Below are 72,089 nucleotides of genomic sequence, written 5' to 3'. Positions count from 1 at the left end.
TGGCTTACTACGTGGCGCTAGCGTATATGATATTTTTTGTATAGGCTGTATCTTGCACTGCTGATTATCTAGAAAGTTGTGTTCTTCGGGAAGGCTGCTCAAATGACTACCACCTTCAAGATGGCATGGGAAATAGCGTAGGACAAGATGGTATGGAAAATAATGCAGAATTGACTCAACGGACGGTGCTATTGTATTTGTAATTTTTTTGTGTTTGCCATAACTCATGATTTTGGTAATGTACAATAAGTTGGTTTCTTCGGAAAGGTTGTTTAAGTGACTAGTTGGAAAATTAACTAATATTTTGCTCGTTATTTAACACAATGGTGGGCGCTTACAAAAATTCTCTGCAAAATGCAACGTTGGCAGTCGACGAAATTCCTTAGAATTTTTTCACTGCTCGCATTTAACCCTCTAACGGGCAACATCGTAAAAACGATGCTATCAAGTTAATGACTAGTTTACCATGAAAAGAACTCGAAAGAACGTTAGGTTCTGATTTTCATACAAAAATAATTATCTGGAGTAGCGCCAGGTAAGAACAAGTCCAATTTCTCATTTTCGTTTTTCATGTCTACCACACTACCCAGATATTTTTTCATTTCAAATATATTTCAAAATTGAAATGAAGCATGAAATTTACTCATAGAAAAAATTTGAGGTCAATCATTTTGTTCTAGATGCTCGTTTTCTTCAAAAGTAAAAAAGTGAATATCCACTCATTAATTATTTTCGGAATTTTTTGCAATTTTTGTTTTTGACAGAAGATAACTTTTGAATGCATGATCAGAACGTTGTGATATTATTATCAAATGGTTCGGAAATCTGTTCTGAACACATTTTGCATATTCTCAATTCAAAACAAATTTCATATGCGGCTCTGGAGCTCCAAAAGCGAAGGCCGTCTACAGATGGTCTTACCCGTTAGAGGGTTAACTTGCAACGGACATGAAAAATATACTGCAACACGAGAAAGCTGAATTACAAAAAGTAACATTACGTATGCCGTTGACTTCACATTATTAATGCTGTGTGACATAAATGCCCAAGCAGCACACTTATGGCATTTCTAGTTGTAGCAACTTATTAATGACTGAAAATAGTCGTATATCGGTTGTTACAACTGGGTTGTAACAACTGTGCTAGTAGGGTGCCTAATAAGTGGTTGCAAGTTTCGATTTAAAAAAATAGTGATAAAGATGCAAATATAATTGTTCATGAATCATTAAGAATGTTTAGAAAGTAGCTGGAAATGCTGACGTGTAGCTGTTAACGTGACTGAGATTAATTGAATAAGTGAGTTGGTGGTATTTCTCTGGCCATTTAGAAAGTAGCATTAATAGTTGGTAGATTAGCACGATAGATTTTTTTGCAGGCAGTAAATGTTGCTAGAGAATAAAATTGAGCGTTGAGCGTTCAGCATCGCAAGATACAACCTGTATGAGAATATCATATATACGCGCCGCAAGTGAGTTCTACGCTATTTTGCATACCACCTTGAAGGTGTCAGTCATTTGAGTAACCTTTCCGTAGACCGCAACTTTTTAGACAGTCAGCAGTGCAAGATATAGCCTGTATAAGAGTATTACATATACGCTAGCGCCACGTAGTGAGACAATTCCGCAATAATATAATCCAATGAAAACCCGTTGATGTACTGAACAACTCTGTCGAAGACACCAACCTTCTATTCGGTCAGGTCTTGTTGGAACCAATTAAGTCAATTCCCATATGCTACGTAGGCTCCAATAAGGACGTTCGACCGCGTTAATGGAATCGCTCGAGACCGTCCTTATTGGAAAAGTTCTTATTCGAAACCGCGTTATTCGGGGAATATATCAATTATGTTTCTTGTGACTATTACTTTCACATGATGTGTTACATGTAATATTGAGAAGAATCAAATGGTTTGTATTCCAAACACGACTACATGGTTGATATAGAACTACGTAAATCCAGTTTCGTCACGTCTTTTTGACGTGTTCTGTTCTATCCGCTTCCATATTCCTGAACCTCAGCAGTTCCAGAAGGTTTCGTGACGAAAGAAGAAAAACTAGTTTGAAGCAAAAATGACTTTAGGAGACATTAACCCTCTAACGGGCAACATCGTAAAAACGATGCGATCGAGCAAATGATTACTTTAGCATGAAAGTACACTTAAAAGAAGCTCGAGTGTTGATTTTCATGGGAAAATATTTATCTGGAGGACCGCTAGGTATGAAATAGTCCAATTTCTCTTTTTAGTTTTTCATGCCTAACGCTCTACCCAAATATTTTTTCAGTTCAAATACATCACAAAAGTGGAAAAAGCATGTATTTTACTCATAGGAAAAATTTGAGATCGAACATTCTGTTCTAGATGTCCCTTTTCTTCAATCGTAAAAAAGGGAATTTTCGCGCCATAATTTTTCTCCGAATTTTTCGGAATTCTTGTTTTTGAAAGATAATAACTTTTGAACGCATGGTCAGAATGCTGTGATATTAGTATCAGCATGTCAGGAAATCTGTTCTGAACATATTTCTCATATTGTCAATTCAGGACAAATTTCGTATGTGACTCTGGAGCTCCAAAGGCGAAGGCCGTCTACAGACGGTCTTACCCGTTAGAGCAGCGCTTCCCAAATGGGGGTTCGCGAACCCCCAGGGGTACGCCAAAATTTTAATTTGCTTCAGTATAGTATAGGGAAATCCGTCAGGGGGTACGCGAACCGAAAAAAGGTTGGGAACCGCTGCGTTAGAGGATTCTGTCCCGTTTCCTGAATCAAATGAACCTGCATGCACTCGAACGACACCTCAGAACATGTAACTTTCTACACCGGCAAGGGCGGAATGCACTATAATTTCAGATAACTTTTTAAAATAATTTAAGTAACGCTGCACAGTGAGACGGATTTGAAAATAGTGAGACCTTATACCATCTAAATTCCACAAAGTAAAAAATCAATAAATTGCAGTTAAATAGCATTTATATAAATCGATGAATGTGTTATATTTTTTGACGATCACTAGATTACCATTACAAAATTTGCTAATTTAATTCAAAGAACATGCGAAAGCGGTACAAAACTATGGTTCCCATAGTTTTCAGCTTTAAAAACGGTTGACTTCATGGTAACTTTTCTCAGATGTTCCACAGTGTTCCGCCCTAAGTTGTATATGGTGGGATACAGCATAATTTGATTCACAAAAAACAAGTGAGATTCGCTGCTCATAGCTACTCTCCTCCGAGATACACCCCCTTTAAGAATACAAGTAAAAATTAAAAAACCAGTAACAGCTTCTAAAGGGAAAAAGATAGAGCTCTACTATCTTCGACAAAAATGTGCAATTTAATGTGATTAATAATTTCTTAGAACATTTGAAAAGCATACGAAGCGTTATTAAAGAGCTAGGTTGAAAAAACTACAAGGTATACAGCCCTAAGGGTTGTACGAAAGGGTGATGTAGGACTACATTAGATCATTAGATCAAAGACTCATGTAAATTGCATTTCTGGCATATATATGTTTATAAGAATCTGTGAGTGCAATTGTTTAAGTGAATGTTTAAAAGAGAAGAGCGAAATATTCAGATTTAACTCTTCATTGAATGCAATGGTGGCTTTGAAACGCCTACAACCTTTGAGATATAGAGTAGAGATTTCTTTTACAAATCACTTCTGTGCATCATAAAGGTTGAAATAGCTATGAATGACCAGCCCATAGATTATTGTATTAAATATGATAATGCGTAGCTTGATATGTTTCAATAATCTTACTTTAACTCGCTTGTGTCCTTTAAAAGGACCATTTGATACAGATAACATTAAAACCAAAGCACGTTCATCGCAAATATGAAGTGCCATTCGAATGTCCTTCTCTCTAGAAATGGCAATAGGCACGTAAGTTAGCGGCGTCGGTTCACTGTCTTTTGCTCCGAGAAGTCTTTACTAGTTTACTTTCACAGCTTACTGCTTGTTACATAGCAGAAAATATAGCACACACGCAAAAATTTCTGTTTTATTTGTATGACAGTCCTTAGCCTTTAACCACACGGGTGAGGGGTCTCAAACCATCAAATTCATGCCTCCAAAAGCCCCCACATGCCAAATTTGGTTCCATTTACTTGATTAATTCTACAGTTTTGAGGAAATTTGTGTTTCATTTGTATAGGAGCCCCCCCTCTTACGCCCTCCATAAAATTGTTCAATTACCCCTCCATAAAATTGCTGGTCATTTTATCTATCCAACGACATATAAATTGTTCAGTTTCGTTCAGTAATTTAGTACTTATCAGCATTTGAAATCTTTCATTCAAACGTTACACTTCTATTTTCGTTTTCACAAAGTGCTACCCAGTCCTAGTATAGTAAACAAAGACGTAGTCCTACGTCAAAAAAACTGTTTTAAGGGTGTCCCCAAGAGTTTGGCTCAATAACTTCTTTCATGTAAGAGTATTAAACAAAGTTTCTCGAAAATAGTTTAACCACTGACGAACTGACAAGACACATAGAAGAAAATCCTTTAAAACCCATCGTCCTACACATTTTGCTTGCACACTTGAACCCTTTGTTATGCATGTTGCGGAGTAGCTTGCATTTGCAGGGTTTTATGCTGTAGGGTTTTTACATTTGTATGGTTTTATACTGAAAACTCGAAGCAACACTCGCGCGCCGCTGTGTGACCATGTTGCGAAAAATACTTTTTTGAAAAATGAGTGGTTTTTTATTACATTACATTATGTGTCCATGTCCGCCGGTCCGGCAGAACAAAGGGATGAAATCAAAGATCTCCACTGCTGACGGTTACCCGCCATGGCTTTTACCTGTCGCCAGGACAGGTTCCCGTCTACAGCCCGGATGTCGTTGGCTAAGCTTCGTCGCCACGAGCCTCTGGGTCTGCCTCTTCTACGCTGTCCTTGTGGATTCCAGTCGAGTGCTGCTCTGCAAACCTCGTTCGCTCCTTTCCTCAAGGTGTGTCCGATCCACTTCCACCTACGTTCACGAATTTCTGTGGCTATCGGCCGTTGATGACACCGACGATGGAGTTCCTCATTGGATATCCAATTATCAGGCCACCAGGCACGAATAATGTATCGCAGGCACCGGTTAATGAATACCTGCAGTTTTTGCGTTGTCTCCGCTGAGACGCACCACGTTTCGCAGGCATACAGCAGTACGGATTTAACGTTTGAATTGAAGATTCGGGTTTTCGTACGTAGAGTGATCTGGTTTGAGCGCCAAATGTTTTGCAGACCTGCAAAGGCACCCCTGGCCTTCCTGATCCGTGTGGCAATATCAGTCTTGGTACCACCATCGGGCGTTGTTTGGCTACCAAGATATTGAAAGGCGGCTACCTGCTCAACTTGTTGTCCCGCTACGGTGAAGTTGGTGGTATTGTCAGTGTCCACTACCATAGACTTAGACGCTACATTGACTGTGAGACCTGCTGCTTGGGAGCTCTCGGAGAGGTCATCTAACTTGCTCTGCATGTCGTTTCGGCGTTGTGCGAGCAAGACAATGTCGTCGGCTTGGTCGAGGTCATTTAGCTGCTCCATCGTGCGAGGATTCCAAGGCAATCCTCGATTTGGTCTACTGTCAATTGCTCCAACTAATATCTCATCCATAACGATGAGAAACAGAAGCGGTGATAAAATGCAGCCCTGTCTCACGCCAGCAGTAACCCTTATGGGGTCGGACAAGACGCCGTCGTGCAAAACCTTGCACGAGAACGCCTCGTACTGAGCCTCGATGAGATGGACTAGCTTATCTTGAACTCCTCTACGCCTAAGTGCGCCCCAGATATTTTCGTGATTGAGTCGGTCGAACGCCTTTTCGAAGTCAACGAACACCAGCAGAAGAGAGTCCTGAAATTCGTTGATCGGCTCCAATATAATGCGGAGCGTTGTGATATAGTCTACACATGATCGGCCAGTACGGAATCCAGCTTGCTGCCGCCGGAGAGTAGCGTCGATCTTCTCCTGGATCCGGTTAAGGATTAGGATAGGATTATTGAATTATCGCAAAATAGATTTTGCCGCTTTGACGAATTATTTGGCAAGCGTAAACTGGGCGATTTTGACTGAGCATGACAACGTTGATGATATGGCTAAGCTGTTTTGTGATCAGGCTTGCAAGAGCCTCACTCATGTGCTGTATTTGAGGCGAGCATGGCAACGAAACACTTCGTTATTTTTAACCTCATAGTGAGCCTTGAAGTGTTTCAACACGAAGCTCCCGAATCATTGGAAAACTGCACTTCATGAAATATTCCATTTGAAGAGCGCTTGAAGAGCAGCTTTACTACACATTGAGGATTGCACATTGAAAAATTTCAATGGAATATTTGCTTTAGAAGATACTTCTTCAAATCTTATTTATTTACGCACAGTTACTTACATTCATTTTTTATTATAGATTATATTCACTTTTTATGTTTCATACGAAAGCTATTTTTTGAAAATCTACACAACACAAAGATTATGAAAAGCATCAAATTTCTTGAAATTATTTTGGGAAGTAATTTTTTATTGCTCTGAAACAATTTGATGATTGGTCCTCGGAATGGCCATTCTGCAACGGGTTCCCGTAGGGATCCGCGTTGTCATGGATGTTTTTGGATAGAATACCGACAATATTGATATCAAAATTCATCATTGTTTTGAGACATTTTGATGATTTATGATCGAACTATTCGGTGCTGGCCTTACAAGCCAGTCGTCGTATGTTTGAATTTCGGCCGGGAGGTGCTGCTATAGAGTCAGTAGGATCATTGCACTAGCCCCGTAAATGTCCTGTACTCTAATAGTCGGCTGCAAAGTCTGTCGATAAATAAGGGTCAAGTTCTCAACAGGACGTTTATACCCATGGCTTTGCTTATTACTGATAAAAGTCCCGCGGAAATTTGTTCCAGAATCGTCCTACCGTGGACAAATCATCAGATAGAGTCAAAACCATGAAAAACGATCTTCAGGGGTAAATTTTTAAATTTGTATACCCTTATTGCCGGTGTTGCCAGCCAAATACTTCTATGGCCGCATGAAGCCCTAAGGGAAACCGTTGCAGAATAGGCATTCCAAGTACCAATCATCATATTGTTCCAAAGCAATGAAAAATTACCTTCCGTTGTAATATGAGGTATTTTGAAATCCGTTCTGGTTTGAGAAATCAATTGTTACTGTTGTTTTACTATTCTAAACAGTAATTTAGAAGTTGAAATTTGAAAAATTATTGAAAAATAACATTATTTCCTTAATCTCGGATAAATTTGCCAATACCGGTTTTTATCAAAAGTGTCCAATATCGATCGCTCAACTTTCACCCCTCGTTGTAATTGTCCTCAGATAATTTAGTGATGTTAACATTTTATTGCTAATACTCGCCCACCTCTATGATTAACGTCACTACTGGCCTTACAAGCCAGTCATCGCATGTTCGAATCCCGGGTTTGAGAGGCTGTTAGAGTTAAATTATTATAACTCTGGCGCCGTAATTACCTTGCACTCTAGCAGCTAGCTGCAAAATCTGTCGTATAAAAACAGAAGGTTCAGTGTTAACATTGGAATGTACCACCTAGGTTTTGCTTCTATATCTCTACATGCTCTGGTTTATAGGTCTGACCGTTCTCATCTCATAAACCATTATTTGCTTTTATAGTGAAAACTGATAGAAAAATGATTGCAAAAATAAATTTGAAGGTAAATTTATGATTAACATTCGTATAAGAAAATCGTAATTTATTGATTTACATTTATATACAACGTACATTTGCAATTCCTATCAAAAAAAAATTAAGGTGATAAAGCATACTTGGCATTTTGAACTATGAATATTATAAACATAAACTGTACTAGTCCATAGATCATTCTTGAAAGTTGCTAGTAAAAAATAAGTATATTTGGTAAAATAATGTTGCAGCAGAATTTCACAAAACAACATAAAAAAAACTATAGCGATAGAACGCATAATGTGATGATAAATTTATGCAAATTCAGCTTGAGTTTTGCTCTCTGAGGATTTTCGAACTTGCTGTAAATACTACTCTTCAAACTTTGGTACCTTGCTGCCCATATTACTATGATTATATCCAAAACATAACAAATGTTTTAATTCCGGAACACATCCTCGTAATATCAGATTTCCGGAAACCAGCTGAACCAATTCCGACTCTGTTGTCACCATACTAGAAGTGGATATGTTCGTGAATCTTTGGGTACTAAGAGAATTCAAATTGGTCGAAAATTGCCAAAGTTTCAAGCATTTTAATTTGTGGTACCCGGGTACGCTTGTCGAGCACATAATGGTTAATTTTGATGAAGGTCATGATTTCAATAAACAAGTTTAAATTTCTGCATCTCGTGATTTGTGCATATATTACCCAAAGTCAACTTTAGCAAGATGCACAATTTTGAGTTTGATAGCTTTTGAGCCGACTTGTGTGAGCGTGAAATATTTCGCTCCCGAAAACTCTGAATTTGCACTTCAAGGCAATCGGGAGGAGCTTTTTATTTCTACTCAGAGCGATATGGTAGCACAACGTAGCAGGCATGATGCATATGTTCTTCGCTGCATTTGCACTTCAGTATTGATGAAGATGAAAATTTTTTCAGAGTGAGCCATGGAACTGCTCTTGTGAGTTTGAAGTGTTTTTGCAAGCCTGTTTGTGATATCCTGTATCAATGGCTAAACGGTCATTTACCGCTAGTTAAGGAGCCTGTTTCACCCCCGTGGACTACCCCGCATCTGCGTTTCTTGAAACGAAAGCGCAATTTCTGGCATCGCAAATACCGTTGTTGGAAAACTAGCGCGGCAAAGCGTAATTTTAAACAATTGAGCGATGAATACCGACGCGTAAATGCTTCGTTGTACAAATCATACGTCATGCGTGTTCAAACTGATCTTCGAAGGAAACCAAAAATTTTTTGGACTTTTGTCAACTCAAAACGGAAATGTGCTTCAATTCCCTGCAATGTTTATCTTGACGACACGGAATCAAAGTCGAATTTGGATTCGTGTGAACTATTTGCAACATTCTTTGCTTCCGTTTTTGTCGTTGATACTGCATCCGAGGTGGAATCTGAGACGGCCTCACAGTCTGTTCCTGTTGATTTAGTTGACATGAACACATTCGATATAACTGCTGATATGGTTCTAGCTGCTGCAAAAAAATTGAAACGCTCGTTCTCTGCGGGACCGGATGGTATTCCATCTGTCGTTATTGCTCGATGTGCAGCTGTACTGGTCGATCCTCTGCGGTGTATATTCAACAAATCGTTTGAGCAAGGCATATTTCCTACAATCTGGAAGGAGTCTTTTATGTTTCCTGTATACAAAAGTGGTGATCGTCGGAATGTAAGGAATTATCGTGGCATAACCAGCCTTTCTGCTGCCTCGAAGTTGTTCGAAATAATTGTAAGCACTTTCGTTTTATCCCGAACAAAAAACTATATCTCGACTGATCAACACGGATTTATGCCTGGTCGATCTGTTTGCACAAATCTTCTCGATTTTACGTCTACATGCATTACACACATGGAGCAGAAGGCTCAAGTTGATGCAATCTATACCGACTTGAAAGCGGCGTTCGATCGGATAGATCATGGCATATTGTTAAAGAAAATCTCGCGGCTTGGTGCATCACAGAAGTTTACTGCATGGCTGAGTTCGTACTTGCGCGAAAGAGTTCTCCGTGTAAAGCTTAATAAATGTTGTTCTACTGAGTTTACTAATAATTCTGGTGTCCCACAAGGCAGTAACATGGGGCCTCTATTATTCGCACTATTTTTCAACGATGTTACATTACTGTTGGGTGCTGGCGTAAAACTTGTGTACGCCGATGATTTGAAGCTTTATATGCCGAATGCCGATACGATCCATCGAAGACTGTCGCCGATTACAAGAGCTCCTGGAGGTATTCGTAAGCTGGTGCCGTAGTAACTGGTTACTTATTAGTATAGCTAAGTGTCATGTTATTACCTTTCACCGCACTGTGAATCCAATAGTGTTCCAGTATCAGATCGACAACCAGGAACTAGCAAGAGTAGATCACGTTAGCGACCTGGGTGTTTTGTTAGATGCGAAGCTCTCTTTCAATTCACACCGCACAAACGTCATCGCTAAGGCAACACGTCAGCTTGGCTTCATCTCGAAAATTGCTCGGGATTTCAACGATCCTCATTGCTTAAAGGCCTTATATTGCTCACTGGTGCGACCGCTACTTGAATATGCAAGTTTAGTATGGTGTCCTCAACAACTTGTTTGGAACTTGCGAATAGAACGTGTACAAAAACGGTTCCTCCGATTCGCACTACGTGATCTACCTTGGCGTGATCCGGCGAACTTGCCCCCGTATCCCGACCGCTGCCGCCTTCTTGGCATCGACACTCTTGAACGCCGCCGAAAGATTGAGCAAGCAATGTTTGTAGCAAAAGTGATAAATAGTGAAATCGATAGCCCGAGAATTCTATCGCAGCTCAACTTTCGTGCCGCGCAACGTACCCTCCGTTCTAATGGTTTGCTTCAGCCCCGCTTTCACCGCACGACGTTTGGATCCAACGAACCGTTAACCTCCTGCATGCGTACCTTTCGTACAGTAGAAGACCGGTTTGACTTTGGTGTGCCGTCTAACAAATTTCGACAAAAGCTTTTATTGTGTAGACTATAATATTTTTGTGTCACTTTTCGAAATTTTTCATTAAGACAATTAGTCAGATGAATGTTATATTAATGAATAAATAAATGAATAAATACAGAGCAACGTGATGCCACGCCAGTTACCGCATTCCGTTAGGTCTCCTTTCTTAGGGACTTTGACCAATATGCCCTGCATCCAGTCCACCGGAAATGTTGCGGTTTCCCAAATATTGCTGAAAAGCTGGTGCATCATCTGGGCTGACAAAGATGGGTCAGCTTTGAGCATTTCGGCTGAAATACGATCTATCCCTGGCGCTCTATTGGATTTCATACTCTTGATGGCTGCTACAATTTCATCCAGCGATGGCGCCTCCGAGTTCACGCGATTTATTCGACGAACTGTAGGCGTCGTACGCTGCTGGTTTTGTTGGTCTCTGACATTTGAAACTCGGAAGAGTTGTTCAAAATGTTCAGTCCATCGCTTAAGCTGTTCTGTACGGTCAGTCAATAGCTGACCAGCTCTGTCCTTTAGCGGCATCTTTGTATTCATCCTGGCACCACTAAGGCGGCGAGAAATATCGTACAACAAACGGATATCACCATTGGCGGCGGCGGTTTCTCCTTGTTCGGCTAGGGAGTTAGTCCAGGCTCTCTTGTCCCGCCTACAAGCACGTTTAACAGCCCTCTCCAGTTCGGCGTATCGTTGACGGGCAGCTGTCTTAGCCGATCTGGTCCGCGCTCGCTCAATGCCGGCTTTCGCCTCTCTCCGCTCGTCGATTTTCCTCCAAGTTTCATCCGAAATCCACTCCCTCCGCCCACTGCGCGCTTTGTCGAGGGTTTCATCACTGGTCGTGATGAAGGCGTTCTTGATGCCGGTCCATTGCTCTTCGACGGTTCCACCAGGTCGCAACTCCGAGTCTCGAGATTCAAGTTGTTCAACAAAGGCCCTTTTCACCTCAGGATTCTCCAATCGGCAGACGTCGTAGCGGCACCTGGTGGTTTTTTATTGGACAATGGAATTAACGCGAGTGTCTCGTCTGTTTGTCTGTGGTTTAACTACAATTTTTTTATAGGTAGCAATCATTTCTGACTTAAAATAGAGAAAATATTTTTTTGTATCTGATTAAGGATACCCTAATGACCAAATATTTTTTCACCACTAGAAAGTGAACTTTTCTGAAGTAATTATTATGCTCAAGGATTCGTTACTACTACTTATGTCTCCCTATTTTTGAATCCGTCCCACTGCACAGTGGTCCAAAAGAGCGTAAAGTGGAACTTTTTTCCTAGCGTCTTTTGCTTTCATTTTATCATTTGTTAGTTGCATTAGTATAGTCAATATATATATAGAATGCCAGTGTCGCTGCAGTGCGCGTGGCAAACATCATACGTATTCAGATAATGTATTTACATTATACTTGCATATGAGTGTGTGCCTGAGATTCAGCAAAAGGGGAATCTCATTGTCAAACTTTGACAACCAGTTTAAAATTTCGAATATGGCAGCCAAGTAATGTAATTGTAAACTTCGCTTGCTTCAAATTTCTGAAAAAATCGGTGCAAAAAGACTCAGTTGAGGGATTCAATTCATCCGGACGAAAAGAAAATGAGCGTTTAAAAACATTTTACTGGCATGAAAACACAGCGATGAGCGCACTGATGACAGCACCAACTAGCATCGCTATCATACCAATCTTCTTGAAGCTCAGGAAGTAGGTTATAGGGGAAAATATTGCATCAGTTAGTCTTAGTTCTAATCTTTTTGCTAAATTATAGTCACTTCAACAGCTTAGGTTTCTTCGTGGCTTCTGCGGGTTTAGGATTTGAACCCAGGTCTTCGGCGTGAATGCTAACCACTACACCGGGTTTGACGTTGCGAGTTAACCCAGCGGGTAGCTAGTGGAGCAATAAAGACGAGGTAGTTAACCTCCAGTCAAACTAACAGGTTAAGGGCCCGGAATACTTTAGCGAGGACGACTTTTTCCTACTGGAGCAGGATGACTACACCGCAGAAGGAAGCTACTGGCGATCAGCCAAGTTCAGCCAAGAAAAAGAAGAAGAAAAAGAAGAGGAAGAAGAAGCTCATGAATTAGATTATAAGGGGAAATACTGAATCAGTTAGTTCCAAGTTGCGAGTTAACCTAGCAGGTAGCTAGTGGAGCAATAAAGACGAGGTGGTTAACATCCAATCGAATTAACAGATACAGTAGAACTACATTCAGCAATACTGTAGATAATAACTAGTTCTACAAATGTCCCATATATAACTTTTCCTAATTTTGCTTGGGTGAGGCTGTATTGTCAAAGAAATCGAAATTGAGTCAAAGTGATCAAACCATCCCTGGAGAGGTCTGTCAATAACAAGAAGGCAGCTTTCCTATCAAATACTGGACGGAATGTCAGCATGTGGGGTATGTTGCTGCTTCGTCGTAATTGCCTATTCCCGTCCTAGTCAACACAAATTATTAAAAATATCAGCATTTTTATGACACACAATGCAAAACTAGTTATTTCCTAATATTTTAGTTTGTTGTCTATCATACGCGATCAATCAAAGTGAGCTGAGAACTATTTAAATGCTTTTTATCATTAAAGAAGTCCTACCAGCCAAATTTTCTGGGTTTTTTCGTGCGACGAAGAAGAAAATGTCGGCTAATCGTTTTAATTTACATCATTCATAAATGAAAATAACTCACGCAACGCGTTGTCGTTATTCTACAACCAGGAAAACTTGCCTGACCTGCAGAAATTTTGTAGAATAACATTTGTCATGCCGTCCTACATAAATACATGCTCGTTAGCTTCGTAAAAATTGTTGTGATTTTTAGTTCGGACGATGAAAAATTTTGATGGATGGATTTTAAAACGGTACGACGAATTTAAGAAATAAAGTCAGTTCCGTAATTTTAATAAAAAGCTTTAATAATCGCTTTTCAGTGATTTCAAAGTTCACGGATCGGAAGGTAAGTGTGATTTAGTCAAATCAGCATAAGAACTTTTGGAGTATTCTTTAAATCCAAATGGGATAGTTATGCGAGTAGCGGCATTATAGTCACTTCCTGAGAGCAGATTATTTCTAATTTCAATGCAAGAACATTTTGGCAAACCAAAGTCACAGGCAGTAACAATCACAACTACAATAGAAGATCCCGTTTGGAAGAATTTTATGTAAAACAGTGAGTCTAATAATGTGCTCTAAAAATTTAATGGTGCGTTTCAAATGGCAATGCTGGAGTGTTTTGGAAGCTATTGTTCGGAAAAGTTGTACGTTACCAATATGACCTCGCAGTTACAATTAGCTTTTCATTGAAGCACGAGCGCGGATAACGGCGAAGACATATTCTTTATTTCAACCCATTTACATAATGCAAGTTTTTACTGAGCAAATGCAAATTCCAATGAAATTATTGTAAAGTGAAAATAGATTTTATAGCCGACATAGGAAGTTTTAACTTGCGATGTAAAAATAATTCGTACTTCTATCCCATAAAATTTCTGCAAAAATCTGTAGATAAATAGTGTAGAAATTCTGTTTCTGAGGGTGAACGTTTCAATCATCCATCAGATGAATGGCGTTTCCATCTTTAGTCGGTTTACCACACTGACACAAGATATTGTGATAACAGCTGAAATCAATCCCTGCTATGTCGGTTGTAACTTAGAGCTTAGACGCCACAATGCATTCAAAGCGATAGGCAGCAAGAAAATCAAATACCTGTGTGTAGTCTAGTGCAAAGTAAACAATAATTCATTGCTTTCATGTTGAAAATTTCCTGCTCGTACACATCATACGCGGCACGCACATTCGAGAACATAATTTGCTTTTGTTGCTTTTGTGCGCCTGATGCAGGAAATGTTTGCCGGCAGGACATATCAATAAAGGGCGGAAATATTTGCGATAGGCGAACCTTGAAAGCAGCCGTGTTGTGTGCGTTTCAAAATAGCCTCGAAAGCATCCCTTTTGCGTCTCGTTAATGCACAGCGGGTTCAGATTGTTAAGATAAACATTGGAAGGTGGCAACATGAATTTAAACAATTGCAACATAGGCACCCACACATGGTTAAGATGTTGTAAATTAAAACGATGAAACTGTACATCGATGCAGCCGGATGAGATTGTTATATCCGCTACTTTTATTTGGTTGATAATTGGATTGGACTTTCACAAACTTAGCTTTACCCTTAGACAAACGACAGTTATATAGAAATCAACGTAAAAGTTCGTTTTACTTTACTTTAGATACTTTTACTTTTGACCACATATCTACCGATAATGGTTCACCGTGCAATGATGTAATCGATAAAAGCTCCCTTGTGCGGAGCTCATTATGTAAAGTTGAGCTGATTTGTGATAATGCGCTAAAATAGGCCGTTAGGATCGAAGTACATACTGCCTTTCCAAAGCAGAGCATCCCTGAATGGGACTTCTGATGGTATCATGGTATAACGTATTAGATCTAAACAGCGCAGAGTGTGGCGTTCAAGGAAGAATCGTAAATATTCACTATCGTATTTACGTAAAAAAAATTGATTTCCTAAATCAGTCTAAACCATAAGAATACACAACAACAATGCTCCATTACGGAACCAAAGGCTCACACCAGCTACTTACCGTCTGCTCTGAATAATGGGTGTTAGTATGAGTTCTAGACTGGACGAACGCTTTCCGCTTCCCGTGGTATCGATCTTACTGTTGAGTGAGTTTTTTCGCTGGAAGTCCAATCCCGTACTGGCCGGGTTAGATTCGCTTGTGGACGGAATCGGTGGAGTCGGTCTTCCGCTTCCGCCACCACCGCTGCTGCCGCCACCGCTTGCTGGATGCTTTCTGGCGTGTCGCGCTTCAGTGGTGCTGCTATCACTAGCGGCGCCAGCCGGCGATCCATTGGCAGCTGCCTCAAACTGTTGCGCGGTAATTGGGGAGAAAAGAGTTTTTGTGTGCCAGAAAAAAAAACATGAAATTTTTGAGCTCTCGCTGAACTTCAGGTTGGCATTCTAGCCAAGCAAATACCGTGCAGCATGCTTAACTTTTCGTTTTCATTCATTCCTGGATGGGGAGCAAATGTGAGTGTAGAGGAAGTTTTTCGTGCAGGTTGAACCGAATCGGAAATTCCGCGGATGGAAGGTATACCGTGCGAGTCCTTCTTGAGTCTCTCATGCAACGCGGGAGAGGATGGATGGTTGAGGAGAGGGTAAAGTTTTGTAATTACTAAAAGGCGAGCATTCTTTTTCAAGCACGGTCAGCTCAATTTTCACATGCAGGCTGTGGCTTAAGTACCAAATTGGAACTACCAACTACTAGTCGGACAGGCAAACTCATATTCAGCGTCAAATAACTCATGAACTGAAAATTCACAGCACGGAAATTTAACCACAGAAACATCATAAAACTAACTTGTGCAAGCAGGCATACTTTGTTGAACTAAATAAAAATACCTCTCAGAGTAGCGTCTCTCCGTTTTGGGTGGATGCTCATGTTTTGTCGAACAAAGAGCCACCCGTTTCGTGAAAAACTAACATTCAGCTTTCGAACAAATGTTTCTGCTTCATGGAGTATATTTTGTACTGCTTGTGGTTCGAGGACCACGTCAGGGGGTAGCTGGATGAGGCTAGACGTCCCGGGCCAGCACCCAGCACCCGAAAGGTCTGCAGATTTCAGCGTAAAATCTGTCGGTTGTTGAGTAAAATTTGTACTCGTCGGGTGTGAAACCAATACCTTTCATCACCCATTCGCGTAATAAAAAAGGAAATTTGTAGTACTTAAATTTTTATTCATTTGTAAAATTTATGGGAGCATGAAATAAAAGTAAAAAAAAGAACAAAAACAGGATTGAGTTTTTCAAGAGAGATTGTTTTTTAATCTGTTCCTGAAAACGCAACAGAACGTTTCGCTTTTGCGAACCCTTCGCGATAAAAAATACGATGAACGGGAACGAGCACCCGAAAGATTGCCGTTTTTAACTAAACTTCGAGACCGAACAAAACTCTGTCTTGGTGTGCAACTTGTCTTCAATTTCCCGTTCTGGATCGTTTTTTTTTCTTGATAAGTGCATCTTTACTCCGACCGGTCGGAAGCGGGAATGTGTGTGCCACTAGGTTCACGAATAGCGAAAAGCTTTTTTGTTCTTCCTATAAAACAGCAACGGAGACTGGCCCTGGCGATGTAGTTTTTCTTGTCGAAGCTTTCCGTTTCCACGTTAAACTTGATCATTGTTAGGAAGTCTGCGTTGAAAGACGAATAGTTTTGGTACGGTAACAGTGACTTTCTTTGTGCCGCTTGTGGTTTATACTTGAGCACACGGCAAACAACGTCCGGAAGGTTCGCCACAGCAGCAATAATCGGGCGCCGGGACATGAAAACTACGACAGCAGCGGATTGGGTGAAACTTTTCACCTAGGTTTTATTCCTGTTGTTTTTGTTTGCGGCTCCGGGGGACTGCCCTAACGGATGGCTGTTCGGTAGCGACATGCATTTTAATTTCCCTCGAACAAAAGCCTTTCAATCTACGATTCATCTCGGTGAATGTGAAAATTGGGTCGAACTGGGAGGAACAGTGTAGGCAGAGCAGGGGTTTGGGTGTTTGAAACTATTTTTGATTTGCATGGATTGTGAACTGGAACATGTGCAGGTTGTCGACTCCATTGCTGTTTGGCTTTTTTTTTCTACGAGTTGGTTTTCCACTTCAAAACGATGAACTATGTTGAGAACAAAGTTGGATATAAACTGATTTTAGTTCTTACTCTACGGATCTAGGCTTTGATTTATATTCAAAATTGGATGGATTTGTTACATTTTGTTTGAGCTTCTAAAGATGAAACGATAGAAAAGCTTTGTGCTAATGTTCCTTTGACGGGCGTCTTACTAGAAATTGTAAATTGAAAAAAAATGAAAAACTTTTCCTTTTAATTCTACAATTAATTTTTATTCTCACAAACATGTATTTCATCTCTAAATTGCAAACTTTATGCATGTTTGTTTCGTTCAACTCAGAATTACCTAGAAACAGAAACACGCGAAATGCTATTAAATAGCTCTAAGTAAAACCAGATTTTAGATGATTCTAAATCAGGCACGAATCTGGCCGTTTAAGCGCTCTTCGTTTTTTGTATGATATACTTAGTTCCAAACTACATTTAAGGTTAAGGTTGAACACAAAAAAATTCGGACGCACATAATTGCTGCCATTTCTTTATCATAAGGATAAAATTTTGCGAAAGTTTTACTGAATTACTGAATTAACAACACGGTGTTAGACGGAAAAATTACTTCTCAAATGACCTAGTGTACGTTGTTAGTCACACCTAGTACATCATAAAAACACATTTTAAATCTTCCTAACCCCCTTAAAATTTCAAGTTATTGCAAAAAAAACGATTTTTGGCTAGGTGTCCACATACTATCATGAATAACTCAATTATTTTCCAAGCAATGTTAATTTTTTTATACGGTTTTGGAAAGCTTATAGAACAAGCTTTCTGAATATATACACATTTACGATGGTTTTACAAAAATTAGACGAGATTTTTTCAATTAAATATAAAATTTAATTAAAAAATGAAATTTTTCACACTTTACGGGTCTTTAAAGTGACCTTAAAAATGACCCACATTCTTCAGCTCAACATCACTTGTTTTGTGTTCAATTCTAAGCATTTGGTCAAAATTTCAGCCAAATCGGACAATATTTGCGAATTTGAAACCATTTTTAAGAGTTTTTTGCTTTTCATATATCACCCGCCTAACCTTACAACTGTGCATCTTGCACGTGATTTCTATCTATAGGTACCTAGATTGTACCACAGTCGAAAGATTGAGCGGGAGATATTAGAAAGTATGTACAGTATCCTGAAAATCCACCTTTTGATCCGAGGGTCCTAGGGCCGAGTCTCATATACCATATGCTTCGACATCGACCGCTGGAACGTGGGTCCCGGCGGCATCTCTTGCTTCTGCAACGATCGCTGGATGACAACGAGAGTCTCAACGGAACCCGCTGATTCCAAAACGACCGCTATATGACGCTAAGGGACCCGGCGGCATTCCTTTCTTTATCAACGACCCGCGAGAGTACTAGTGATGGTCCCCATCCCAACTGTAATCGATCGACAGTAAGAGACTTTGACTCTAAGAGACTCCTAGCAGCGCTTCGTAACATAAGAACAGTTGCTGGAGGACGTTATAAGTCTCGGCGAAACAACCATGCTTCAATGACGTTCGCTGGAGGAGGTCGAGGGTCTCAGAGGCGACCCTTACTTCAACGACGTCTGGTCAAGAACGACGAGAGTCTCTTTGGTGCTCCCAACTGTATCGACCTACCGCAAAAGGAGAATGAGAGTCCCGGCAGCGCTTCGTAGCATAGGAACGACCGCTAGATGGATGACAACGAGACTCCCAGCGGCTACCCTACTTCGACAACGACCACTGTAGGAGATCAAGAAAACCGGTGGCGCCCCTACTTAGACAATGACTGCTGGAGAACATTGTGGGTTCCAGCGACGCCCTCTACTTCACCAGCGATCGCTCGAGAACGTTGAAGATCGCGGCGGCGCTCTAGCTGTAACAAAGATTGCTCAAGAACGACAACTTTATACGGCCAACTAGAATCATTTTTCGCTTGTCGACTACAAAAACGTTTACTACAAAAACGTTGAATCTCACGTGTCAAATGTCTTTTCATGATGTACTAGGCGCGACTAACAACGTACACAACACTAGGTCACTTGAAAAGTATATCAAAAAAATTTTTTTTTGTCACTCCGTGCTAATGTATGGAATCACAGTAAGCAGTTGTTATAATTTCTTTTAATTTTATAACACTAGTTTTGTTACAATTAAAGTAGGGGATACGGTAGAAGAAAGTACTGAAACAAAGAAGTTGATAGGATTCAACTGAACGTCTTAGGCCGTGTGGCACGAAATCGACGTAACGAATTGTTTGACGTAGAGTACCATCAGATATTGGATGAGAAGAAATGCTGCGTAGAGTCACCCGTCAGAATGTGGAGCGATACAAACAGAAGCGGGGACAGCAAATCCGACTCTTCCAGATGAAGAAGCCCCACCAGTCCTGAGGAGAAGGAGTACGAAGAACTCGCGAAGTACCGTTTTTACGCCACACGAAAGTTTTATCAAAGACTACGAATTTCGCAAAGACTTAGTGCCGATGGCTAAAATGTATAAAGATAAAAATGGAAGTAATTTGATTTACGAATGTGCGGTGACCGAAAGAGAGAAATATCGGGCGATCACTATCCTGAATACCACCAACAAAGTGCTTTCCCAAGTCATCTTCCATTGATTGTTGCCAATAGCCAATAGATTCGTTGGAAGTTATCAGGCCGGCTTCATGGAGGGTCGGTCTACAACAGATCAAATCTTCACCCTGCGGCAGATTATCCAGAAGAGTCGCGCATTCCGAGTTCCCACGCATCACCTATTTATTAATTTCAAAGCCGCATTTAATTCTGGACGAAAAGGTATTCCTGGTAAGCTTACTAGACTCATTATGGTTACGATGGTGCGACCCAGTGTTGTGTGAGAATCTCGGGTGGATTGTCGGAACCATTCAAATCTCGCAGGGGACTTCGACAAGGAGATGATCTTTCCTGCCTGCTATTCAACATTGCGTGGCTCGATTTTCAATAAATCCAGTCATTTTATCTGCTTTGTCGACAGCGTAGATGGATGCTGTCAGCAGAACATTTGAGGTGGTCGAAGATCAGTACGCCAAGATTGGATTGAAGATAAATATGTCTAAAACAAAGTATCTGCTGGCGGACAGCAGTCGACGAGTTCGTATACCTCGGCTTGGTATTGGTGGTATTGGTAACAGAGGACAACAATACCAGCCGTGACATTGAAAGGCGTATTACCAGCTGAAATTGTACCTATTACAGACTCCATAAACGCTTGCGGTTGAACAATCTGAGTCTCCGTACAACGTGTACATTGTACAAAACACTAATTAGTCCAGTTGTCTTCTATGGGCATGAAACGTGAACATTGCTAGAGGAGGACATGCGGTCACTCGGCGTTTTTGAACAGCGGATGCTAAGAACCATCATTGGATACACCGCCACGGAGGCTAAGAATGAACCACGAACTCGCGCGTTTCTACGGCGAACCTAGTATTCAGAAAGTGGCTTCAGAAAGCTGGACGGATACGTTGGGCAGGACATATTGCTAGAATGCCGGACAACTATCCTGCAAAGCTGGTTTCGCATCGAGTCCGGTAGGAACACGAAGAGGGGCACAGCGAGTGAGGTGGCATGACCAGATGGAGCGAGATGTGTAAGGCCAGCCAAGTAGGTAAGAATCCAACAAAACAGGACCAGGAGCGAAGGGGAAAGAGCGAAACATTAGGTAAGAGATGGTCTTCGCAACACCTAAAAAGTTGTGAACCGCTCCCTTTTCCAAGTTGGGGGATGCGCGGATCGAACCAAGCTACAATCGGAGTCAATTATAACCGGATTTGAATCCACTCGTCCTCCCAGGCCCTGTGGATCGCCGGTAGTGATGAACCTTTGAACCACAGCGGCCTGGACAAAAGGGAGACTCCACAATCCCTTTATTAAGCGTGCGACGTATTTCAAACTCCACCAACACTGGCTTGTTGAGCTATTTTTAGACACAAATTGTGCCTCTTTCTCCGTCGATTGCAGTCAAACCACAGGACGAGAAGTTTAATCTAACTTATTTCCCGCAGCTTAGATAAGAAGGAGCGGTATACAACTTTTTAGGCGTTGCTTCAATGACCCTCCCTTACCTAATTTTCCACTTTTTGTTGGTCCCGTTCTGTTGGATCCTATCAACATTAGTGTTTTACTAGTTTCTTCTACTGTTCCCTACGTTGATTGTAAAAGAACTACCATTATTCAAATTTAATTATATGCCAGAAACACAAAGTTGGTCTTATTGTTGTCAGGATAAGTTCATCAGGAATATTACAAACTATCCGAATCATTCCAAATCTATGGTGAGGTCTTGAAATAATTTGGAGGACATCTGATCATCATCATGAAACATGAAAGAGGGCGGAAAAGCAAAGTCAGCTGATCCTAAAACTCATTTGAAAGTGGTGGTTCGGTACGAGTTTTGTAATCCTATGTCCAAACAGTAAAGAAGCATGCTGATTTGCGAAGTTTCAAAGTACAAGTTCCACCGGTCCGTGTTACGAAGCAAAATCTAGATGCAAAAAACGCTCAAAAATACTCTACGAGACTTTGCTGACGAAATACGATGATGAAAAATGTTCGTACCGATTTATGTAGAAGAATTCTATAGCTCATTCAATCTCTAAAGTGTTCCGGAAGATTACCAAATAAAAAAGAGATCGAAGTTCACGAGAAAGTTCTTTGCGGACTGAACAGTGAGGTTTTCGTAACTTCTCGAACTCTTATTCGACTGGGCAGTGGTATAACGACAATGCATACTAGTTATTATGCTTCCCAAGTAGTGGAAGCCGGTGAAGCTTAGAGCTAAGGCAGATTAAGGACCACTGGTCGATCGTGAAGGGAATACTAACAGAGATGCATGAAACTGTAAGCGACGAGAAGTCATTCAAGCGATAATGAAATTTGGCTGCCAAACAATGGGAAGGCAGCTGGAGCAAAGGATAATGGGACATGTTCGAGCAAAAATTCGAGCAATCCTTACGACGTGTCCGGTCCATCGTAGCCTACCGACTTTTACCAGATATATGTTGGGAATCTCTCCAAGTAGTACCCGTAGTACCTGATTCATCCACTTCCGCCGTTGTGCAATGGCGCTAGTGTAGCCTTTGTGCCTTATTTTCAATAAATCATTCGAGCATGGAAAATTTCCGGATACCTGGAAGCAGTCATTAATGTTTCCTGTGTTCAAAAGTGGCGATCGTCGAAATATTCGGAACTATCGTGATATTACCAGTCTTTCTGCTGCATCCAAGCTATTTCGCCGCTCTCGGAATTTCACGAAATGGGTCAGTTTTTATTTGTGAGGCAGAATTCTACGTGTGCAGCTGGACTCCTGATTCGCTTCCCAGGTTACCAACTGCTCGGGCGTTCCTTAAGGCAGCAACATGGGATCTCTTCTGTTTGTTTAGTTTTTCAACGATATTACGACGCTGCTTGGTGTTGGATGCAAACTGATGTATGCAGACGATCTGAAATTCTACTCGGTGATTCGTTCTATGGATGACTGTGTCCGGCTGCAAAGGCTCTTAGGTTTATTTGTCGATTGGTGCAGGAAAAACTGGCTTGTGATCAGCATCCCGAAATGTTAAGTAGTGACATTCCACCGCATCGCCAGTTCGATCGTCTACAACTATCAAATAAATGAGCATGTTCTCACTAGAGTTAGAGTTAGCGACCTTGGGGTACTGCTTGACGCCAAACTCACCTTCAACTTGCATCGCACCACTGCTATAGCAAAAGCTTCTCGACAATTAGGTTTCATCGCTAAAGACGCTCGTGATTCCAATGATCCTCACTGTCTGAAGGCGCTATATTGATCATTAGTACGCCCAAGTAACAATGTGAGTTTTATTGTACTCTTATTGCGGTTTTGAAGACCAATTTTGCTCTTAAATGCCATCATAAGAATATAATAAAGCCCAAATTGTTACTTGGGCGTCCACTCATTGAAAATGCTTGCTTGGTATGGTGCCCTTACTAGCTGGCATGTAATCTATGCATCGAACGAGGTCAAAAACGTTTTGTGAGGCTCGCGCTGAGAGATTTACCTTGACGTGATCCAGCAAACCTACCGCCGTATCCCGATAGATGTCATCTCCTATGACGCCAGACACCCGACCGTCGTAAAAAGGTTCAGGAAGCAGCGTGTGTGTGGCGAAGACATGAAATGGCGAGATCGATTCACCGACAATCCCGTCTGTCTTAAACTTTCGTGCGTCGCAACGCTCACTCCGATCGACCGAGCTTCTGCAGCTGCGATTTCACCGGACAACCTTCGGGTCTTACGAACCAATAACTGCCTGCATTCGAGCCTTCTCCGCCGTTGAAAGCCTTTTTGAGTTCAACGAACCGTTGTATAAGTTTGCACAAAAATTAAACAGTGTAAGATTTTTATGAAAATGAATGACCCAGGTTGGTAAAGTCACGAGAATATAATTAAAAAAAAAAATCTTAAAATAAAATAGTTAGTTTTGCGATTAGCACCACCCCAACCATAATTTCTCGGACAGCGTAAGGTTTTCTTATATACCTTTCCAGAAAAATTGAGTTTCTACTCAAATCTCCATTCTGGATCTCCGTGCTTTGCTCTAACTACTGTAAGAGGAAATGTGGAAGCTTTCATTTTGTTTCAAATATATAGGCAATTTCTATTGTGAATAGATCCTCTTCACAATTTTCACATTTCACTTTCACATTTGATCGCAAATCAAACCATGCGTTCTTATAGTCACGGTCGCCATGTGGTATCGTTACCTCTATACTTCTTGTCGGGTATAAACCAGTTCACATGAATGTAAAAACGTGTGATTTTCTGTATTATATTCGAAAAGGATAGAAATATTTCGGTATAGTTTCGGCCCTATGGGGGAACCGTGAGCATATTTTAAATGAATTCAGTCACTGATAAGCCATCGGAAAAATAAACAAAGTGAGCGACGAAACCAAAGGAATTGGAATTCGGTATAAAAGGAATTCACTCCGACAAAACAGTTGGAGGTCATGCATGATAGCGGGGGAACCAAAATAATAAGACACATTTTTGGAAAATAGTTGAAAACGGTAACAGAGCGGTACTTACAGAAATAGAACATGCAAAAAATTCACTTATTCTAAACAATCGCAAAACAGGACAACTATTAACACAGGCACAAATATCATGCAGGATTCAACATTCCACGCGGGAAGGAGATGCAACATTCGACAGCAAGCGAGCAACGAGTACCGAGTGAACGGTAGTACTTACGTTCGCCTGAAATGAGTGGCCCTCGTGGGCGGGACTGTTACGATTCTGATTGGAGTCCAAAAAAACTAGTGGACCCACTCGGTCATTTCCCTTTCCGAGCATACCCTGTCCGTTATTGCCGGGACTGCTGCACACCGAACCGGTTCCGCTGCCTTTAAAAGCCGGAGCCGGCTGGTAATTATTATTTATGATGTTCTGAACACTAACGGACGTGTTCAACAACCCGATGAAAGCCTCTGGCGGGCTGTGGCTATTGCTACTGTTGCCATTGTTTTGATTGTTGGAAAGCTTAAGTCTTTCTAGCCCAGTCTTATAATTCTCTAGATAGTCCGTTTTGGTGGACGGCATCATAGCCCGCTTACTAACACCATTCGCTAGTCGGCTGTGCACGCTAGTAATATACTGTTGATGGCGATGGGTTTTCGGTCGAATGGGAACTCCTATGTCTGATTTGGTTCCACGAATGGAACCAAGTCGAGAGTTCTCGTATCCAGGCAGCCCAACCAGGCACGGTTGGTTGGCTGCACTGCGGAATCCGGTACCATCGTAATAATAGTGGTACGGTGAGGTCGATGACAGTGTAGCAGCCGAGTCTAGATAACCATACGCATTTAACCCTAAACCTGTACTAGACCCATAGGCAGGGCGACTTCCATGTCCCGAAGACGCACTCTGCCGCGTTAGGCTAAACGTGTAGTGATTGTTTTGAAAATGTGTGTTACTGCTATTGATTAAACGATTGTTAGGTGCACTGGAAGTGCTATGAACACCGGGAATGATCGGGCCCGGAAGCTTCTGCTGCCGACTTGGGCACAGTGGTGGCTTCCGAGTTGTAGTAGTTGTACTATTACTACTCACTGAATGATGATGATTCTTCATGTTGTTCGACGAGGATGATTTGGTGTGAGCTGAGGTTACCGATGCTCCCGACGATTTGTTGGTACCGTATTTAGCACTGTCACTGGACCTAAAGGGAAAGTTTGGCTTTTAACAGAACAGTTTAAAAGTGAAAAAGTTCACCATGTTACCTTTCCGATGAATACGCGTAATCTTGATCTGCTCCTAAGCCTGAGTCGGTATGCTCATGACTTACACGCAATCCGGAGCTATCCAGTGGACTTAAACTGGATCCTGTTGGAGAGATGAAGTCCCCCATACTCATGCTGGACATCATTCTAAAATAAGCCATAGTTCAGTAATCGATACGAATTTAGAGATCACTAAAAATGAAAACCTTATTAAACCCGAGTTCCTATCGTAATCCCTGGATGAGCTTATGGTACTGGCTGACCGGATTGAACCGTTTACTCCACTCATGTTGTCGTTAACGTTTTCCTTCGGATACTCGCGTATCCGATCGATCCGCTGATTAACATGATGACTAGTTTTATGCACCTTGAGGGAGTTCGGTTTTTTGGTAGCTAGATGATCGGTTTCCACCACCGTATAGGGTATTTCCCTGAGTTGATCCTCAGTCATGCCAGTGGTATCGACAAGATCGAATTGCAAATGTTTCGTCAGTTCACTAGACCAGATTTTCTCCGATGGTGAGCGATGCTTTCGATGCCGTCGGCTACGATGGTGGTGCACAATTCCCGAGTCCGGCGTGGAGCCCTTCAACACCTGACTGCTCTTGATGACAGCCGCCTTCTGGACATTATCCGCTTGTTTTCTTTGTACCTCTAGCCATTGTTCACCGGAGTCTACCAATTCGATGGATTCCGTAGAGCGACGATGACTCGAATAGCTACGATCACGACTTTCCGTATCGGAGCGATTACGACGGTTTTTGGAACGATGCCGTCGGTGTTTACGGTGGGAGTTGTGCGACCGGCCGGAGCGACCCGATCCGCGTGACATTTCGCTTTCATTGTCCGAGACTCGCCTGCTTCGATGCCTGCGTCGCCGACCGGATCGAGAGTCATTACTGGAGTGACTTTCCACCGAACTGGATCGCATCCGATTGGTATTGGCCGGTGCACTCATCCTGGTGGAAACAGATCGCACTGATTTCGGGCTCGAGTTGATGCCGAACAGACCCCGCTGCTGTGACCGCATCCAAGGAGCGCTGCGGGTACTTCTTGGAGAATCCGGCGGAGCGGGATAAGATTTGCTACTAGTGTTTAGTGCAGCTGGAATACTGCAAGTAGAACGGTAAGGACTATCAAACCTAAAGCCAGAAAGAAAAAGAAAATACGAGGTACACCGAAAACAGGAAAAGAAGACAGACAAAAATCAATACACTTAGCGAAGAAAGTGGAAACTACGCTTGAAAACTCACGTTTGGGCTGGTTGAGGTATCGATACTGATTTGATTTCCTGTTGGATGTATTTTGGAGTATCGAAAACCTTTTCTTCCTGTTTTTCGTCAATTATTCGGCGCGGTTGTCTTCGAGAGGGTGTTCGTGTGAATGCTGGTGGCGCACGCTGCTGGGACATAACATCCGCTATTTGCTGTCGTTCGGTACGTCCACTTTGGAAAAAAATTAATTCATAGTTATAGTCTAAAACTAATGGATGGTCGACCGCTGTGAGCCTACCTGTACCTAAATTTGGAGCTAAGTGATGTCAAACTAGCTGCTCCAGAAATTGCTTGCATCGGAGCAGTACGAACAAGTCGGAAGAAAGAATGATGCTCTACACAGCATTTCCAGAGATGCCTACAGGCACTTTTCTTTGGCGTTTCAAAGCCATATGTGCTAATCTCATTCTACAAAAAAAAATCTCAGTAAAGTTGGCCCAACCGCGAAAGCTTCGAACTTACATTCTTATCACAGACCCGTAACATAAAGTAGCGTCCTTTAAAGTAAACCTTTGCTATTCGAGGCCAATAATAGTGTGCAACCGTAGTTTTGTTCCTCAAGACCACGATCCCACCTGGCGTTAGTCCTAGAAAATACTCCACACTGTCCTCTCCCTGGAATATCAAGCAGTGAAAGTCACAGGAAATAAAAGTTACTCTTGCTGCACGTTTTCCTACCAGCACCGGATGGAGATCCACTCCGTACATATCATGCCATTTAACCTTATCGAGGTAGTTAAACTCAGCCTGCGAGGGGGACATACCCTTAAGCTGCATGTGCAGCTCATGGATGCGGTTTTCGATTTCTTTCGTCTGATTGTTCAGTAACCGGAATTCGGACACGTAAGCGGGAGGATGCTTGCGAGGGTCATAGTCACCCAGTTCGGCTACAAGGAAGGTGATTAAAATTTAGTAACTGCAAATTGCAACTTAAACAACGAGTTTACCTTGCACAACATAAGCGCCTAGCTCGGCGGCCAGTTCAAAAGATACCGGAAGCCTACCCTGGAGGATATCCTGTTTGACCTGCAGATAAAGCTGATACCTACGGCAAAATAATCCGTGAAAATAACTTTGTTAATCAGTAGAAGTTGCCTTTCGAGCGCTGGAAAATAACAAATCACGCACTCACCTCGTGATTTCCTCCACCAGCTTGCAGGGATCGCAAGCGTAAAATTTAACCCCAAAGTACAGGTCGAAGGGTGCTTTGGTGCCTTTCAGCTGCCGTGACAACCGTGCGGCCGGATCCAGCCAGTGCTGCAGGTATGTGTATGGAATGACAGAGTAAAGTGTAAAGAGTAGTTTAGTAGCAATTTATGGCACCGGTATCGCATCGCATCGGATCGTTGCATCCTCCGAACAACGCAAACACTGAGAATGTTCAAAACAACGTTTGCTCTGCCACCGACCCCGACCACCGACACTGAGCGCACGGTGCTGTTTTGTGCGATTAGCCATCCCTAGTTTGGTTTCTGGTTTGGCAGGTTGGATGTCACCGCATATAAAACGCACCGACGCTTTCCGGTCTAGATTCGATTCGATTCGGTTGTTTGCACCGGTACTTACCGTCTGATTATCCTGATCTATATAACGTATTCCGAAATAGGCAGTCTCTATCAGGTTCAGTCTTGCGAATACTACATCTAGCAAGGCTTGACCGGGAAGATCGTCCTGCAAGAGATGGGGAAAAAGGAAAAATAAAAGCGGCTATTAGATGGGGCTCCATTTTATGCAATGTTGATGATATTTTATGAAATTAATCTTGAACATACTGCCATAAGGGTTTATTTTATTTCGGTTTTCTCAAACTGCATTTCACATGTTTACCTACATCTTGAAAAATGACGTACTGTTTAGGTTCAAAATATACTATTGAGTGCCACCATTTTGAAATTCTCTAAAAATTAGAACGTTTTGCCTATGTGATTTCATGCAATATTATTGCATTGTTAATTAGGATCGTATCGAAATAGCGTCAAAATGCAGTCCCCAATTTTCCCTAAAAATTTAGAAATTTCGCACCAACTTTTCAAAAGGGTCAATCTGCTAAATGTAAACAAACCGAGTGAGCTTTTCTTTCCCTATACTAGTCCAGCAGAAAATAACCCTCCCTCGGTTTGTTTACATTTTGCAGATTGGCCCTTTTAAAAAGTTGGTGCCGATTTTTAGATTTTGTCCGTTTTTCGATATTTTAAGAACTCTTAACTCTTGAACTAAACGTCACAAACCGAAGATTATGTAGGGTAAAGAACTAGTTTTAAGCAGTCTAAGCGGGTCACTGATTGTTTTACCTTATTATAAGCGATGGGTTGACTAAGTAGGGGATATCAGCATACCAATCTTCTTGCTATCTTTAGTTCTTCAAGCTGTTACCATTGGAAGACACTATTAGTGAGCTAAACTTTTGATTTTTCGCTTCAAAAGTTGAAGCGGCGGAACTAATTTTGAACAGACCGAACCCATTTTCACCCGCAAGGTGCTTTTTTAAGCAATCCTGAAATCTGAATTTTTTTACGTCTCCTTAAAAAATCCCTCGAACTTTTTCCCCTATTCAGTAAGTTCGCGTTCCTATCCGCGACCTACTAATCGGCATTTGATGCGTAATCGGCATAGCGTATCGGCATAGATGCGTAAAATGCCATCTGTCTAAATTGTTTATCGGGGCATACACTCACCGCACCGTTCGGCAAACGGTATTTGTAACGGATGTACTAATCATTTCAATCGAATTAAATATTTTCCTATAAAGTTTATTTACAATTCGCATAGATTTAACTTACTGGCGTGGGAATAAAGACGCCAAGGAGCGTTATTTGAAGTTGTATGCAATAAGTGTCTTTAAGATTCGTAAAGTTGTAACCAAATTACGTAAACTCACTTCCTGCGCACAGAACACACCTGTTCTCTTAAGACATAGAGTTTAAGTCATAAAATTTGGAATATGTTTAGCTTAAACAACCGAAAATTTACAGGTTCACAGGTGTTCAGAAAGGGAAAGTATGAAAGATACATGTCAATGAACCAACGCTTAGGCACAATTGTTTATTCTTTCTATATTTACATTCCAATGCGTAAGACAATTGTAAACTTGCAGGTGCAAGGGTTAGCTCCTATGAGAAAGGATAAACGAGTCAAGTTGAATGCTTATTGTTCTAGAAGTAACAGACAGAGAAGAATAATTGATTCAGGTGCGTACGCGCATATCGAGCACTCTACTCGTGGGAAAGGAAAATGTCAATAGGGCCGATTTTATGACCTATGCAGGTGCACCTTTTAGAACCATATTTGTAATTTCGGTCACGAATTTAGAATTGAATCGATGCAACCGCCTACTGTAATCGTGTCTTTCTAACTTCTTTTCTGGTTGCATAGAGATTTAGTATGCGATAACGCAACTCGCGTAGGGTATTAAAGTGGCTAGGCGTAAATGAAAGTGAAATGAAACAGAATTTTAGGGAACCTTTGAAGCACCGTCGAAAGCCTCGTCTATCACGGACGAGTTCTGTTATCCGCAGAAGGAGCAGGCAATGAGAGTTGAATTAACGATCCCGAGGCGCACGCGCGCGATGAACCCTCTGACCTGCGGGTGGAGGTGCAATATAGGCCCAGCTGGCTATGGGAATTTGGAACCCAGTAAATGTTGTTTTCTCTTTCACCCTTTCAGGCCAGTTCGAATTTTGATTCCAATAGGAGTATAGGTTAGGTTAGTTTTGTAAATTTGTATATAAACTCAACTTTTGTATTAATAAAATTAGTCTTAAACGTGAACTCACGACCGTCAGGTCTTATTTTTTTCTCTCACCAATCCTACCTTTAACTTGACTGCCGTAAATCCGAAAGCTTAGTCCGTCGTTCAAGACACTGTTAATTAGGTCTCTACGAAACAGCGCTAGAGAACTATTAACGGTTTAATTCCTTGAACGACGCTCTGATCCTTAATCAATCAGCAGTCGAGTTGACTACAGTATTCGTCGTCTCTTTTATTCTCTGGTGTTCTTATGGGAAACTGCGAGTTTGACGTCTCACTCGCTGTTCATAAGGATGGTGGGAGAACAAAAGAGGTAAACATATAGCGGTACAAACGATCCGACTCAGAACAGTGTTGTCAAAGCAAATAACATTGAAACACATCGTTGCTTTATTAAATCACTGAGAAAATCTTCGAAAATTATTGAAAAAGCTGTCTTTTGTGTTGTTTTTAATAAAGAAAAATTAATTATGAACATACATTTCTCTTGAAAGTATTGAACCACGTTTTCACCATAGGAGGTTTCAGTTAATTTCAAACTTAAAATTCTTATTTCCAGAACCGAGACAGTGTCTTGGCAACACGATGGTTCATCAGTTATGCTGCAGCTGCTGCTACTGGTGAACAGGTTCCGTCAATTCAGAATTTGTTTTCAGTTTTGTTAGAAAATAATAAAACTTTCGGCTAGTGACAAAGCCTTAGATAATAGAAAAAAATAGACTGAATAATATGGTATGTGACAATTGAGTGCTTGACTTTTAGAGTGGTTGTAATCAGTGCTGAAAAATGTGATGGATTCGTTAGTAGCGAGGTGGCGATTGCTGAAGAGCAGCTGAAAAATGTATCATCATCATAAATCATAAATCATAAATTCATCATATTTCTTGTTGGAAACCCAGTAAATTGTGTTTGTGTGAATCAAATGTATGGTTAAGTGATTTGTGAAGATGATCCTATCAAAAGATTTTGAAAATATGAATAAAAAAGTGTATTTTCGGCTCATTTATGTTCAACTGATTAAAATAGGTGACACTGCTTAACTCGTTCCTTACCCTAGGTAGAAGTAAGAAGTTTTTCTTAGCAATTCAGGAAAAATATTATCTCCAAAAAAAAAAACGATGTTTCGCCTCATTTCTTTTCTCATTTGCCAAATTTTAATATTTCAGTGATAAAAATTTGAAGAGGTTATAGTCGATAAATGACCTATGGTTGACTTAGGATTACGTGGATAAGGCTGTCTTATATAAATGTCTAAAGAACTACTTCACACCGAGCAGAGTTTTGTCATGCTATATCTCGTACTATTTTTTCTCTGTTGATGGGAGAGATGTGTGAGATTTCAGAGAGTACGAGTGCAGTTGTAGTCGTGAGTGCTCTGAACTAAATCGCATTGTTTTTCAGTAAAATTCAGTGCAGTGCTGTGTAGATCTAGATATACTCACGAATAGAGTACTATTGTTGTCTATTTATGATCAAATATCATGGTTTCCGACGCAGATAGTGTTAGTTTCTAGTGTTTTAGGTTGAACAATGGTTTTCCAAGAAAAGTGCGTTAGTTTGTGTATGCGTGAGCGCAGTCGCTGGAAGCGCTGTTTCACACTGGCAGTGTTTCATTCTTATTGGAACAAAGAGGAATTGCAAACCAGAACCATTTCGCGTACCATTTTGACCTGACACCAGTATTTGGATCTATCAACAGGAAATTAACTTTTCGTCGGAGAGCCCAATTTTGGAAGCAGTTTTTGGACCCAAAAGTGGGGTTCTGTTTGTGAAAAAGTAAATACTGCATTTGTCTTGTCAACTTGAACGCAGCGAATATATTTTCTGGAACAGAATTTTTGCTTCAAACAAAAAAACTGCTTTTGAAATTGACAGAATCGATGACGACTAATTTCACATTAAGAGCCTGAGATAAGTATTTGATTTTCATTTTGTGTTATATGTCATGCTGTATTAAGATTGTCATGCCATGCTGTATGTTGATATAGTTCATGGTAACTGCGTGGATAGTTTTTGCTTTTGTCACCATACATTCGGTTCTATGAGAAATGCCGTGTTGTTTCGGGCGGGCGGTCTACGAATACGTTCTCGGATAGTTCTCGTTGTCGATGCGTTAAATTCACGATGATGTCACAGTCTCGCGCGCGTAGTTTAGTTTACTGATCTATATACTGATGAATAAACAATGGTTGATAACTTTCGCTACCAATATATTAGGTTTATAAAAGAGGAGTCAGGTATTCTAATAGTCGGTTTTATTCTAGTTAGTCGGTGTTAAGAGACTTCGCGGACGTTTTAATGAAACCACACCGAAACCGCGCTTCGCTTTCGATAGATCACATTGTTTATTAAGATGGATTTTTATTTAGCTCCCCCCTTGTACTAACAACAATTCCTTGCCCGAAATGTTTGTGAAGATGCAGAGGATTCCCTGGTCCTTAGTAGTAACAAGCATTGGAATAACATTTCTTTCCATCTCACCAGGACCCGCATTCGGAGGTGACCGGCGTCATTGTTGGTCAGCATGCAGGGGCGTGCTAAGGCTGCACAATGAGGAGTAATATGACGCTGTCCCAAGTATACTTCTTCCTACGGATGGTTCGATCACCTTCACACAATTTTGGTTCATTTGACAGTACCGTCTCAGGATCGTTGCACTAGCTCCGTATTTGTCCTGTACTCATTTATTTTATACCCATGGCTTTGCTTTTGTGATCATACGTCAAAGCTGAATTCCAATTAATCCCAGGACAGGAGTTTTACAACGGAAAAGATAAGTTCAAAGCGGACGAACATTTAAGAAAGAAGCAAATTTCGAAATTCACATCGAAATGGTTTTCTGCGCTTATGGTAAGCGAAGTTAAATTTTCGTCACAAAAGGTACCATCAACAGTAAAATGTACAAGACTGAGCGCCTTAAAAAAATATTTTAACACCGATCGATCGGAAACTCTTCTATGTATTGATCCGAACGGAAAAAGGTACCCTATTTAGTAAGTTACTATTGGAATATACATAAATATCAAGCACTGTTAAAAATCAACCAATCACATGAATGCACGCTTTTACTTCCCAGGACCGTGATGACAGATCTTAGAAAAGAGTTACAGTAAAGACTTGTATAACGCGGTGGGTGGTGCTGTACGCCCATCGTCAGGGCTGTCATTCGCTCACACTATGCGCCCAATGTTCCAATATTATGCCTTGTCGCACAGAGCGATTCGGCAACACACCTCTACAGCTAATATGCACACAGCGTATGAGCGAAACCGGAGTGGGAGCGAACGACAGCACTGGGTAAAAATCGCCCAGTGAGTGATCATCCAAACAGCACTTGGTGCTGCCGTTTGCCACACTCCGTGCGGAATTAACGCAAAAAAATTGTTTTGTATTTACAAATTTTCTGCAAGAATCAGGTAGGCTCGAGTAGTCGTATCACGCTCTGCTGAAAGCAGCAATAAAACCGGTTAAGCTTTCACTGCTTGACAGCCATCGTCATAATTTAATAAAGCTTTCGGCTTTTCGCTCTGGTAAAAGCTAAATAAGTTCGCCAGCTTTATCAACTTGAAAATACATCCGTGAGCAGAAAAGTTAAAGTTTTACTGTCAGATTATTCTGATCGATTTGGTTTATAGCGACCATAATAAAATACCCCATAGAATATTTAATAAATTTCAAGCAATTCTGTTCGGTTGCAGTTTGTGCGCATTTAATTTTATCGTGCATATTGATATGATAGGTGGAATCAACGCGCCATTGAAATTTTGCAATTTTCGAAAACTGGTTGTTTTGACAAAATGAATATATTCAGTTAGTCAATCTCAATTTGTAGTAAAATCATTTTAGTTGCTACCTCTGACAGGAAAACCGATTCATAATAACTTTTTTTCTGCAAAACACTTTGCTTTGATGAATTTTTGTTTGCGAGCTTTGACAGAATACTAGAATATGGCAATATGGCCTCGCATAAAAAATGATATTGGTGTTGAACTTTAGAATTCTTCATAATAGCAGCAAAAAACTGTTTGGACAGGATTTTACCGTTTTAATAGCTCTATAAAACTAACAGATTTATTGCGGTTTGACAATCCGAGCAGGAGCGAAGAGCAAAATAATATCAAAATGTGTTATTGGAAATCGAATAACACATATCAAAATTTGGCAAAATTCCTCTTTTGGCTAACATGGTTGGTAAAATAACAAAAAATAATATCAAAGTTTTACTCATTTAAGGCCAAAAGAATAACTACTTGTGTTATTTGAATAACAAAGCAATAACATGACTGTATTCAGAGTTTAGAATAGCATATTTTAGTATTATTAAGGTGTTGGATATCAAATGCAGTAGTATATGAGATATTAAAAAATCATTTTTTAAATATTTATAATCTAAAATCTCTTTAATCAATAAAAAAATTGTATGAAATATATCGAATGTCATTTTAAGGCCAAAATAAGATATGATAACAAAATAAGTTATTATACTCATCTTACAACCACTGTTTTAAATATCTACTCAATAACAAAATGTGTTATCAATGTGTCTCCATATGAATAGATATACAAAATATACCATTATAACACAGTTTGATATTGTTTTTATATTATTTTGCTCTTCGCTCCTGCTCGGGAACCAGCCGCCATTTTGTATTGCTACGCCACACTTATGGTAAGTTTATAAGAGACATGGTGCAACCAACAAGTTTCAACGTGGTAATATAAGCATCGACAATAAATTTGCCTTATTAACAGTTTTATTATGGTTTACTAGCTAGCTATAAGTGTGTTTGGACTCGTATCCTCTTGGAATTGCGCAATACCACTATAAAACCAGAGGTAATGATTATTACCGCAATAAAACCTTTATAAAATTCAAGTAAAACTAAGTGGCTTTAGAATTGTTACTAGGACTCCGTCTATTGTAAAGACTACTATTATAAAAAGTTAATTAATTGACCAAACTCCTGACTTTAGTCATGACCTTGAAATGCGGTCAGGCATATATTAATATTTTTTTTTGAAACAATGATTCTACAATTGATAAAGGGATGGTAAGGGAAAGTAATGAAGAAGGCTTTTTTCGGGAATGAAGGGGAAGGGTGGTAAGGAAGGGGGGGGGGGGGGGGGGGTAATAGGTAGCTATGGTTAACAAGTTGTCGTTGTGACTCCTATCTTCTTCCAATGCTGGAAGGTGCATGGGTCGAACCAAGCTGTAATCAGAGATTATAACCGGATTTGAACCCACAACACCTGCCAGGGCGTGACATCAATTGTAGAATCATCGTTTCAAAAAAAAATATTAAGTTAATTAATGCCTGCCCTCATTATAAAGCTCAAGACAACAAAACAAGAGATTGGTCTATCGATTAGTATGCAAATCATCAAAATCTGTTTAGAATTGATAGAGCTATTAGAGTCAGTACAGCAAAAGCACAAAATCTTACAGTATGCTACAATGAGCCAGCTTCGAATCCAGTAATGTGTGTCATGAAAATTACACCAAAAACACAATAAATCACAGTTGCTTACTTGGGATCACCCTGCTCAAAGCTAAATTGATTATTTTTTGCCTGTCAAATAATGAATTATCCTTTCAATTCCATTGCTTCAAAATTTTCAATATTGCATAATCTTTTTCAAGATTCAATCTATACAAAGTTTGAGAAATCGATCAAATCTACAACCCTTGCGTTCTGTTCACCCATAAGTTTAGATCTTCGCACTTTAATTCTGGTGCATGTGTCATCTAACGAGTCTCATATATTTGCTTTATTGAAAATGTTTCATCTCAATTATACTTTAAGACGGACAAGCTTATCCCACAAAAACAGGAAAAAAAGTTGACAAAAAATTGCAAGTCGTAACACAGTGGAATTAATTAACATTTCAATCGTCGCATTTTTTTTTGTTTCATTTCGTTGTCTTCAAGTTGCCAGCGACTATAATAGGGACGTTCGTTCCGCTGGAATGATCCCCGAATGAATCCAACCGAAACGATAAACAAACTTGAATATAATTTCGTTGGATCGTTGAGATGACATTGTCTTCGAGTGGGCTTGAAACACTTCACCGCGCGCACTGGCTGGTGATTACCGAGGAATTGTATAATAACTGTAGCCGATAAAACAAGCTGGTTTTCAAAAGAAAAAAAGAGTCAGCGCAGTTAGTAACGTCATTATAGTTCATTTCAAGGCTATTTTTGACAAAGTAAAGTTTTGGAAGTAATAATGTTTTTGTACATATTTCAATTTGAAATTTAACGAGCTTAGCTATACGTCCAGTCAAACTAATAAATGAAGCGGCAAACGTTTGCTCTTTACCAATTTGTTTCGTTTCACATACATAGTCTGTAGGTAGGTATAGGAAACTAATTTATCCTTTGGCACAACGGAAAATCAATGGACGAGAAGTCGGTTCGAGCCTGTCGAGAAAGCCAGACACGCGATGTCTGCTAAGGTTGAATTGACTCCATCGTCACTGTCGCTGTCTGTCAGAAGGATCCAGTTCCCAGAGGTACAATGTTCGCAGTCCTTGTTCAGATGCGTTGTGTACTTCGGTTGCATTCTGACGATTTATTCCCCGATCAGACGGTGCTGGAAGTAGGCGAAGTAAGGCAACAGGTTCGTATGTTTAGTTGCCGGCGGCTAAGTTTCGCCATTATGTTTAAAGTTGGTAGTTTTACTTGAATCCTGGCAAATGATAGCACGTTGCGCCGGAGCAAGTTTAGTAGCTATCGCTCATCCTAGACGTAAACGTATGCCATGTAGCAGCCGAAGTGATTGCAAAATTGATGGGATTTAAATTGCTTGGGACCTGCGCTACGCGACTTGTTGCCATTCAACCCAAGTTCAACCTAATGATGCAAGTTTAACGTGGCCAAATCTCTTAGTGGCTGCTGGATAGATGTGACAATTTCTTGTCTTTCCGAACATTTCTAAGTGCTGTATGACCTCACCATTGCCATTGGATAGAAAACCGCAGAACATCAAGGGAGTGGAAAATATTTATAACGCTTTAATTGCATCATAAAACAAACCCGGTGAATGTTGGCTACATAAATCATCGCTCGTGGCTTTTGCACCACGAACCAGTCGAAGAAGCGGTCTGACTTGCGATAAATATTGTGGTGAGATATTTTAATGCTGTTACTGCCAGTGTAAAAATATTACCTGTGCAAAGTAAAGAATCGCGCCGTTCGTCGGGGATAGTTTCCTTAATAAATTATTTTACTCCCACCGGGTCAAAAACCGTCGCATTAGTATCAATCATGCCAGATGTTTGTCGCTTCAATTTAAACCCCCATAAATGGGCAAAATAATATCACATTTCTCATTTAACAACCAAATGTGCTAATAAGCACTATTTTTAGTTCGATTGCAATCTCCATCCGTCAAATCTCACATCGGCGAAATGCGATCTCACAGCTCAGCAGCTCCTCCAAATCGGCTTGCCCCGTTGTTTCCTTTCTTGGCAGCGCATAGGATGCCAATGACTCCTAATTTAATTTGAAAGTTCATTATTTTCAAGGACTAGGTACTTCAAGCCATGTCGCTCGTCGTCATCTATGGCAACCTTTTCGGAGACAGCCACTTCGCTGCCTCTATTATGTCCTGCCAGCAGCGCAGCGCACAGGATTGTCTACGTTGGTTATGGGCAGACATTCGATACGTATGCCGAGTGACGTACAGTGATATTGTCGCTGCTAGGCAACGTTCGGAAGAAAAAATCCGGGTTTACTGTTATTGAAAGGTGTCAATCCGCGAAACAATTTTGAGGAGCGAAAAAAAACAAGTGTTAATCCCATCCTCTATAACCCGCATTGGGTGGAATTTACTTTACTATGTCAGCCAAGTCCTGCGTTCTTTTTGACTTAATGTTTTCCTTTCCATGTTTTCCTTTCCATGTTTTTACAATTATTTTACATATTTTGATTACACGTTATTGCGTGTCCTAAAAAATAAAAAAACACTCATTCTCATAGTTAATTAGATAGTGAGGTCTGATGTTTTGCAAGAAATGCCATATCAAAAGTAGCTGGGAACCGTCTCTATTCACCTAGATATAAGCTGCGCTAAAATAAACTACGTATTTACGTTTGGTAAATTATGGTATCATTCTTCGTGGTCTCACGGTTGCCTGACAGCGGAGAAGTCTGTGAGAAAGAAGCTTCGTCGCGAAACTAAACACTGCGAACGCATCGCAGATGCTGTATATCTCCAAAACGGTCCAATTAACGAGGCTACATAATTAAAATAATCTCTACGGAATCAATTAGAGCGTAATGTTTCCTGCGTCAAAGGAAAACTCGCATGCTGCTGGTCCGCCTTTGGAGAGTGTATAATCAGAACCGCCCACCACTATTATGCTGCTGAGTCTGCAGCCAAACGAGCGGATGAAAACTTTGTCGTTATCAGTGCAAATTAACTCTTCTTCGTCCGCGCTGCCAGTGCGAAGCCGGTTGTCGGTGACTACGGAAGCTAACTGTAAATCCGTGGACCGGAAACTACCATGGATCCACCCCCGTATTCATTCAGGACCGCGCTAGGCGTTCGGTGCACGCGGGCGCGCTGCAACACCGTCGTTTGTCCAACCATTCCTAATGCCACACACTGGAGAATCCCCCGGCATCTACTTTATTATGTCGTTAATCTTCCTTCAAGACTTATTGTCCGCTCATTTTTCACAGCCACGAAGTAGATCGAGATACAAAAATGCGCCGCGCTGGGCTATGTTGCTTCCCTTCGCTCTATACAACATACAATACAGAAACAACTTCACCCGCTGAGATTTTCACCAAACATGACAAACTCTTTCTTCACACAGTCTTGCTCGGTTCAGTGCGGAGCAAAAGCACCAGGACATCGCAAATCCGTGTCATGGCGGTTTCCACTGTCATACAAGGAACGATAGCACTTTGGTCAGATGCTGCCCCATGACCTTTAACGTTGAGTTGCTGAGAACTCATAGACCGCCTCGAGCCGACGGCGCGGTCCTACCAGGAAGCCGGCAAAGTTAAGCTTTCAACGCCGCTCATCGGATGCCGCGATTGTTTGCAAACCTCGCTCTATTCAGCGCTCATGAAAAGCGCCAATAAATAATTTATTTCAGCGAAGAAAAATGTTCTCGTTATCAGATTGTCGGTGGTTGTCCTAGCGCAAAGCAAAAAACTTGAGAACATTCTCTTTTATTTTTAAAGTGAAATGTTTGCGTTGTAAGGTGGATACTGTTTGCCTGAAAAGGATTCGCAAATACTGCTAGCTAAAGCCTTGTAGCCAGTCCGTTCGAGTAGGGGAACCTTTTGGAATGGAGCTCAATGTTGAGCATTGGGATGAAATTGATTTGTTACAAATTACAGCTTAAAATAATCAAATTACTGCTTATGACTTCCACAATTTGTTAGAGTAAGGGGATAAGCTATATATAAATCCACTTTTATTCCACTAATGATTTATATGTACCATTATGACCCCCTCTTTTATGTTTTAACAATTCATGTCTACCTGAATTTGAAGGAATCCAAATGCTCAAATTACGTCAAGATTTAGGCGGAAGTAAGCTTGAAATTTGTTCGTTCCACAGTAAGTATGAGACGTTCATGGTTATTTTAAAGGGTTTTGCTAATGATCAAATTCGTTGATGAGATTAAACCAGAAATAAAAGAATTACTTGCCTTTGCTAGGCCTAGGCATTGCCATGGAACAATGGTCAATAGACAATAACAATCACAAAGATTAAACCCCTGGGTAAGAATGAGAATATCCCAGATGATTCATTTCTAGGAAAGGTTTAGGTCCGGTTTACGCACACGCAAAGGAAATCGTTACAGAAAATATAATGGAAATATTATCGTCAACATTCACCACATTTTATTTCTGTTTGTGGAATATTCGATAAAACTCTGGGTTGTGATTTATGATTCACTTGAAACAAATTGACTTTGCAATAAATCTGTATTCCGTACCGTTGTTCATCTCTTTTGTTTGACATTTATAAGCGAACGCTCGCTTGTAAGCAGGTGATTGCTTGCTTGTGAGTTCTAGTACGATTAAAACTGAGCTCTAGTACAGGCAAAAGTGTCATGTCAGTTCGTCTGTGCGCTCAGTCTTGTATTCTATTAGTTGTATTAGTAGAAACCAATTTATTCTTTTTTGTCTATTTATTTTTATCACTTCAGTGTAAAATTTAGTTTTGATAAGACAAACAGCTAAACTAAATGCTACCACATGAAGTTTCACAGTGATAAAGCTTAAAAACATCCTTAGGCAAATGGAAAAATTAAAATAAAATTAGGCACAATTGAAACGAAGTTAGACCAAACTGAGATACAATTACAAGTTACAACGCTGCTCAAATCACCTTAACCCTAATCTGAAACAAAACCAAGTAAAGTCAAGATAAATTTCGAATTCACTGGATCAACAAAGTACAGATCAGTACAAAATGAATACCAAATTAAAGAAAAACATATTAACACATAAGTTTTTTGTGTGGAAATTATCACTGCAACCAGTATGTCGATCTATTGCGATATCGTTCAGGTATTTTTTTCTGTACTCCGCACTTCGTACTTTTTGCAGTATCGCTATTGATTGAGTGCACTGCTTATTATCCATGCTTGAGTGTCGGTGTTTTTCCATATTGTATACTACCTTTTAACAAATTTTACTCTCCAGAATCAGAAAGTGCGGAGTACCACTCTTATAAACTTGCCCTGGCAGGAGCCCAGTAAACCATTTGGTTTGTATATCTCGATTGCAACTGAGAAATACGACATCGTATCTGAACGAAAAAGTTATATCTCACGTCAGATAAGAGCATATATGTACCAAAATGCGAAAATTTTCACGATTATTTTTAATTCTATCTTGCATTTTATATAGCGGTTTTTATAACACGCAACTTAATACTCCTGAATTTATGATTGAGATATAAACTAAATATTGCAATTATCTATACTGCTTTATAATTCACAGTCATGAGTTGTATATGAGGACACGCACGACTGCAAAACAACTTATTGTTCACTTTGTTTTGACATACTCTAATCATTATACAATTCCAATGTAAAATTTATATGAAAACGATTTAATGTGAACTTTCTATTACGATCTTGTGTTATCTGGGAGGTTTCATTGTTGGGAAATGAATAAATCAGTATGAAGGATAAGGAAGGATGTTGGCTGTGCTTAAACCAACGAGTACATTGCGTGGGATGAAATTTCGCAGTCAACCTCGAAGAGTATTTTGTAAGATAATCTTTGATTGATCCACGTTATGACAGAAAAGCAGAAGGTCAGAATCGAAAGATGTCGGCAGCTGATCATGCGGCGCGATAATCGTGAAATTCTGCTTCCGGACGGAAAAATGTTCTTACTACAGGATCACCATATTTCTGATTTTTCGGATATTCCTCAGGACAAACTGCTGTTCATTAAACCTGGTGTTAAAATCAAACTAAATAATTCAACGATAATGTTTTGAAGAACCATTTGTTTCCCATCGTCAGTCAAAAAACCCAAACAAGAATGCACCATACTGCTTCCAACAAGATTCTGCACTGTCTCACCAGGTGAAAGCTACATAAGCTGGTGTGAGGGCGATTTTCCGGATTTTGTTTCTTCGAAATAGTGTCCTAAAAAGTGGCAAAAAAACGCAAAAAGTGTAACAATCATTTGTAATTCCGCCTTGCATTCTATACAACAGCTTTTGGAACACTCCGCAATATACGCTTAAGATATAACTAAATGTTACAATCATCTATACTGCTTTATAATTCATAACCATAAGTTGTATATGAGGACACGCACCACGCACGAATGCAAAACATACTCATACTCTAATCATTATTATCATTCCAATGTAAAATTGACATGCATACGACTTAATGTAGACTTTCTATTACGATCATGTATTATCTGGGTTACCACTCACCCTGTAAACTGCATGTGTGCAAAATGTCATAAAATTTTTTGGCGTTGGAAAAATGTTAATGCTTATTGGTTACCTGGGTATGAACCTATAAATAGAGAACTGTGATTCAATGGTACATATGATATTATCCGCAAATCATAGCATTCGATATAGAACCTCAAAGAAAAACTGGCGCACGTGCCCCAATATGCCTCATTTTAGACATGCCAGTGTTCACGATTATAAAATATGGGGCAGTATCTCAGCAGTAGCCAAGATAGTCATAATTAACCCTCTAACACCGTAAAAACGATGCGATCAAGCTAATGACTATTTTATCATGAAAGTACACACAAAAAAACCTTAAGTTCTAATTTTCATGCAAAAATTATTATCTGGAGGAGCGCCAGGTAAGAAAAAGTCCAATTTCTCTTTTTCTTTTTTCATGTCTAACGCTCTGCCCAGATATTTTTTCAATTCAGATATATTACAAAATTAAAATAATGCATGAAATTTAATCATAGAAAAATGTTTTAGGTCAATCATTTTGTTCTAGATGTCCTTTTCCTTCAAAAGAAAAAAAGAGAATATTCGCGCATTAATTATTTTTGGAATTTTTCGGAATTTTTGTTTTTGAAAGATGATAACTTTTGAATGCATGGTCAGAATGTTATGATATTAGTATCAAAATGTCAAGAAATCTGTTCTGAACACATTTCGCGTAATGCCAATTAAAAATCAATTTTATATGCGGCTCTGGAGCTCCAAAAGCGAAGGCCGTCTACAGACCATTTATATTCCACCCGATCGTACTCGTGACAAAACGCTGATCGAGTCCCATCTCAATTCAGTGTTGATGATAGCTGCGAAAGCAAAACCGCGCGATGAAATAGTCATTATCGGCGATTTTAATTTTCCTAACATTTGCTGGCGCGCCTTTCGGAACGGCTTTACCTACCCGGATCCTGACCATTCTTCATTTCACACCTGCGCTCTCGACCTGCTCGACGGCTACAGCTGCTCAAATCTGATTCAGATCAACTGCAACGCGAATGAAAATGGACGCTGTTTAGATTTATGCTTCGTTTCCGCCAGTGAATCTGCTCCTCGGTTGACGATTGCTCCCGTCCCTCTAGTCAAGCTCGTACCTCACCATCCTCCACTGGTTCTCTCCCTCCACAACTCTCAAAGACCTGACTACCACGAAACACCTCCTCCATCTAGTTACAATTTCCGTCAAGCCGACTACAACGGACTTTTGCTTGCATTACAAAACTTCAACTGGTCGATAGTCTTACTTCAACACGACATTAATATTGCAGTCAGCGAATTCTCCTTGCTAATGAACCAGCTAATCGAGCGCTTTGTGCCTAAATCACGGAGCACGCCTTCTAAACATCCTCCATGGCAAACACCGGAATTACGTCGACTAAAAACTGTAAAAAGGGGTATTTTCCGGAAACTTTCCGCGAACAGGCATCTTCACCTACGCGAACATTATCAACATTTGAACCATGCATATAGACGTCTTAGTCGCCGCTGTCACCGCAATTACACGAGACGTATGGAAGCTAAACTGAAATCCGACCCCAAGCGATTTTGGAAATTTGTCAACCAGCAACGTAAAGAATCCAGTCTACCGACTACCCTAGAGTTTGCCGGGGAGACGGCAGATAATACTCCCGCAATCTGTAGACTTTTTGCAACGAAATTCTCTAGCGTCTTTTGTAATGAAACACTTACTTCAAGTCAAATCGACACTGCTGCTAACAATGTTATTCCTACCGGTCGCGCAATCTCATCTATTGATTTCGACGACCGTGTTGTACTCTCTGCAACTGCCAAAATGAAGCATTCGAGTTCTCCCGGCCCCGACGGAATTCCTGCAACACTTATAAAACACTGTATAACCGGTTTGCTTGCACCAATCTCACATCTGTTTCGCCTATCTCTGGCCAGCGGACGCTTTCCTGAAGCATGGAAACAAGCCTATATGTTCCCAGTTTTCAAAAAGGGAGATCGAACCAAAGTCGATAACTACAGGGGAATATCAGCCTTATGTGCTGTATCGAAGCTGTTCGAGTTAGTAATCATCGAGCCAATCTTCTCCTATTGCCAACAAACGTTAGCCAACGAGCAACACGGTTTCCTCCCAAAGCGATCCTGCACTACGAATTTGCTTTGTTTCACTAATTACGTGACTGATAGCTTCACTGAACGTTCGCAAACTGACGCAATATATACTGATCTCTCCGCTGCCTTCGACAAAGTCAACCATCGTATTGCCGTCGCCAAGCTGGACCGCCTCGGATTCTGTGGGAGCTTGCTGAACTGGTTTACATCCTATCTGACAGGACGAACTATCCGTGTGAGGATCGGTCAGGAGATCTCGGATCCATTCTCCGCCTCGTCTGGGATTGCACAAGGCAGCCATCTGGGTCCGCTGGTCTTCTTGCTTTATTTTAATGATGTACATAACTTGCTCGACTGCCCGCGACTGGCGTTTGCAGACGACTTGAAGTTATTCTCGAAAATCAACTGCATCGGCGATGCCCATCTCCTCCAGAAACAACTGGACATTTTCGCGCATTGGTGTGCACTAAACCGCATGCTACTCAACCCATCAAAATGCTCAGTAGTGACGTTTACCAGGAAACTGCAGCCGCTGAACTTTGATTACAGCCTTAATTCAACTCCGATCCCACGAGTCGATCACGTGAAGGACCTAGGCGTCCAGTATCTGCCATCTCACCTATAAACAGCACATGTCATTCATTGTGTCTAGAGCCTCTAGAATGCTCGGTCTAATTATTCGCATGACAAGAGAATTCCGAAACATACAATGCCTTACTGCCTTATACTGCTCATTAGTGCGATCTCCTCTCGAATATTGCTCGTTAGTGTGGAATCCACACTACAACAACGCTGTTTTACGGATCGAAAATATCCAACGTAGATTCGTTCGCTATGCTCTACGCCTTCTACCTTGGAGACAACCTATGCAGGTCACTCCTTATGAGGAACGTTGTCAACTTCTCCGACTCGACACACTCCAGCTTCGCCGCGATACCTCTCGTGCAATGACTGTCGCAGACGTTTTAACAGCCCGTATCGACTGCCCAGACATCCTCCAGTTGATAAACATAAACGCCCCCTCCAGAACTTTAAGGATGGTTCCAACACTACGTCTACCGCACCGACGAACTAACTATGGTGCTAACAGTGCAATTATAGGCTTGCAAAAAGTTTTCAACAGAGTGTCAGCCGTTTTCGACTATCATGTGTCCCGTAACGTGCAACGCACAAAAATTATTTTAATATTAAGACGACTCTTTTATCATTAGGGCAACTGTGTCTGTTGATATATACATGTAAATGAAATAAATGAAACAGACGGTCTTACCCGTTAGAGGGTTAATATCGCAAACTTCCGTATCTTGCATTAATAACAAACTTATTACAAGTCAAACAGTAAAGTGGAGTCGTTTAAAACTAGGCATGTTGCACTATCTTGTTGGAATAAAGGCTATCGCCATAAATTTGATCAACTATTAAGAAGAAAAGTTCGTTAACATGTTCCAATAGCACTGACGGTAATCGTATTGTATTCTTTGCTTTTGAAGAAATAGGGGTCTATAATGTCAAAGCACAAAGCAAAACTTAGGTGTTAGGGTATGTTGCTACATCGTCGTAATTGCCTATTCCCGTCCTATCCAACACAAATTATTAAAAATATCAGAATTTTTATGACACACAATGCAAAACATGCGATCAATCAAAATGAGCTGAGATCTATTTAAATGATTTTTATCATTAAAGAAGTCCTTCCAGCCAAATTTCCTACGTTTTTTCGTGCGACGAAGAAGACAATGTCGACTAATCGTTTTAATTTTCGTCATTCATAAATGAAAATAACTCACGCAAGGCATTGCCGTTATTCTACAGCCAGGAAAACTTGCCTGACCAAGCAAGCAAGAATAAAAGCTATCGCCATCAATTTGATCAGCTATTGAGAAGAAAAGTTCGTTAATATGTTCCAATAGCACTGACAGCAATCGTATTGTATTCTTTGCTTTTGAAGAAATAGGGGTCTATAATGTCAAAGCAAAAAGCAAAACTTAGGTGTTACATTCCGTTTTTAGAAACTTGACTTTCTATTTTTATTCGACAGCTTTCACGGGCATTTGACAGACAATTGCAGGGCCACAACTATTCACAAACTGGTTACGATTCTATTGATTCTAACAACCACTCCCAGAGATTCGTACACACGACAACTGGCTTCTTAGATCAGCGTGGTACCTCGTGGGCAACTGGGAGGATACCAATCTATACCTATAAAAATGGATTTCTGTCTGTCTGTCTGTCCCTATCTTCCTTTTAGAATCGAAAACTACTGAACCGATCGACGTGTAAATTTGTATGTAGGGGTTTTTGGGGCCAGAGAAGGTTCTCTTGATGGCAAAAGACCACTCCCCACATTAACAGGGGGGGGGGCTCCCGTACAAATCTCTGCCTATAAAAATGGATTTCTGTCTGCCCTATGTTTCTTAAGGAATCGAAAACTACTGAACCGATCGGAGTGAAAATTTGTATGTAGGGGTTTTTGGTGCCAGAGAAGGTTCTTATGGTGGGTAGAGATCCCTCTCCCCACTAAGAGGGGGGGGGGGGCTCTCATATAAATCTATACCTATAAAAATGGATTTCTGTCTGTCTGCCCGTATGTTCCTTATAGAATCGAAAACTACTGAACCGATCGGCGTGAAAATTGGGATATAGGGGTATGTACAGGGCCAATGAAGGTTCTTATGATGGTTAGATACCCCTCCCCCCCTAAAAGTGGGGGGGGGGGCTCCCATACAAATGAAACACAAATTTCTGCATAACTTAATTTTATATGTGGGTGTTTTTGGAGGCATGAATTTTTTCTATGATGAATTGAGACCCCTTATCTTTTCTAGGAGGGGGGGGCTCCCATACAAATGATATACAAATTTCCTCATAACTCGAGAAGGAAGAAGATATAAATGGGCTGTGGAGGAACATTCATGGTACCATCGAAACAGCTGCGAGAGAGGTGGTAGGCACGACGCATGGAATACAGCGTAACAGCTGGTTTGATCCCGAGTGCCAAGGTTGACAGGTGAAAAGAACCAGGCCAGGAGTCGCAAGCTCACTGCGGCAACGCACCAAAACAGAGAGAGGCACAGAGAGAATAGAGCTGCGGAATAAAGAACCCTTCGTCTACAAAAACGCGAGTACGAGGAGCACGTGCTCGCCGGTGCAGAGGACACCGTCAGTAACGACACACGGAGTTTCCAAAAAACGGTGAGATGCAGGAATTTTACCATGCCTGTGATGTACAATGATAGTGCTGGCAATCTGCTTACCGACAAAACGGCGGTAGCAGCCAGGTGGAACTACTAGGGTAACCAACGTATTTTGGACCCCATCAACAGCTGTACATAATTTGGACACTTCCATTTGATTTTGCTGTAAGTGTCCAAATTATGTACAGTTACTGAAAGGGTCTAAAATACGTTGGTTACCCTAGACACTGTTGAATGGAGAGGTAAATGCGAAGATCAGCAGGGACAGGATAGGAATTGTAAGCGATGGCCAAGCTGTGGTGCCACCAACACAGGAGGAGGTTAAGAAGGCAATCAGTGAGCTGAAAAACGGTAAGGCTGCTGGGAAGGACGGTATCCCGGCTGAGCTTCTAAAAGCGGGAAACGAGCGGCTGTTCGAAGCAATCCACCGGATCATTGCTAGGATCTGGGAGGAAGAACAAATGCCAGAGGAGTGGTTGGATGGCCTCATTTACCCAATTTTTAAAAAGGGGCATCGACTCGAGTGTAAAAATTATTGAGGAATTACATTGCTCAATTATGCCTATAAAGTGCTCTACCGTATCCTGTTCTGCAGACTGAGACCGTTAGCGGAGTCTTTCGTTGGCGAGTGCCAAGCTGGTTTTCGCGAGGGTCGCTCCACGACGGATCAGATGTTTACCCTGCGTCAGTAACAAGACAAGTTCCGAGAGTACAACTTGCAGACACGTCATCTGTTTGTGGACTTTAAGGCGGCGTACGAATCAGTCAAACGAATTGAGCTGTGGCAGATAATGCTAGAACATAGTTTTCCGAAGAAACTAGTTACGCTGATTCGTGCGACGCTGGATGCTGGACGCTGGACCTCAGCTACTTTCGTGACGTTGGATGGACTGAAGCTAGGGGAAGCACTCTCTAACCTGCTATTCAACATCGCCGTGGAAGGTGCAATACGAATAGCAAACGTGGAAAGGAATGGAACTTGGCTTTGCGTATGACGTCGATATCATCGGAATTAACCGTAGAGCAGTGAAATAGGCCTTCAGGCCTTTAAAAAGGGAAGCGGCGAGATTGGGGCTTACTATTAACACCGCCAAAACGAAGTACGTGATTGCTGTCAGGGAACGTGGAAGACCAAACTTCATGTTTTTTTCATGTCTGAACTCATCACTGCGACCAGTATAGTTGATCTATTGTGATATCGCCCGGGTGTTTGCTGTATGACCCGCATTGCATTTCTTTTTGCTATATTCGCTATTGAATGAGCGATCTGCTTTTTAAATTTTATGCGTGCTTGTGTGTTTTGGGGTTTACCCTTCCTTCAAAGCTTGAACTACTTTACCCATTTATTCCTAGCCGTCAGTACTATACCATATTATAGCCGTCCCTGGCGAGAACTCATTCGTGCCTCTGACCAGTACACTTAACTGTAAGGAGGGACATTTGCACTGTCAAGATGCTTCAGAGGGTAAATATAGATTTCAGCATGAAGGAAGGGTAAATGTAGGGGCCTGAGAATAAACCCATGCTAAAGTCACTTGACATCGAATGGCTTGATTCTACTAAGATTCGAACCCACGACCACTCGCTTGTCAAAGCAGACTCTTTAACCTAGCGACTATGGAGCCCCCCGAGGTGGAGTTAGATGGGGAACGATATGAAGTAGTGGAGGAATTTATATACTTCGGTTATTTATTATTTATATACACTCGTGACATGTGGCAACGATGTAAGCCGCGAAGTGAAACGACGAATTGCAGCCGCGAATCGGGATCATCTTGAAAACATTTTTTTGCCGCCAGTCGTAATCTACAGCCAGGTGGTAGAGAAGAAAAGATGTGTTGCAGAATGGGTGAATTTTTGGATAGGAGTGTAACCACTTGCAAAACGGTGAGAAAATGCTTAGTTTAGCAAATCTTGTTGCAAGCCGAATACCATCATCAATCCGAACAATAGCGGCTTTTAGGTCTGTGTATACTCCATCAATTTGCACTTGCTCAGTAACAACTTCGGTGACTTTGATTCAGAGTCCGCGCACGTTTTAGTAGTAGGTATATTAGCAGCGGTTCGAAAGAGTTGCGTCGTGTCAAAAAATTCCAAGCGGGACGCGCGTCAGAGGAAAATTTTATATCTGAGATGTTGCCACTTGCCTGGGTTGGGACTCTGAGACTGTTGAAGAAATTGGAGTCTAGATCAAGATGGATTTATTTTTGCTTCCAATTTGCTTTGCAATTTTTAGAAGAAAGGAAGGAAGGAAGAAAGGCTTGGTAAAAACAGCATCAACGTACGAGTTGATGAAGTTTTAATCCCAAGTTTATTATTGATTCGCTACTTTTAATAATGTTGAATCTGTTATTAAATTATCCGACAAAAAGTAAATGTTGATTAGAAAAATGTTTAGAATATTGAGTTTTTTTCTAAACAAAGTAGAAATAAAATAGTTCGGATGTGATCCTATATTATTTAGCTATATACAATATACAATACACAATTTCAAAAGTACTTTCCAATTTATTCAACCTTGGATACAACAGTTAAGTTTACACTCACAAAGCTAATTAATATCAGTAGTTCAGTCTTGCAAAGCGGCGGTAGATGTAGAATGAATTTTTCCTGATTGTAAGAACTTCGTCATTTGTGCGTAATGACCATTCAAGTTCCTTTAACCAGATAACTTATAGCGTTAAAGCGTTTGCATCATTCAATAGAAGATATAATACTAGGCGCAATTAAATCTTGTTCAAATCACACAAAGATAAGTTAAATGAAGAGCGATGAACTGAGTTGAAACATCAAACAAATAATGTAATTCAAACTCTGCGAAATACAACTGGATTACTGCTAAATCTTTAAGTAGTTCTCCGCCCATCATAGGTAAAATCAGCGGCATTAGTATACTTAAGCCTTTGGAGCTTTTTATCGCGAAGTCGCTGGCTGTCAGCGTGATGCTGTCACTGTTGGAGGTTGATTCGGTATCGAGATTCAACCGACCGTATCTCATCATCCAATCAGTTTAATTGAAATGCACAACCAGTTGCCCGGACGGCTGCTGTTGGATGGTTACCCACGGTTGAATTTGGGTGAGAATGTGCGCGGCGGGCAAAAGGCAGAAAGCGTACCAATGAGAGGTCCCAACAATGGGCTGTAGACGGAAACGACTCTTCGAAAAGCTCACCACTACCGGTTTAACCCTGCCGAATGGTATTAATCATCATCATTCCGCCTGCTCTGGCAAAGGCAGGAGTAGCACTTAGTGCTGTTCCGCGGCTGGTGCGAGCTTGGGTTAAAAGCTTGGTAGCTGGCAATGTTGGAGGTAAGGTGTAATTAAATAAATCATTTAAAAACCATAATACAATCACCGAACAACGCGGGTTGCTTGTTTATTTCGCGGGCTCGGGTTCACATACAGTCGCGTTTAATAAATAATAATCTAATTGAGGTGATTTTCATCGCGTCCTCCCAGTGGGTTACGTACGGGGACACAATGGGTGGTGCTCAGACGGTCTCTTGGAGGTCGTTTCGAGACTAATGAGTACTTTAGTATTATTATACGTAAAGTGCAATTATTTATTGACGGTTTTTTGCTCGAATTTTTTTATCCAGATTGCTTTTAATTATAAAATCTACTTTAGGAAAAAATTACCAATTAGACTGGTTAGCAAAATAGCTAATGCATGCAAGAGGATCGTGCCCTTTTCAGCTCCAAATGCCGCTGACGGGTCGCGAGTATCTCACGCGCTGCGAAACCGCAACTGCCTTTTCGATTAGTCTCAAGCTGGCACAATCCAACAATAATGAGCGGGTAAATGTTTGCTCAATCAAATCAATCGTCCTATTCACCTATTGGCACGGAAGAGGTCATAACCAAGGAGCGCCCGGTGTGGTACGTCGGACGTTTGATCAGCCTACGGCGCAGCAATAGTCGATAGTGCAATAGTTAGCTTGGAGTTCGCCACCACGGAGTCTGGACCCGCACAGCACGATCGCAATGATTTTCATGAATCATCACCTATATGCACCGTACGCCAGTGTAGCGCCGAGTCATGGTGCGAAATAAATCTCAATGCCCACTTGCAGTAAAATAAACACATCATAAGCATCAATCGAATCGAATCGAATTGAAGTGAAACGCGCCTACCGCCGGGGAGGAGTGGCCTCCGCCGAAGACCTAGACGCAGAGGACCTTACAATCGCCCATCGACTTCCTGCTGTGTGCGGTTCGATTTGCACGGATCGACCGGCATGGAAATAGCTTTGGTTGGCGGCATAAGCGTGGCCTAGATGAAGAGCTAAAATTGATGAATGTGTTCGGATGATTCCGGCATAACTTGACTTGATGATAAATGGCATCCGTCTTGTTTCAGGCCGACAAACAATACATCCCGGAGGGTACTGATCTGAACGCTCTCGTAAAGTGTTCCGAAGAGTATACCGTTCAAGGCCAACTACATTCTCAACTGGGCCGTTCCGCGTGTTCTCATGATGGGATCGGTAATTAGATTTGGGTTGTTCGGTATCACCAGCGCGAAGATTGCAAATCGGACTCCACCGTATGATGGATAGTTGGTTGTCGTTGTAATTAATGATGATTTTGCTCGCGCAAACTTACTGATTCTTAAAAAACAGTCTAAGTATTGATGCGGAGGAAGATCTCACGTCGGGATCAAAATACGTATCTATCATTAGATAATAACATTGTAGTAGAGTTAAATGCAACATTAATTTTTGTTCTCTTTCTTATCTTTCTAGATATTCTTCTGAAAAAAAAACAAAGCCTTGGATATAAACATCTTTAAGATTTGACCCTTCTTTATCGACACAGATTTCGCAGCCGGTTATTAGAGTACAGGACAATTACGGGGCTAGTGCAACGATCCTACTGACTCCAGAACCACTGCCCAGCCGGGATTCGAACATACGACGACAAGCTTGTTAGGCCACCATCGTACTTCGAAGATAACTGGGTGGAGAAGTATTTTTCGAAGACGCCCAAATAAATAATGGTTAATTTATTGCTTTTTTCCTTTTAATTAATAAAAGGACGCTGTTAAAGCTTCTCATGCAGGTTTTTTGAACGTAGGTTGATATAGATTAACGGAAACTTGTGAAGTCTCGCCCCAATGTTTTTATATTTTCATGATATACCTATTTTTTATAAAAATGATTTTAGCTTTAGCCATCACCATGTTTTGTAAAACCAATTACTAGTTTTGGTTTCAAATCTTGTAACAATCCAAATCAAAATCGCATATGATATATGAGAAACCTCCTTTTCTTCATAGACCTATGTTGTGACATTTCTAATATGCAACGGATAAGGTGATGGTGACACACTTTCTTCCAACGTTCGTGGTAGAAAGTCGACCGAAAAACTTCTCAACTAATGAAAATAATACCACAGCCATTTTGAACTTTTAAACAAGGCAAGTTTCTTTCACGATAAAAGCTTTAACTTTAATGCTACTTGTTGTGACTTCGTTAACGTGTGTTAAAATTCAACCGAACGGAATGGTTACTCTCAGTCAGCCAAGGCTTCCCGGCACAAGCGGAAATATAGTTTTGAAGACGCCCGGCTCACTTTTCGTGATTCGAGCAGAGCAGCATAAACCGAGCATGAAAAAGCTACACAGCATAAGATCAATTTCAAAGTTCTTCCTGAAGACTTGAAACTTTTTCCGCGCCATCGCCGCCACTCGACGCCGGTTCTGACCGCTGCTGCTGTGTAAGGATGTGCCTGCAGTCAGCTCTGGCTGGAAATTTCCGAACCCTCACGGGAGAAGCATCAAATTGAATACAAGTGTTCTTCCATTGCAAGTTAGATTACTTTCGAAGTTGTTGCTTGGCAAACAGCAGTCGAGAGGCCACGGCTGACACTCACTTATGTGCCTTGTACGAAGCCCCAATACATACTTATAGGGTAGAAATGAAAAATTACACCCGTACTATGGTTTCGGCAAACTGCGAGGCATCGGCCGTGCTGTGTTTATGAGTTTCGCTAGTTTATGTGAGTGCAAATTGAAAATTAATTTACGTGCACATACGGTGCGAATGAAGAAACCAGAAGAACTTTTTTCCCAACTCACAGCTTGGCAAGGATGAAAAAGTTTTCACCGAAGCCAGCGCTGAAGATTCTAGTTGAATTCATTATGTGAAGGAGTCAGTTGCCACAGCAGAAGAAATATTGATATAAATTTTTCATGTACAAGAGAGTTTCTTCATGAACACCAGTTCGAGCAATACGATGAATGCAAACTTGGAAAGCTGGATTTTCGTAGTAATTATACTCTGCGCATACGAAGAGAGCTGCAAAATGTTGGTCTGGATTATGCAACAATATAGCATATTACGCAAAAGCTGTTCATTGCATTTCCTGAAAAGTTTCTACTTATGTATCACTCGTAACATTGTTTAACTGTATGTTGTACGGTTGTATTTCGGAATTTTCCTTGAAATTCATTACCATTCATGTCCGATTACGGAACAAGGAAAACGTGACGTTCAATACACAATAGCCAACCAAGCTTATCAATACAGAATAGTCAATCAAGCTATCAGCCAGTGTGGCAAAAACAAAACGAGTCGAACAAATGATGCTCACTTTGGGTAAATGTGTGCGGAATGACAAAGTTCGATTTGCGCAACAAAACTTGATGTTAGATTGTAGAATATCAGACGGCTTAGTGCCCATTGGTTAAACTAATGCGCTCAACTAGAGATTGAGGGCTGTGAGTTTGAATCTCACCTTCGCATAGTCAATATTTATGGTTTAAAATCAAGATTTACCCAATTCTTCATTTTTCAAATGAAGCATTTACTCATTTATCTACATTTAGTGGGTACTACGTTCGAAAAAAAATTAGCATGCTTTTGGCAACTTCGCACACATGAAGTTGACATTTCATCCCTGTTTGTCAATGTAAAACTGTTAAGTGTACGTTAGCAGAGTGGCCAAAAATATTTAAATATTTTCGAAAAGTACAAATAGTGACAAATAACAATAATAAATAATTTTGTGCGTTTCAACTGTTTATGAAATTGTAAGTCAATATTTTAGTGTTAACAGAACACTGTCTATTGTATTTTCTTATAACAAATAGTTCTGATGATGACCGAAATAAATAGGCAGAAACGTAAACTTTAAGCATATTCCTGCAAACGATTTTCACCGAAAAGCATCAATTAAAACAAGACAAGAAAACAAGGTATTAGACTAGCTAATATTGCGGGCGGCGGTAGTTTAGTTAACAAAACAGTCGAATACCAACTGAAAGATCCTGGACGCGAACTCCACCTGCCATCACCCCGATATATTTGGTCTATATCGAAATTTTCCAGTTCATTCTATTAATCATTCTTCAGATCAGACACTTCCTCACTTTCCAAATTTAGATTGGATGTTTGATTTGAAAGTTATAAGCAATCCTGTAAAAACACATTTGAAATTACATTAATTTGATATTAATCGACGAAATTTATGCTTTTTTTCTTGTGTGGATTCATCACTGCGACCAAACTGTAGATATATCGTAATATCGCCAGGGTGTTTGCTGTAACCTGCACCGCATATCTTTTTTGCTACTAGCGCTATTGAGTGAGCTTTATAATTTTTTTATGCGTGCTTGTGTGTATTTGAAGTTTACCCTTCCTCCAATGCTTGCTCTACTTTATTCACCTCGCTCCACATGACAGTGCTGCTGTCCCCAATTATAGCCAATCCCTGGTACAACCCTGCTAGCTACCAGTGCATTTCATAACTTTTTAACCACTGTAGTGCACTGTTTTGGTTCTAATGATTTTGGCATCAAATGAAGGCTATTTTATTAAACGATTAAATGGTTCGGTACGGTCATTGTCGAATGATGTATATGGTTCGGTACGACCATTTTCCATTTCCTTTGTTGTAGAGCCATATTACTACTGCGTCCATTGATAAGGACTATAGTTGTATGACCCATATTTGATTTGGTGCTAGTCAAATATCCTGATGGACAATGGTTGACATAGCACACGATCCCAGTTAGGTTTGCCTCGTTTTATAAAGCCTAATACCCTGCCTGGATCGCTTTGCCAAGTATCATGGGGCTCTAATAATCCCTTTCCAAATATTGACATCCATTGATTTACTAATGCTCCACAGTTGCAGAATATTTGTTCAGCATTTTCCATTTCAAATTGGCAAAAACGACATTGAGCAGTATCATTTTTTCTAATTTTTTTTAGATGATATATGCTCGGGTAGTGACCAGTCAAAGCCTGGGTGCTAATTCCGTTATCGAAATTTTACTTTCTGTTTTGATTCGACAGACTTCGCAACTAGCTATTAGAATGCAGGACAGTGCGGGGTCATTGTTACGACCCTATTGACTCTAACAGCCACTCCCAGCCGAGATTCGAACTTACGACGACTGGCTTATTAGACCAGCGTCTTACCTCGAGGCCAACTGGGAGGGAGGCAGTGACCAGTCAACAGACCTGTAATTACCCGAAGGTCTTTTTTTACTAAGATTTAATAAGATCCGGGCTTTTGCTGCACTTGGTCTTATGAATATTTTTGCCTGTCTGGATTATCCGTGGCATTCCAATTTGATTCTACCATGGACGTTTCCCATGTTCTTATTTCGGTCCTTAGAGCACACTCCGGGACTCTAGCTAGACTTTCTCTAGCTAGACCAATGATGGCCAAACTACGGCCCGCGACTTAATATTTTTTTTATGACACAGGGGTCACTCAGTTCAATTGTAATACCTCCTGCATATTGTAGATCTGGTTGCTTTCCAGTTTAAATCTTGTGGTGATTCCTAAAAATCGGCTTTTGCTGCAGCTTATTTTACATTTTGTTATGCGCAATGCGCGTATGAAATGGAGAGAGTTACCTGGAAGGAGCGTCAAACATAGCTCTGGTTCTTTCAAGCTCCCACCTTGCGCCTCCACGCAGATCTAAGTCAAATGATGACGGTCGATGGCCTTACCCGGAAATGCTTCATATACTTACTGAAGCAGCTAAGCTAGGAGGTGCGAACTGGAGCGCCTGTTCTCCAGGTAAGGGGCGGCTCACACAGCATCTGTCTCCAAACGGGCGGCTGAATATGAAATGCTGTATCCCGCAAGCTATACCTAAGATGGCAGACCCAACAGCGGGATCTATGTATCGCGACCCCGGTGAAGTAGTATACCGAAAACTTAATTACCACAAACAACGAAGAAAGAAATTCAGGACGGAACAATCGGTATGCGCAAGGATGGCCAGAGGTCATTGAGGCTAGCGAACTCATGGGGCGATCTGATTTGGCTCGCACCACGCCTATGCTTGGACGCCACTGAGCTAGACTGTCGGCTTTTTCGTTTCCTTCAATACCACAATGGCCGGGAACCCAGCAAAAAATTACTTCGTTCCTACTGGTCAATTGTCTAAGAGAAAGAATGCACTCGCACACTAGCTTCGATTTACATGTAAAAGCTTTAAGCGCATTTAGAGCTGCTTGGCTATCTGAAAATAAGCAGATCTTTGCAAATCTATACTTCCTGTTTAAACAGATATTCGCACATTCAATAGTGGCGTGAATTTCTGCTTGAAATACTGTTGGACTGTGACCCATAGGTATAGCTTTACTGATACCAGGGCCAAATACTCCAGCTCCAGTGTTTTCACCCATCTTCGATCCATCGGTATAGAGCTTGGACGCAAGCTTGGCCCACCAAATTCCCAAACATATCGGCTTGATTTAACCACTTTGAAGGGAACGTCATAATTTGTCTTTGTTGTCATCCAATCTTCAATCGTAGTAACATCGGAGTTTAAGCTGAAATCCTTAAGAATCCTTAAATGTCCTGTCAGATTACCGTCTAAAAACTTGTTATATCGTTTGAATTGCAGAGCACTTCTTGCGGTCTGTTGCTTTACAAATTGATGCAATGGTAACATGTATAGAAGGGCATCCAAAGCAACTGATGGTGTACTTTTCATTGCCCCAGTTATTGATATGCAGTTTGCCTAGCTTTTATTGAGGGGTCACCTCATTAAGTTTGGGCCTCCATACGAATGTGAAGCGTATGTAATTTTCAGATGAACTATTGTCAAATAGATCCAATGGACCGTTTTTGCTCGTAATCCCCATGTTTCCACACAGCTTTACTACACGCCCATAGGGCATTTGTGCCCTTAGTGATGACCTTATCTAGATGAGAGTTCCAATTTAGTTTTTTATCCAAAGTAACACCAAGGTATTTAACTTCTTTCGCAAACTGAATTTGAACTCTATTCAAAGTGTGCCGTATTAAATTTAGTTTGAGCCTTTTAGTAAAGGGTACTATAACAGTTTTGGAGGGGTTTACATTTAAGCCCTCTGTTTTGCACCATTTAAAAAAAAACGGAGGGCTTAAATGTAAACCCCTCCAAAACTGGTACGGTACGAGCATAGATGAATTAAATGATTTAGTACGATCTTTGTTGAAAGATGTATATGGTTCGGTACGACCATCGGTAAGTGAAATAATTTGGTACGATTATTGTTGATGAAGTATATGGTTCGGTACGACCATAGATAAACCAAATGATTTGATATGATTATTGTTGAATCAAGAATATGGTTCGGTACGATACGACCATAGATGAATTAAACGATTCGATACGATCATTGTCAAATGATGTATAAGGTTCGGTACGACCATAGTTGAAAAAGATATGGAAAGATATGGACCGGTAGGACCATAGACGGATGAAACTGCTTGATACGACCAAAGAGAAATAAAATGATTTAAAAGATTCTGGTGTTGATTGAAACAAATTTCAGAATTGCTAAGGGTTTGGAGTTTGGACAATACAAGTGCTGGTGGTTATGCCAAACTGTTGCACCGTTTGGGTCTTGGGTGATCAGCTAGGGATCATTCAATAATGACGTCCATTGCTTATGGGGGGAAGGGGGGTGTCAATTTTGTGACAGGTTGTGACAAAGGTGGGGAAGGGGGTGTAGGCAAATGTGACATCCGTCGAAAAAAAATTGCTTTTTCATCATAGGCAGCAAATATATGTTTCTCAGTCATTCATCACTCATTGATTTATTTCGATTTTCGAACTTATTGTTCCAGCTGACAGCGCTTGAAAGTCAGGCACAATTTATCAATGTTAACTAGATAGACCACGGGTTACATTGAAGGATCAATTTACACATCAGTTTCAATTTATTTGCAATCAAAGTTTCTTGCTTTTTACTAAATATTGGATAGAAAAGTACAATGAACTCTAAAAGCTATCGTCACGATGTAGTGAAACATGCTTCGCCGACGCAGATTGAAGCTTGTTTTGAAGCGGAGCCGTGCTACTTGGTGGACTTGGTGGACGTCATATTTGAATCGTCCCTTACAGGAATTATCCTTTACCGCAAATTCACTCACAATTTCATAAAAAAAATTATTTTCAGGATTTCGTTTGCTTGGGATATACCAGTTGAATGCATGACAAAGTCGGCTTTTGTCTCCAAATAAATCGGCAAATAAAAAATGGCTAATTCGCTATTAATTTTTTTTGAAGCGTGTAAGTTAGTATTTTTAGTATTTATTTATTACCCAGTAGCGTAAAGGTAAACCTTTTTCAAATTTGCTACCTGCGGATGTCTTAGTATTGTACATGGAAAACTTAACTCTAACAAAAAACTTAACTACTAACATTAATTGCGATTCCAATAATCGAGGCAGCCCCTCTTAAAAACTGTTTCAGAAGTTGATCGTTTAACAATCGGGGGTATTGCGTTGTAGTTTATCACACCTCTAACGAACAGTGAGCTTGAGTAGCTAGTCGAGTTGTTGGGAGGAACTATCAGGTTCTGTAGCCGACGCCCTTGGGATGGCAACAATTTCTCAAAGAGTACTGGCGGAGATTGCGTTCTGATCAGCTTGCGTAGGAACACACATGAGCGGTGCGCGTAGAAATTCTCAAGTGGGCATCCGATCAGGATTTCCTGCAGTTTAGTTACATACGCGAAGCGGTTCAACCCGTAAACAAAACGTACACATGAGTTCAGCGCGACTTTTAGCCTGTCTATGGAGCCCGCACTTGGTTTAACGTGCAGTAGTTCGCCAAATGTGAAGTGGGGTAAAATCAACGCTTTGAACAATTTCAGGCGTGTGCTGGTTGGAGCAGCAGAAGCAGAACCGTAGAGCGTTCGAAGGCTTGCGTAGATTTTCCCGCATTGCTGATTTACTAGCCTGTCCCATTTTAGATCCGTCTGGAAAATGAATCCAAGATTCTTCGCACACTCTGTCCACTCAATAGTTTGCCCGTCCATAGTGACAGAAGGCAAAAAGTTGGTCTGATCTGTGTTTCTACGGCGACTCTTCAGAAACATTGCTGTACTCTTCGATTGGTTGACGAACAACTGGTTACGTTGAGACCATTCCATTATTCTCGCTAGATCTTCGTTCACCATCCTAATCAATTCATGAGAACAGGGACCAAGGCGGCGGATATACAGCTGAACGTCATCCGCATACATCTGTATTGAGCAACATCTTAAAACGGAGGGTAAATCGTTGACATAACAACAAAAAGCATGGTTTTCTATGCGTTTACATTAAAAAGTTTGTTTTTCATATTTCATCTCGTGAGAAGAGTGGTGTGTGCGGGGGTTGAATACCCCTGGGTCTTAAATATCGCTTATCCCAGCATCAGAAAATGCCTCGCTCTATATAAAATCTCAGTAACGGTACACTGTGCTGCCGATACGACGAACTGTCTGAACAGTTCGGTGCATCGTCGTGTCGGATAGTAAATGGTTGAATAATGCGTTCCAGAACCACCATGAGGTTCCACAGCCTCTTATTCAGCAACTCCTATCTCTACCTCCTCGTGGTAACCTCCGGGATACCTTCCTTAGTGGAAATCGGACAACCGGTGGAAACTAGGGTTGTATGCGGACAGAGAAGGGGGCATTCATGCGAAGGCTGAAGTGTAAACGCTCCGCCTGCAGGACGGTTCTTTCGACTCCCAGGAACCAAAGCAGATTGGCCCCTAGAGGAGATGGTTGTAATAGCTGTTATCCATGGCTTTTATGTAAAAACTTGAATGGATAAACCCCTAATCCAAGGTGTGACGCGACCCGTGCCCAGGGATGAATGGTGGAGGGAGTTCTATAAATTCTCCACAGCAATTCGCCCTTGCTGCATCAAGCCGGTCACTGATGCAGTGGACGATTTCTTACCGTGCAAGCTCTCTCTGCCGAAAAAAAAAAACAATGAAACGAATGAGGCGGAGAGGAGAGTAGGGGAGGAACAGGACTCGAACGATGCGCTAGCTGAGGTTCAGTCTTGATCCTCGTCTATCCTCAACACGCCGACTCGTTGTGAGTCGACAAACGAAGATGTGGCTTCAACTCTCCACTCACGGGTAGAGATTCATTCTGCCTGATCTCTGACTGTGTGCTGGAGGGTGAGCTGAAACAAAAGGAGAGCCGAACAGTTATGGTCAGTAGGATGGCTGTACAATCGCTCAAACAATCTAAAAATATATAACGTCGAGTATCCACCCTGGGTTACTCAAAAGTTGCTGAGTCTCAATAAGAGAGATCTCAGCAAGCTTACCGGTCTTGCGACAGGACATTGTCCGAGCAAATATCATCTTCGGAATCATGGTTTCAAGATGATATTTAACCTCGGAACACTTGCTCTGCAATTGTGGAGCACAAATAGTACGCACACTGCAGTATCTCAAAAAGGGGAGATCTGGTTTGCGTCGCCGTTCAGGGTAACTAGGTTCATAAACCTAGTCATCCCTGATTGGCGCATGTCTCGCTCCAGCTACCAGCCTGTCACTTCCTTAATAAGTGATAGATAAGCTTGAAGCGTATAGCAAAATAATAAAGCGGGGCATACCACAATAGTTCAAAATAATGGACGCAGTGGTAAGAGTACCCAACAGAGGAGAAGATCGTCGTGTCGGCAATCATCAGTGTCGTCTAGATTCCGACCGCATCTGAAGACCTGACTGCTAACCTGCTGTGCTCTGCAAAAAATTTCAATTTTCGGCGTTTTACTGGCAAAGCGCAGAAGACGAATCGATTTACTTTCTCTCTCTCTCTCTCTCTCTCTCTCAGATGCGAAAAGTTTGGTTTTGCTTTTGCAGTGCTTTGCCGGCGAGTGAGCATCAGTTTGGTTTCATCTTTCTTTTTCTGCCGAAGCGCTACCGAATACATGCTCTCAAGGACATGGAGCAAATTGTTCCAGTACATATAATTGCCTATCGCATGTTCTCTTTGGGACACGGAGCGAATAGTCTCCAGTGTGCGAAGAAAAGATTAGCTCTGCTCTACGTTGTGCTCCTTCCGCGCAAGATGAGTGGTCGTAAGAGAAAACAGTATTCAGGCATCGTTCGGAGGGAGAGGACACGATTGAACAGAAAACAAAAGCACCTGATCGTTGTTGTGAGAATCAGATTGCTCTGCCTCTACTGTATGCATAAGATGAGCAAAATGAAGCCTGTTGCTAAGCACAGTCAGTGGTACTCAGTTGGCTAAACAATCAAGACTTGGGCGATTCTTTGTGGCTGTAATTTAGACTCTGCACAGATAGTATCTCTAGGGCGAGACAAGACGTGAAGGGGAAAGAGTGGAAAATTAGGTAAGGGAGGGTTTAAAGTTAAAGTAAAGTAATTAAAGTAACGCTCACTAAGTTTGTATAACGTTCCTATTTATTCAAGCAAGGGAGATCCACCGGGACGCAGATCAAGACAACAAAACATGAGGTTGGGCTAGTATATATTTAATAGAGTTTTCCGTAATAGTGTTGTCATCTCCTCAGTTTTACATATATGAAAATAGAACAGTCTAAAACCAACAATCATTCCAGATAACTAATAGGCATTAGCATTTGCAGTATATCAGCTTTTTTGAATTTCAACTTGCGGTTACTATATGTTAGCTTTTGGACTGCATTGCTTTTGTAAATTGACGTCCCAAGTACTATTTGAATTCTTCTTGTCTTGTCAGTAACCAGCTGCAAATAAGCATTACAGTAGCCATATATTTTGCAAAAGTAGTTTTTAAGTAGCATTTGAGGTGACTTAAATGCTGATTAGCTTAGTTTTGCAATGTATTAGTAATGCTCATTGATGACCTGGGATAGTGTGAAAATGGATGCTGGAGTAGAAATTAGACGCTACTAGAATCAATAGCAAATAGTTTATAAATCATCATTCAACGTGTAATTTGCTCTATTTTGAAAAAATGTGCAGATAATAGTCAACATCTTTTTATAATCGGCAAACGGAAAGAAAACAAACTTTGGTTGTTAGACAGATTTAGTTTGTTTAAAACTCAATTATTGAAATTGCAGCACTTATAACCTATTAATTACAAAAGCATTTCCGATGGGAAAACATTCGTAAGAATCTTTACTGCCTTCATTTCTATTTGAATCACTTAAAAAGTAAACATCATCGGCACGAGCATATTGACATTTCATACTGAATCTCCCTGCTACACTTGATTAGTGTGAAAGGAAATGTACGTGGGTATCAGCTTAAAGTTGAAATATAAATTGCACACTGTGCAAATTTCGTCACTTGATATTAACTTTTTTTTTGTTTTCATCCAAAACTCTGTATTTAACTTTCCTTGTTCGGTTGCCCTGGCACTTGAAACGCCATAATAGCACGGCAAGCCACTCATCATTTCATCATAATCTGCAGTCATCATCGTCGGGCCAGTAAGTAATATGTACCACTTTCCTTGTTATGCGTGGTCATTACATTGATTGGAATAAAGCATGCTTGCGTCGGCACTGCCACCGCTGGCTTGGAGGGCCCTGCCGAGGAGTTTGCCCTCCTCTTTGCAGCACGCCACACCTCGACTCGGTAGCAAGCATGATCTTATAATGAAATGAAGTTGCTTCCCCAATCCCTTATTGCCTTCGGCACCTGGTTCTACAAGCCAACCGTAGCAATAATATTAAGTGTATATTAATATTATTTATTTGTCTACCCTTACGTGTTCGGCGTGTTGAACTAGAATGCACAAACTGGTGCTGCATAAACCACGGTATGGCGTGCTTGATTGAAACTGTTCTAATCAGCTAATAGATCCTGTGTGTTTGCCAGCTTCGAACAAGGAAATGTAGCCACCATTATGACGCCTTCAACGATACAAACCTGAAACGAAAGAAGAAAAACGGAAAAGTCAGACAATCAGTTAACACCATCTGAAAGCAAAATTCGCGCGGCATATGAACTCGACAAATTGAGGTAGCGTCCCCTTTTTGACGGGGAAAAGGTACAGCGAACTTCAAAACCAATTACGGAGCGTGCAACCGGTTCCCGGACCTCTCCCCCCGGGGGGATCCTCGTACCAGAACGGACGAAACGGAAAACGCGATTTGGTCATCAACGTGGACGGCCTGTTGTTAGGGTGTTTCTCACATTGGGACATCCGCTGGCCGGCAAATCCAGCAGTCGATGATACATTGAAATAATCACCTGAAAGCGAACAACCGCAACAGTGGAGGTAAACATGTTGCTTGGAAGCTAATGAGTCCAAGTCACGTGTGTAATCGTCGAGAGTTCGGTGCGATAAAAAATTTATTTCCATTTATTCGCTCTGACCCCGGGGATCGACGGTCTGTCACGCAAGTGGTAATTATTCCCATAATGATAATGATGATGATGATGTTGTTGTGTTGTTGCCGTGGATTTGGTCGGCTATATTGGTGAACGAACGTACTGCAGAAAATGCGATTATCGATGGATCTACCAGAACTGAAGAGTGTAAAACTTCATTCGGGTTTTCAAACAGCCAGAAGTTCATTGTGTGGATGATGAACAAAGCAGTTTCACGTTTCTAGATCCGATAAAGTTTCATATCAGCAAAATCTCTAGCTTGGCATTCTTTGTTAAACCGAAAATAGTTTACAATATGAGCGCCCCTGCATTTCCGTTTCGTGTCTGTAAATTCACCAAAGTCAAACTCCTGGAAACATCATCCACCGTGAAAGCATGAAAGTAGAAATAATCCCTCTCAACTTGCAAACATAATCTCTGGCATCCGGAAGAATAAGCTATCGTAAACTTACACGTAGAAAGGAAGACATCTCGACAAACGTCTTTTATGCATGAATTTACCATGGAAAGCACTTTCATCAGGTATTATACAATCCTGCGCTATACTGCTTATGAGTTTCCATTCCACCATCCGGAATTACACCATCAATTGGGCTTACTAGTAATAAAATATCCCACCCCTAGCAGCCGGTTCTTCTTGCTTTTAAATAATTTGTACGCATCCTAGGAGATCCTTTAAGAAAGATGGTCTGGCTGGTGTGGGCTTTATTTCACCGCACCAGCACAGCCTTTCAGGAGCAGTCTGCTTCGCCCGTCAGTGCGCTTCTGGCTATTAGACAGAATGGTAATTGAATAACTAAGATGCCGGAGCGTGGAAAAAAAAGGAAAAATACGAAAATCTTTCCTCTGGGAAATCCCGATACGGCATTCATTTCCATTTGCTATGGGAACCAGTGCCACTAGCATTACGGCGCTGCTCGCTGGCTCTGGTGACGATGATAGGCTAGAGCGTGCTTCTCGGGATGAAACAGCACTCTTTCCGCTCGGGTTGCGAATTTCCTGCTATTTTCTTTATGTCGGATACAGGGTGAGCAGAACCGTGTAAGCAGTTTGAACGTCATGATCCTTACTTCTAAATGTTTTCACCTATGAATTGGTTGAATTTTAAATAATGTTAGTTGAAATTACTTGGACAGAAATTTTGTCTAATTTCGATTATTTGCTGCAAATAAGTGGTGACAAATAACATACTTTTGTATTCCTCCTGTCAATTTTTTGGTTCAAAACTTTAGGATGCTTGTGAGTAGTTTCAGTCAATTCAAAAACATGAAAATATTTATAAGTGCTGAGTAATCGACTGTAGAGTTCGTTTGTGTGATGACTCGAACTTGCTGGCAACACTGCACCATCTGAATCTGGAAACGTCTTTCTATCGAAATCGACCGACAGATTTCCTTCTTATCACCGAAGCAACACACGCACCAAACGAACGCATTCCAATGAATCCCCTCTACTCAGCTCTACTCAGTTTCGTTGGGTTCAACGGGGTAGGAGGAATGGATCCGAGACTACGGATGGTCAATCACTAGGGCTATGCGGTTTTATGAGTCGACCAGCATAGCATGAATTTTTGAACATTCTGAGGAGAAAAGAAAACACAATAATTTTCAGTTTATTCAACTGGCTTTGGTAGTTATAAGGAATAAGTCTCGAAAGAGCTACATGTTATTATTGGAAGCCCCTGAAAGCATGTCGTTTCGATATTATGCTCAGAAATATTTCGTGCTATGTCGAAAAGGAAAGCTCCTGTGGAGAGAAGCAAAGAGTTTTGACGTTTCAAACGTTATTTTTTGACCGTAATAAAAATGAAACGCTGCAGAAATTATTATATATATTCGGTGTTTTATCTAAAAGCAGTTTAAAATAAATATTAATTTGGATAAAAAAATCTCAAAACGTATTCTGGATACATTGCCATAAACGTCTAGCAGTAAACGATGGCTGTCGGCATAAGTTTGTTTTTGGGGAAAAAAAAACATTCGAAAATGCTTCCCGCCCCGACAATGAATGTTGAAAAGTATTTCAAATACGGTTATGAATATTTTTAACAGTCTATTTTAACCGTATCTGTAAAAATAATCATGATATTCCCTGTTGACTGTACTGATCGAAGTAATTGTACTTGTGAAATGTATGGCGATGGCGGGAGGAGAGCAGTTATAATTTTTAAAATCTGCAGTAAATTTTGTTTTATTCGAACTCGGTTTAATGTGCCGCTGTGGTTTTATGCCCAGACCAAAACCAGAACGATGCAAAGTGCAGAAACAAAGAAAAACTTCCATCGTAACAGGCTAACAATGCACTTAGTGCTCATCATATAATACTACGGCCAAACAAGTTTTGTTTTTTTTTCGTGAACATTTTCCCATGACAACATATCACAATTTGCGCCTGCCGTCGCCAGGATTAATGTCCTTTCCCTAGTGGAGTGCCTAGTGGAGGTGGTTGGTCCGGGAAGCGAGGAAATAGTCAAAGCGTGAAACCATTTCAACGACGGCAGACCGATGACCGTCTGTCGTCCTTTTTCCCTGAATCAGTGTGTTGATGGAAAATTATTTCGTTTACCCGTCACGGGTGTTGATTCACGTTTTTTTGCTTTTTGTTCATGTTCAGTTTGGTTGATATTTTGTAGTTTTTATCGTTGTTATACCGAGCGTCGTTGATGGTTGTGCTGTCAAATGTCATTGTTTCACAATGTGTTTGAATGCTTTAGTCGTGAAATCAATTATAAATTGAAACAATAGTAAATTTCGTAAATTTAATAAAACTTACACAGTTTAGTTGAATCTTCGCATCCACAAAGTTTCGTTAGGTTTCAGTTGACCGATCAACATAATCGACGAAAAGATACTACCGTATACAGGACACGTAAAGGGTGTTCAATAAGTTCGAATGCACTTTAAAAATGTGTTTAAAAAATGAAAATACAAGATATTCTTTTCTGAGTCAATTTTTATTAAAGCAGTGTTTATTGAGAACCTTTACGACATATTACGACATAACGAGAAAATCAGTCAAATTCTCCCGTTACCACGCTTGGACGATATTCCCCGTTTGGGCCAGTGCGCCGTCCTGTTGAAAGACGTAATGATCTTTTCCGTAGAGGTCACGAAGTGCCGGGGCCACAATCTTCTCCAGAACCTCGGTCTTATAGTACGCGGCGTTGATTTTCACGTTTTTCTCGATAAACACCACTGGAAGCTTCCCACGCTTGGATGCGGCCGCCCAAACCATCACTGACGCGGTGCTTTGGAACCGCGGGATGTTTAAGTGGGACGGGGGGATGCTGGCCAATATCGGCACCCACAGTCGATCATTTGGACATTGTGCGGCAGTTGCAAGATGAAGAGTTTTCCATCAGAAAACACGAACTCCTGACCAACGTGCTGCGAAAGTATCAGTTTTGCTCTGTCCAGCCTCTTCTTTTTAGTAGTCTGCATTGCGTCCACACCATTACCCCGTGAACCTTGCGTTTCTTGTACGGCTTGCATCCTAGGTCCTTCCGAAAAATGGGCAAGCCCAATGCACTGTCCGATTTGAAAATTTCGTTAGGTGTTCAATGACAAATTTGTCAAGTTCTGCCATTTCATAACTTACGTAGCTGAATCTTCACATCAATTATTGCTCTCTTGTATATTACATGAGAAAAGTCGGTAGAGGGCATTATTTGACGCTATTTTACGCGAAAAATTATATTTGATCATGGCTAGACGCGGCAAAGGAGGCAAACTTAAGGAAAAGCCAAATAGCAATAAGTTCAATGTAGCTTGAAAGTTATTAATAAGCTTAAAGTTGATAATGTAGCTTTGTCACGTTTGCAATAAAACGCGACAAAATTTTTAACGCTCCACAATTTCAGAAATTGATATGAATTGCTTGATGAGAAAATCTAATTGTGTCTTTAATTAATCTGTTGGCCTTGAAAAGGGCCGATTGATTAAATTCTGAAAGTGAAGTAAGTAGTGACATGGCAAACCTTGAGAAATGGGATGGACTAAAATTGTACCTGGAATGGGATGGAATAAAACAAGGGTTACCTCTCCGCAGTACTACCAGGTGCTACGGAGCATGTCAACGCAAACTACCAGAATGGCTCCGAAAACCAGTAGAACGCAACCAATGGAGAAAGAAGACGAAGAAAGCACGTCATCCCGGTTGGCTCGTTACAAGTTACAATAAACTACGTGCTGTTCCAAATTACGGTAGGTTGGTTTGAAAGGGAAATTGCGCTGAATGCGTTGGCACTGGTGGACTCGTTAGCCTAGTGATAAAGCCTCTGGAACTGGCAGGTTATGTCGTTTGTGACAACAAGAAGAGCTCAAATATTTACTGTTCTAATAATTATAAATACACTAAAAAGCAAAGTCAGGGCTTAAACCTCTTTCTAAGACTTGATCCTTCGTTATCGATAGACTTCGCGGCCCGCTGTTAGAGTATAGAACAGATTGGGCTAATGCAAAAACCCTACTGACAATAACTAGCAGCACCTAACCGAGATTCGAACATACGTCGACTGGCTTGTTAGATCAGCATCGTACCTCGAAGCTAACTGAGCGGTTCTACACTAAAACTATATATTTAAACATTTCTAATATCGTGCAGTATTCAACCAAATTTCGGCTGGTTTCTATTAGACTAAACTCTTGTTTGTTGTCTTTCGATGAGGTAAGGCATTAATTAATTTTTTATAATGGTTGTGTTTACACTAAACGGAAGGAACGGTAGAGCAATTCCAACTCAACTAGCAAAACGGTTCGACTCGACTATTTTTGATTGGAACGTAATTTTCCTGATGTGTTGGATACCTGATGTGTTGGACGAGATTAATTTCTTTTCAAAAAATCATATCTTGAAAACTACTTATTTGCTCAAAATGACGTCAAAGGAAAAGTTGTAAGAAATTGAGTGTATTTTCAGGAAAAAATTACACTGAAAGAAAAAACTTTTCAAAACCATGATAAAAATCATAAAATGTCAATTATCTCAAAACCATCCCTTCTGATTTGCCTATTTTTTTTAAAGATAGCTTAAATTATCATGGTTTTGAAAAGTTTTTTCTTTCAGTGTAATTTTTTCCTGAAAATACACTCAATTTCTTACAACTTTTCCTTTGAAATCATTTTTATCAAAGAAGTAGTTTTCAAGATATGATTTTTTGAAAAAAAGTAATCTCATTTCTAAATTCGCCCTACTGAAAAGTTACTCTTGACGAAAAAAATCAAGTTTAGTGGAAAATGAATTCTTTCGTAGTATCCAACGCATCGGGAAAATTTCATTCCAAAATGGCCTTTTTCAGCTTTTTGAGTTGGAATTGCTCGGTAGAAGAAAGTGATGAAACAAAGGTGTTGATAGTATCTTAGGACAAAACAAAACGTGAAAGGAACGTAATGGAGGATCATTGAAGCAACGCTTATTAAGTTTGTATAACCTTTACCCAAGGTGGAAGGTCCGTGCATCGTACCAAGCTGAAATGAGAGCCAATTAGGGTACGGGATGGTATTTTCAGCCCATTAAGCGGTAGCTTAAACAATATTCAGGAATTACGTTGAAACTATATTCATTCGAGACAAGGTTTTTGTACCAGTTGATAGAATAATATTTACTGAATATCGGCGTCTATTTTGGTCTTAATGAAACGCTACTGAATTTGAGTTATAGTCGCGAGAAATGATGAAGTCGCTGCAGCTAAATTGGGCCCATTTTCTATAGTGGTGTCTGTGTTTTTTAAATCCTACCGGCCGAAATAGCCAGCACAGGGATTAGATGCCTTTCAAAAACAGATCAAAAGAGAGACCGATGGATAACGTGTCGGTATTGCCTAGAAACCGGCTCATTGAAGATAACTAATTTTGCAGTGACAACAGCTTGCTGCTGGCGCTAGTATATCATTGAATCGCTCATATGCACTAGCACCAGAAGCAAGTGGTTGTCACTCAAATACTAGCTATGTCAACACGATAGAAGAGTTTCAGGCGCAACTGGCTCACACATTGGTAGTAGTGTAAATAGAGCACCATATGCTGAAATAAAAAATAAAATGCTGCAAATGGCTAGTGAATGAAAATTAATTTATATTTTCATATCAGAGGGGAATTTTTATGTTCTTCCGTGAGAAGAAGAAGTAGAATTGTTCTGTGATACCATATTCCCAGCTGTTTAGTTTCTAGAATAAGTAAACGTGATCATAATTGTGTGTTTTCCAAACCATCATCAAGAGCGGATACGCGTAAGCGATTGCTAATGGTTTTTTCAGCCTGATTACGTACTAGTGGAAAAACAGTGGTTTTGATGTTTATTGAATAAAATTTAGCAAATTACTTACATTTTTATGAAAATACTTATAACACATTAAAACCTATGAGTGTTACATTCGTTTCAGTATTGTTATATAGCGACAAAGTTTTTATTTGGGAACGCGTAGCCAAAAAAGGTACTGTATGCCGAATTTAGTGCCGTGCTGGAAATACCCTACCGTACCCCATAAACGGATTCGAACCCCAACTTTTCCACCGGGTCTTGTGGATCGCAGATATTGGTGAACCGTTGAACCCCAGGTCAGGTATTGTTTACATCCAAATGAAACAACTATCGTAATTTTTTCGGTATTTCGCGCTGAAGTTTTAAAATTCGTTGAAACCGGATTGTGCACAAAAAGGGTACTGTGAGTGGTTTTCGATTTGAAACTTAGTTAAATGAAGATGTGAGCGTCGGAGCAGTTCAAACCGCATTGAGGGAATATGAAGAATACTGCACTTTCGAAGAATTCCCGAGACGTTATGGAAACCCTGGTCTGGCTGACCCTGTAATGGACAGGAAGACAAGAAATCACAAGCGGCTTCCTTCGGCACCAGTGTGAGATGTGGCAAAAAAATTACGTACTTCAGCAACTAACGTTATGCGTGCCAAAGCCAAAGAGGAACTTTTCCGGAACCGCAGTTTTTTACCTCACCGGGCCGTTTACATCGAAAAATTCGTCAAGAACGTTATGGTGTGGCAAGCCATATACGAATGTAGAAAAATAACTCGAAGTTCGAAAACAGACACTGAGGAAGCCGGCAAGTCGTAGGCGAAATTCGTATCTTTCGTGAATAAAATATACATAGTAGAATTAAATTGGATAAGTTTTCTTCTTTTTCAATTTTCTAATTTCTCACACTGGTGCCGAAGGAAGCCGCTTGTGTTTTTTTTTTGTCTTCCTGTCCATTATAGGGTCAACTAGACCAGGGTTTCCATTAAAAAAGAAGAAAACTTATCCAATTTAATTCTACTATGTATATTTCATTCACGACAGATACGTATTTCGCCTACGACTTGCAGGCTTCCTCAGTGTCTGTTTTCGAACTTTAAATTAAATTGGATAAGTTTTCTTCTTTTTTAATTTTAAGCACATGTTGTTTGAGTGTTGGTCATGCATATTGGGCATGGTTAAGAACGCGTAGGACCGAAAAAGCACGTTTTGGCCATTTTTGCTTTTACATCAACTATGAATCCATGGGCAGTTTAAAGAATAATTGGATATTTTTGTGGTTACGCTTTACGCTAAGGACATCAAATTTGGTTAGGTTGACATGAATTATCAAAGATAAAATGTTTTCATGGTGTCACATGCACGAATATTTGGTTTATCTCGTTTTCATACAAGACTTGAGTTTTGAATAAATTCTTTCGCCATATCGAA

At 40.7% G+C, this 72,089-nt stretch overlaps 1 protein-coding gene across 1 annotated transcript; it reads right to left on the bottom strand.

The window, feature by feature from the left end:
- Positions 1-15,217: 15,217 nt before the first annotated feature.
- On the bottom strand, positions 15,218-44,917 carry LOC128745512 (band 4.1-like protein 4A). The gene is made up of 12 exons (XM_053842587.1): positions 44,681-44,917; positions 28,392-28,496; positions 27,958-28,082; positions 27,773-27,870; positions 27,504-27,712; positions 27,288-27,440; positions 27,064-27,233; positions 26,805-26,996; positions 25,758-26,693; positions 25,552-25,698; positions 24,524-25,490; positions 15,218-15,508 (listed from the first exon to the last, which is right to left on the bottom strand). Exons 1-12 carry the CDS (start codon positions 44,915-44,917, stop codon positions 15,218-15,220), a joined length of 3,630 nt encoding a protein of 1,209 aa, XP_053698562.1.
- Positions 44,918-72,089: the final 27,172 nt, after the last annotated feature.

Source organism: Sabethes cyaneus, chromosome 1 (assembly GCF_943734655.1).
Source record: "Sabethes cyaneus chromosome 1, idSabCyanKW18_F2, whole genome shotgun sequence".
NCBI classification, from domain to species: domain Eukaryota; kingdom Metazoa; phylum Arthropoda; class Insecta; order Diptera; family Culicidae; genus Sabethes; species Sabethes cyaneus.
The sequence above is the reverse complement of the archived record's forward strand: the minus strand, read 5'-3'. Positions and strand labels throughout refer to the sequence as shown.

What these genes read in the sequence shown, in the direction of transcription:
- LOC128745512 (XM_053842587.1), bottom strand. Translation starts at nt 44,917, where the DNA reads ATGGCTGCCTTGTGCAATCCCAGACGAGGCGGAGAATGGATCCGAGAT. An exon ending in TGGATCTCCATCCGGTGCTG is followed by an intron (nt 27,441 to 27,503) that starts GTAGGAAAACGT and finishes TTGATATTCCAG; the next exon opens with GGAGAGGACAGTGTGGAGTA. An exon ending in AGGAACTCGGGTTTAATAAG is followed by an intron (nt 25,699 to 25,757) that starts GTTTTCATTTTT and finishes GGCTTATTTTAG; the next exon opens with AATGATGTCCAGCATGAGTA.